Source organism: Pleurodeles waltl, chromosome 10, assembly GCF_031143425.1.
Source record: "Pleurodeles waltl isolate 20211129_DDA chromosome 10, aPleWal1.hap1.20221129, whole genome shotgun sequence".
Lineage (NCBI taxonomy): Eukaryota > Metazoa > Chordata > Amphibia > Caudata > Salamandridae > Pleurodeles > Pleurodeles waltl.
The window spans coordinates 612,227,739-612,298,261 of NC_090449.1; positions in this window are offsets into that span (position 1 = coordinate 612,227,739).

The following is a 70,523-nucleotide window of genomic DNA, read 5'->3' on the forward strand; positions in this document are numbered from 1 at the left end:
AGCCCCATAAGTCACCCCATCTTGGATTCTCTTAGGTGTCTAGCTTTCAAAACTGTGCAGGTTTGCTAGTTTTCCCTATGTGCTGGCTGAGCTAGAGGTCAAAATCCACAGCTAGGTGCTTTGCAAAAAAACAGCTGTTTTCTTTGTAAAAATGTGAATTGTCCACATTGTGTTTTGGGGCTTTCCCTGTCACGGGAGCTAGGCCTATCCCCACAAGTGAGGTAACATTTTTATCGGGACGCTGAGTGGAAGGAAATTTGTGGCTCCTCTCTGATTACAGAACTTTCTGTCACCGAAATGAGAGGTAAAAGTGTTTTATTGGCCAAATTTTGAGGTTTGGAAAGGATTCTGGGTAACAGAATCTGGTCAGAGCCCCACAAGTCACCCCATCTTGGAGTCCCATAGGTGTCTAGTTTTCAAAACTGTGCAGGTTTGCTAAGTTTCCCTAGGTGCTGGCTGAGCTAGAGGCCAAAATCCACAGCTAGGTGCTTTGCAAAAAACAGCTCTGTTTTTTTGTGAAAATGTGATGTGTCCACGTTGTGTTTTGGGGCTTTTCCTGTCGCGGGCGCTAGTCCTACCCCCACAAGTGAGGTACCATTTTTATCGGGAGACATGGGGGAACGCTGGGTGGAAGGAAATTCGTGGCTGCTCTCTGATTACAGAACTTTCTGTCACCAAAATGAGAGGTAAAAGTGTTTTATTGGCCAAATTTTGAGGTTTGGAAAGGATTCTGTGTAACAGAATCTGGTCAGAGCCCCACAAGTCACCCCATCTTGGATTCGCCTAAGTGTCTACTTTTCAAAACTGTGCAGGTTTGCTAGGTTTCCCTAGCTGCTGGCTGAGCTAGAGGCCAAAATCCACAGCTAGGTGCTTTGCAAAAAGCAGCTCTGTTTTCTTTGTGAAAAAGTGATGTGTCCACATTGTGTTTTGGGACTTTTCCTGTTGCGGGCGCCAGGCCTACCCCCACAAGTGAGGTACCATTTTTATCGGGAGACATAGGGGAACGCTGGGTGGAAGGAAATTCGTGGCTCCTCTCTGATTACAGAACTTTCTGTCACCGAAATGAGAGGTATAAGTGTTTTATTGGCCAAATTTTGAGGTTTGTAAAGGATTCTGGGTAACAGAATCTGGTCAGAGCCCCATAAGTCACCCCATCTTGGATTCTCCTAGGTGTCTAGCTTTCAAAACTGTGCAGGTTTGCTAGTTTTCCCTATGTGCTGGCTGAGCTAGAGGTCAAAATCCACAGCTAGGTGCTTTGCAAAAAAACAGCTCTGTTTTCTTTATAAAAATGTGAATTGTCCACATTGTGTTTTGGTGCTTTTCCTGTCGCGGGCGCTAGTCCTACCCCCACAAGTGAGGTACCATTTTTATCGGGAGACATTGAGGAACGCTGGGTGGAAGGAAATTTGTGGCTTCTCTCTGATTACAGAACTTTCTGTCACCAAAATGAGAGGTATAAGGTTTTTTTTGGCTAAATTTTGAGGTTTGCAAAGGATTCTGAGTAACAGAACCTGGTCAGAGCCCCACAAGTCACCCCATCGTGGATTCCCCTAAGTGTCTAGTTCTCAAAACTGCGCAGGTTTGCTAGGTTTCCCTAGGTGCTGGCTGAGCTGGAGGCAAAAATCACAGCTAGGTGCTTTGCAAAAAACAGCTCTGTTTTCTTTGTGAAAATGTGATGTGTCCACATTGTGTTTTGGGGCTTTTACTGTCACGGGCGCTAGGCCTACCCCCACAAGTGAGGTACCATTTTAATCGGGAGACATGGGGGAATGCTGGGTGGAAGGAAATTTGTGGCTTCTCTCTGATTACAGAACTTTCCGTCACCAAAATGCGAGGTAAAAGTGTTTTTTTGGCTAAATTTTGAGGTTTGCAAAGGATTCTGGGTAACAGAACCTGGTCAGAGCCCCAAAAGTCACCCCATCGTGGATTCCCCTAAGTGTCTAGTTTACAAAACTGTGCAGGTTTGCTAAGTTTCCCTAGGTGCTGGCTGAGGTAGAGGCCAAAATCCATAGCTAGGTGCTTTGCAAAAAACAGCTCTGTTTTCTTTGTGAAAATGTGATGTGTCCACATTGTGTTTTGGGGCTTTCCCTGTCACGGGAGCTAGGCCTATCCCCACAAGTGAGGTAACATTTTTATCGGGACGCTGAGTGGAAGGAAATTTGTGGCTCCTATCTGATTACAGAACTTTCTGTCACCGAAATGAGAGGTAAAAGTGTTTTATTGGCCACATTTTGAGGTTTGGAAAGGATTCTGGGTAACAGAATCTGGTCAGAGCCCCACAAGTCACCCCATCTTGGAGTCCCATAGGTGTCTAGTTTTCAAAACTGTGCAGGTTTGCTAAGTTTCCCTAGGTGCTGGCTGAGCTAGAGGCCAAAATCCACAGCTAGGTGCTTTGCAAAAAACAGCTCTGTTTTTTTGTGAAAATGTGATGTGTCCACGTTGTGTTTTGGGGCTTTTCCTGTCACGGGCGCTAGTCCTACCCCCACAAGTGAGGTACCATTTTTATCGGGAGACATGGGGGAACGCTGGGAGGAAGGAAATTCGTGGCTGCTCTCTGATTACAGAACTTTCTGTCACCAAAATGAGAGGTAAAAGTGTTTTATTGGCCAAATTTTGAGGTTTGGAAAGGATTCTGTGTAACAGAATCTGGTCAGAGCCCCACAAGTCACCCCATCTTGGATTCGCCTAAGTGTCTACTTTTCAAAACTGTGCAGGTTTGCTAGATTTCCCTAGCTGCTGGCTGAGCTAGAGGCCAAAATCCACAGCTAGGTGCTTTGCAAAAAGCAGCTCTGTTTTCTTTGTGAAAAAGTGATGTGTCCACATTGTGTTTTGGGACTTTTCCTGTTGCGGGCGCCAGGCCTACCCCCACAAGTGAGGTACCATTTTTATCGGGAGACATAGGGGAACGCTGGGTGGAAGGAAATTCGTGGCTCCTCTCTGAATACAGAACTTTCTGTCACCGAAATGAGAGGTATAAGTGTTTTATTGGCCAAATTTTGAGGTTTGTAAAGGATTCTGGGTAACAGAATCTGGTCAGAGCCCCATAAGTCACCCCATCTTGGATTCTCCTAGGTGTCTAGCTTTCAAAACTGTGCAGGTTTGCTAGTTTTCCCTATGTGCTGGCTGAGCTAGAGGTCAAAATCCACAGCTAGGTGCTTTGCAAAAAAACAGCTCTGTTTTCTTTGTAAAAATGTGAATTGTCCACATTGTGTTTTGGTGCTTTTCCTGTCGCGGGCGATAGTCCTACCCCCACAAGTGAGGTACCATTTTTATCAGGAGACATTGAGGAACGCTGGGTGGAAGGAAATTTGTGGCTTCTCTCTGATTACAGAACTTTCTGTCACCAAAATGAGAGGTATAAGGTTTTTTTTGGCTAAATTTTGAGGTTTGCAAAGGATTCTGAGTAACAGAACCTGGTCAGAGCCCCACAAGTCACCCCATCGTGGATTCCCCTAAGTGTCTAGTTCTCAAAACTGCGCAGGTTTGCTAGGTTTCCCTAGGTGCCGGCTGAGCTGGAGGCAAAAATCACAGCTAGGTGCTTTGCAAAAAACAGCTCTGTTTTCTTTGTGAAAATGTGATGTGTCCACATTGTGTTTTGGGGCTTTTACTGTCACGGGCGCTAGGCCTACCCCCACAAGTGAGGTACCATTTTAATCGGGAGACATGGGGGAATGCTGGGTGGAAGGAAATTTGTGGCTTCTCTCTGATTACAGAACTTTCCGTCACCAAAATGCGAGGTAAAAGTGTTTTTTTGACTAAATTTTGAGGTTTGCAAAGGATTCTGGGTAACAGAACCTGGTCAGAGCCCCAAAAGTCACCCCATCGTGGATTCCCCTAAGTGTCTAGTTTTCAAAACTGTGCAGGTTTGCTAAGTTTCCCTAGGTGCTGGCTGAGCTAGAGGCCAAAATCCATAGCTAGGTGCTTTGCAAAAAACAGCTCTGTTTTCTTTGTGAAAATGTGATGTGTCCACATTGTGTTTTGGGGCTTTCCCTGTCACGGGAGCTAGGCCTATCCCCACAAGTGAGGTAACATTTTTATCGGGACGCTGAGTGGAAGGAAATTTGTGGCTCCTATCTGATTACAGAACTTTCTGTCACCGAAATGAGAGGTAAAAGTGTTTTATTGGCCAAATTTTGAGGTTTGGAAAGGATTCTGGGTAACAGAATCTGGTCAGAGCCCCACAAGTCACCCCATCTTGGAGTCCCATAGGTGTCTAGTTTTCAAAACTGTGCAGGTTTGCTAAGTTTCCCTAGGTGCTGGCTGAGCTAGAGGCCAAAATCCACAGCTAGGTGCTTTGCAAAAAACAGCTCTGTTTTTTTGTGAAAATGTGATGTGTCCACGTTGTGTTTTGGGGCTTTTCCTGTCACGGGCGCTAGTCCTACCCCCACAAGTGAGGTACCATTTTTATCGGGAGACATGGGGGAACGCTGGGAGGAAGGAAATTCGTGGCTGCTCTCTGATTACAGAACTTTCTGTCACCAAAATGAGAGGTAAAAGTGTTTTATTGGCCAAATTTTGAGGTTTGGAAAGGATTCTGTGTAACAGAATCTGGTCAGAGCCCCACAAGTCACCCCATCTTGGATTCGCCTAAGTGTCTACTTTTCAAAACTGTGCAGGTTTGCTAGGTTTCCCTAGCTGCTGGCTGAGCTAGAGGCCAAAATCCACAGCTAGGTGCTTTGCAAAAAGCAGCTCTGTTTTCTTTGTGAAAAAGTGATGTGTCCACATTGTGTTTTGGGACTTTTCCTGTTGCGGGCGCCAGGCCTACCCCCACAAGTGAGGTACCATTTTTATCGGGAGACATAGGGGAACGCTGGGTGGAAGGAAATTCGTGGCTCCTCTCTGAATACAGAACTTTCTGTCACCGAAATGAGAGGTATAAGTGTTTTATTGGCCAAATTTTGAGGTTTGTAAAGGATTCTGGGTAACAGAATCTGGTCAGAGCCCCATAAGTCACCCCATCTTGGATTCTCCTAGGTGTCTAGCTTTCAAAACTGTGCAGGTTTGCTAGTTTTCCCTATGTGCTGGCTGAGCTAGAGGTCAAAATCCACAGCTAGGTGCTTTGCAAAAAAACAGCTCTGTTTTCTTTGTAAAAATGTGAATTGTCCACATTGTGTTTTGGTGCTTTTCCTGTCGCGGGCGCTAGTCCTACCCCCACAAGTGAGGTACCATTTTTATCAGGAGACATTGAGGAACGCTGGGTGGAAGGAAATTTGTGGCTTCTCTCTGATTACAGAACTTTCTGTCACCAAAATGAGAGGTATAAGGTTTTTTTTGGCTAAATTTTGAGGTTTGCAAAGGATTCTGAGTAACAGAACCTGGTCAGAGCCCCACAAGTCACCCCATCGTGGATTCCCCTAAGTGTCTAGTTCTCAAAACTGCGCAGGTTTGCTAGGTTTCCCTAGGTGCCGGCTGAGCTGGAGGCAAAAATCACAGCTAGGTGCTTTGCAAAAAACAGCTCTGTTTTCTTTGTGAAAATGTGATGTGTCCACATTGTGTTTTGGGGCTTTTACTGTCACGGGCGCTAGGCCTACCCCCACAAGTGAGGTACCATTTTAATCGGGAGACATGGGGGAATGCTGGGTGGAAGGAAATTTGTGGCTTCTCTCTGATTACAGAACTTTCCGTCACCAAAATGCGAGGTAAAAGTGTTTTTTTGACTAAATTTTGAGGTTTGCAAAGGATTCTGGGTAACAGAACCTGGTCAGAGCCCCAAAAGTCACCCCATCGTGGATTCCCCTAAGTGTCTAGTTTTCAAAACTGTGCAGGTTTGCTAAGTTTCCCTAGGTGCTGGCTGAGCTAGAGGCCAAAATCCATAGCTAGGTGCTTTGCAAAAAACAGCTCTGTTTTCTTTGTGAAAATGTGATGTGTCCACATTGTGTTTTGGGGCTTTCCCTGTCACAGGAGCTAGGCCTATCCCCACAAGTGAGGTAACATTTTTATCGGGACGCTGAGTGGAAGGAAATTTGTGGCTCCTATCTGATTACAGAACTTTCTGTCACCGAAATGAGAGGTAAAAGTGTTTTATTGGCCAAATTTTGAGGTTTGGAAAGGATTCTGGGTAACAGAATCTGGTCAGAGCCCCACAAGTCACCCCATCTTGGAGTCCCATAGGTGTCTAGTTTTCAAAACTGTGCAGGTTTGCTAAGTTTCCCTAGGTGCTGGCTGAGCTAGAGGCCAAAATCCACAGCTAGGTGCTTTGCAAAAAACAGCTCTGTTTTTTTGTGAAAATGTGATGTGTCCACGTTGTGTTTTGGGGCTTTTCCTGTCGCGGGCGCTAGTCCTACCCCCACAAGTGAGGTACCATTTTTATCGGGAGACATGGGGGAACGCTGGGAGGAAGGAAATTCGTGGCTGCTCTCTGATTACAGAACTTTCTGTCACCAAAATGAGAGGTAAAAGTGTTTTATTGGCCAAATTTTGAGGTTTGGAAAGGATTCTGTGTAACAGAATCTGGTCAGAGCCCCACAAGTCACCCCATCTTGGATTCGCCTAAGTGTCTACTTTTCAAAACTGTGCAGGTTTGCTAGGTTTCCCTAGCTGCTGGCTGAGCTAGAGGCCAAAATCCACAGCTAGGTGCTTTGCAAAAAGCAGCTCTGTTTTCTTTGTGAAAAAGTGATGTGTCCACATTGTGTTTTGGGACTTTTCCTGTTGCGGGCGCCAGGCCTACCCCCACAAGTGAGGTACCATTTTTATCGGGAGACATAGGGGAACGCTGGGTGGAAGGAAATTCGTGGCTCCTCTCTGATTACAGAACTTTCTGTCACCGAAATGAGAGGTATAAGTGTTTTATTGGCCAAATTTTGAGGTTTGTAAAGGATTCTGGGTAACAGAATCTGGTCAGAGCCCCATAAGTCACCCCATCTTGGATTCTCCTAGGTGTCTAGCTTTCAAAACTGTGCAGGTTTGCTAGTTTTCCCTATGTGCTGGCTGAGCTAGAGGTCAAAATCCACAGCTAGGTGCTTTGCAAAAAAACAGCTCTGTTTTCTTTGTAAAAATGTGAATTGTCCACATTGTGTTTTGGTGCTTTTCCTGTCGCGGGCGCTAGTCCTACCCCCACAAGTGAGGTACCATTTTTATCGGGAGGCATTGAGGAACGCTGGGTGGAAGGAAATTTGTGGCTTCTCTCTGATTACAGAACTTTCTGTCACCAAAATTAGAGGTATAAGGTTTTTTTGGGCTAAATTTTGAGGTTTGCAAAGGATTCTGAGTAACAGAACCTGGTCAGAGCCCCACAAGTCACCCCATCGTGGATTCCCCTAAGTGTCTAGTTCTCAAAACTGCGCAGGTTTGCTAGGTTTCCCTAGGTGCCGGCTGAGCTGGAGGCAAAAATCACAGCTAGGTGCTTTGCAAAAAACAGCTCTGTTTTCTTTGTGAAAATGTGATGTGTCCACATTGTGTTTTGGGGCTTTTACTGTCACGGGCGCTAGGCCTACCCCCACAAGTGAGGTACCATTTTAATCGGGAGACATGGGGGAATGCTGGGTGGAAGGAAATTTGTGGCTTCTCTCTGATTACAGAACTTTCCGTCACCAAAATGCGAGGTAAAAGTGTTTTTTTGGCTAAATTTTGAGGTTTGCAAAGGATTCTGGGTAACAGAACCTGGTCAGAGCCCCAAAAGTCACCCCATCGTGGATTCCCCTAAGTGTCTAGTTTTCAAAACTGTGCAGGTTTGCTAAGTTTCCCTAGGTGCTGGCTGAGCTAGAGGCCACAATCCATAGCTAGGTGCTTTGTAAAAAACAGCTCTGTTTTCTTTGTGAAAATGTGATGTGTCCACATTGTGTTTTGGGGCTTTCCCTGTCACGGGAGCTAGGCCTATCCCCACAAGTGAGGTAACATTTTTATCGGGACGCTGAGTGGAAGGAAATTTGTGGCTCCTATCTGATTACAGAACTTTCTGTCACCGAAATGAGAGGTAAAAGTGTTTTATTGGCCAAATTTTGAGGTTTGGAAAGGATTCTGGGTAACAGAATCTGGTCAGAGCCCCACAAGTCACCCCATCTTGGAGTCCCATAGGTGTCTAGTTTTCAAAACTGTGCAGGTTTGCTAAGTTTCCCTAGGTGCTGGCTGAGCTAGAGGCCAAAATCCACAGCTAGATGCTTTGCAAAAAACAGCTCTGTTTTTTTGTGAAAATGTGATGTGTCCACGTTGTGTTTTGGGGCTTTTCCTGTCACGGGCGCTAGTCCTACCCCCACAAGTGAGGTACCATTTTTATCGGGAGACATGGGGGAACGCTGGGAGGAAGGAAATTCGTGGCTGCTCTCTGATTACAGAACTTTCTGTCACCAAAATGAGAGGTAAAAGTGTTTTATTGGCCAAATGTTGAGGTTTGGAAAGGATTCTGTGTAACAGAATCTGGTCAGAGCCCCACAAGTCACCCCATCTTGGATTCTCCTAAGTGTCTACTTTTCAAAACTGTGCAGGTTTGCTAGGTTTCCCTAGCTGCTGGCTGAGCTAGAGGCCAAAATCCACAGCTAGGTGCTTTGCAAAAAGCAGCTCTGTTTTCTTTGTGAAAAAGTGATGTGTCCACATTGTGTTTTGGGGCTTTTTCTGTTGCGGGCGCCAGGCCTACCCCCACAAGTGAGGTACCATTTTTATCGGGAGACATAGGGGAACGCTGGGTGGAAGGAAATTCGTGGCTCCTCTCTGATTACAGAACTTTCTGTCACCGAAATGAGAGGTATAAGTGTTTTATTGGCCAAATTTTGAGGTTTGTAAAGGATTCTGGGTAACAGAATCTGGTCAGAGCCCCATAAGTCACCCCATCTTGGATTCTCCTAGGTGTCTAGCTTTCAAAACTGTGCAGGTTTGCTAGTTTTCCCTATGTGCTGGCTGAGCTAGAGGTCAAAATCCACAGCTAGGTGCTTTGCAAAAAAACAGCTCTGTTTTCTTTGTAAAAATGTGAATTGTCCACATTGTGTTTTGGTGTTTTTCCTGTCGCGGGCGCTAGTCCTACCCCCATAAGTGAGGTACCATTTTTATCGGGAGACATTGAGGAACGCTGGGTGGAAGGAAATTTGTGGCTTCTCTCTGATTACAGAACTTTCTGTCACCAAAATGAGAGGTATAAGGTTTTTTTGGGCTAAATTTTGAGGTTTGCAAAGGATTCTGAGTAACAGAACCTGGTCAGAGACCCACAAGTCACCCCATTGTGGATTCCCCTAAGTGTCTAGTTCTCAAAACTGCGCAGGTTTGCTAGGTTTCCCTAGGTGCCGGCTGAGCTGGAGGCAAAAATCACAGCTAGGTGCTTTGCAAAAAACAGCTCTGTTTTCTTTGTGAAAATGTGATGTGTCCACATTGTGTTTTGGGGCTTTTCCTGTTGCGGGCGCCAGGCCTACCCCCACAAGTGAGGTACCATTTGTATCGGGAGACATAGGGGAACGCTGGGTGGAAGGAAATTCGTGGCTGCTCTCTGATTACAGAACTTTCTGTCACCAAAATGAGAGGTAAAATTGTTTTATTGGCCAAATGTTGAGGTTTGGAAAGGATTCTGTGTAACAGAATCTGGTCAGAGCCCCACAAGTCACCCCATCTTGGATTCTCCTAAGTGTCTACTTTTCAAAACTGTGCAGGTTTGCTAGGTTTCCCTAGCTGCTGGCTGAGCTAGAGGCCAAAATCCACAGCTAGGTGCTTTGCAAAAAGCAGCTCTGTTTTCTTTGTGAAAAAGTGATGTGTCCACATTGTGTTTTGGTGTTTTTCCTGTCGCGGGCGCTAGTCCTACCCCCATAAGTGAGGTACCATTTTTATCGGGAGACATTGAGGAACGCTGGGTGGAAGGAAATTTGTGGCTTCTCTCTGATTACAGAACTTTCTGTCACCAAAATGAGAGGTATAAGGTTTTTTTGGGCTAAATTTTGAGGTTTGCAAAGGATTCTGAGTAACAGAACCTGGTCAGAGACCCACAAGTCACCCCATTGTGGATTCCCCTAAGTGTCTAGTTCTCAAAACTGCGCAGGTTTGCTAGGTTTCCCTAGGTGCCGGCTGAGCTGGAGGCAAAAATCACAGCTAGGTGCTTTGCAAAAAACAGCTCTGTTTTCTTTGTGAAAATGTGATGTGTCCACATTGTGTTTTGGGGCTTTTCCTGTTGCGGGCGCCAGGCCTACCCCCACAAGTGAGGTACCATTTGTATCGGGAGACATAGGGGAACGCTGGGTGGAAGGAAATTCGTGGCTGCTCTCTGATTACAGAACTTTCTGTCACCAAAATGAGAGGTAAAATTGTTTTATTGGCCAAATGTTGAGGTTTGGAAAGGATTCTGTGTAACAGAATCTGGTCAGAGCCCCACAAGTCACCCCATCTTGGATTCTCCTAAGTGTCTACTTTTCAAAACTGTGCAGGTTTGCTAGGTTTCCCTAGCTGCTGGCTGAGCTAGAGGCCAAAATCCACAGCTAGGTGCTTTGCAAAAAGCAGCTCTGTTTTCTTTGTGAAAAAGTGATGTGTCCACATTGTGTTTTGGGACTTTTCCTGTTGCGGGCGCCAGGCCTACCCCCACAAGTGAGGTACCATTTTTATCGGGAGACATAGGGGAACGCTGGGTGGAAGGAAATTCGTGGCTCCTCTCTGATTACAGAACTTTCTGTCACCGAAATGAGAGGTATAAGTGTTTTATTGGCCAAATTTTGAGGTTTGTAAAGGATTCTGGGTAACAGAATCTGGTCAGAGCCCCATAAGTCACCCCATCTTGGATTCTCCTAGGTGTCTAGCTTTCAAAACTGTGCAGGTTTGCTAGTTTTCCCTATGTGCTGGCTGAGCTAGAGGTCAAAATCCACAGCTAGGTGCTTTGCAAAAAAACAGCTCTGTTTTCTTTGTAAAAATGTGAATTGTCCACATTGTGTTTTGGTGCTTTTCCTGTCGCGGGCGCTAGTCCTACCCCCACAAGTGAGGTACCATTTTTATCGGGAGACATTGAGGAACGCTGGGTGGAAGGAAATTTGTGGCTTCTCTCTGATTACAGAACTTTCTGTCACCAAAATTAGAGGTATAAGGTTTTTTTGGGCTAAATTTTGAGGTTTGCAAAGGATTCTGAGTAACAGAACCTGGTCAGAGCCCCACAAGTCACCCCATCGTGGATTCCCCTAAGTGTCTAGTTCTCAAAACTGCGCAGGTTTGCTAGGTTTCCCTAGGTGCCGGCTGAGCTGGAGGCAAAAATCACAGCTAGGTGCTTTGCAAAAAACAGCTCTGTTTTCTTTGTGAAAATGTGATGTGTCCACATTGTGTTTTGGGGCTTTTACTGTCACGGGCGCTAGGCCTACCCCCACAAGTGAGGTACCATTTTAATCGGGAGACATGGGGGAATGCTGGGTGGAAGGAAATTTGTGGCTTCTCTCTGATTACAGAACTTTCCGTCACCAAAATGCGAGGTAAAAGTGTTTTTTTGGCTAAATTTTGAGGTTTGCAAAGGATTCTGGGTAACAGAACCTGGTCAGAGCCCCAAAAGTCACCCCATCGTGGATTCCCCTAAGTGTCTAGTTTTCAAAACTGTGCAGGTTTGCTAAGTTTCCCTAGGTGCTGGCTGAGCTAGAGGCCACAATCCATAGCTAGGTGCTTTGTAAAAAACAGCTCTGTTTTCTTTGTGAAAATGTGATGTGTCCGCATTGTGTTTTGGGGCTTTCCCTGTCACGGGAGCTAGGCCTATCCCCACAAGTGAGGTAACATTTTTATCGGGAAGCTGAGTGGAAGGAAATTTGTGGCTCCTATCTGATTACAGAACTTTCTGTCACCGAAATGAGAGGTAAAAGTGTTTTATTGGCCAAATTTTGAGGTTTGGAAAGGATTCTGGGTAACAGAATCTGGTCAGAGCCCCACAAGTCACCCCATCTTGGAGTCCCATAGGTGTCTAGTTTTCAAAACTGTGCAGGTTTGCTAAGTTTCCCTAGGTGCTGGCTGAGCTAGAGGCCAAAATCCACAGCTAGGTGCTTTGCAAAAAACAGCTCTGTTTTTTTGTGAAAATGTGATGTGTCCACGTTGTGTTTTGGGGCTTTTCCTGTCACGGGCGCTAGTCCTACCCCCACAAGTGAGGTACCATTTTTATCGGGAGACATGGGGGAACGCTGGGAGGAAGGAAATTCGTGGCTGCTCTCTGATTACAGAACTTTCTGTCACCAAAATGAGAGGTAAAAGTGTTTTATTGGCCAAATGTTGAGGTTTGGAAAGGATTCTGTGTAACAGAATCTGGTCAGAGCCCCATAAGTCACCCCATCTTGGATTCTCCTAAGTGTCTACTTTTCAAAACTGTGCAGGTTTGCTAGGTTTCCCTAGCTGCTGGCTGAGCTAGAGGCCAAAATCCACAGCTAGGTGCTTTGCAAAAAGCAGCTCTGTTTTCTTTGTGAAAAAGTGATGTGTCCACATTGTGTTTTGGGGCTTTTCCTGTTGCGGGCGCCAGGCCTACCCCCACAAGTGAGGTACCATTTTTATCGGGAGACATAGGGGAACGCTGGGTGGAAGGAAATTCGTGGCTCCTCTCTGATTACAGAACTTTCTGTCACCGAAATGAGAGGTATAAGTGTTTTATTGGCCAAATTTTGAGGTTTGTAAAGGATTCTGGGTAACAGAATCTGGTCAGAGCCCCATAAGTCACCCCATCTTGGATTCTCCTAGGTGTCTAGCTTTCAAAACTGTGCAGGTTTGCTAGTTTTCCCTATGTGCTGGCTGAGCTAGAGGTCAAAATCCACAGCTAGGTGCTTTGCAAAAAAACAGCTCTGTTTTCTTTGTAAAAATGTGAATTGTCCACATTGTGTTTTGGTGTTTTTCCTGTCGCGGGCGCTAGTCCTACCCCCATAAGTGAGGTACCATTTTTATCGGGAGACATTGAGGAACGCTGGGTGGAAGGAAATTTGTGGCTTCTCTCTGATTACAGAACTTTCTGTCACCAAAATGAGAGGTATAAGGTTTTTTTGGGCTAAATTTTGAGGTTTGCAAAGGATTCTGAGTAACAGAACCTGGTCAGAGCCCCACAAGTCACCCCATCGTGGATTCCCCTAAGTGTCTAGTTCTCAAAACTGCGCAGGTTTGCTAGGTTTCCCTAGGTGCCGGCTGAGCTGGAGGCAAAAATCACAGCTAGGTGCTTTGCAAAAAACAGCTCTGTTTTCTTTGTGAAAATGTGATGTGTCCACATTGTGTTTTGGGGCTTTTCCTGTTGCGGGCGCCAGGCCTACCCCCACAAGTGAGGTACCATTTGTATCGGGAGACATAGGGGAACGCTGGGTGGAAGGAAATTCGTGGCTGCTCTGTGATTACAGAACTTTCTGTCACCAAAATGAGAGGTAAAATTGTTTTATTGGCCAAATGTTGAGGTTTGGAAAGGATTCTGTGTAACAGAATCTGGTCAGAGCCCCACAAGTCACCCCATCTTGGATTCTCCTAAGTGTCTACTTTTCAAAACTGTGCAGGTTTGCTAGGTTTCCCTAGCTGCTGGCTGAGCTAGAGGCCAAAATCCACAGCTAGGTGCTTTGCAAAAAGCAGCTCTGTTTTCTTTGTGAAAAAGTGATGTGTCCACATTGTGTTTTGGGGCTTTTCCTGTTGCGGGCGCCAGGCCTACCCCCACAAGTGAGGTACCATTTTTATCGGGAGACATAGGGGAACGCTGGGTGGAAGGAAATTCGTGGCTCCTCTCTGATTACAGAACTTTCTGTCACCGAAATGAGAGGTATAAGTGTTTTATTGGCCAAATTTTGAGGTTTGTAAAGGATTCTGGGTAACAGAATCTGGTCAGAGCCCCATAAGTCACCCCATCTTGGATTCTCCTAGGTGTCTAGCTTTCAAAACTGTGCAGGTTTGCTAGTTTTCCCTATGTGCTGGCTGAGCTAGAGGTCAAAATCCACAGCTAGGTGCTTTGCAAAAAAACAGCTCTGTTTTCTTTGTAAAAATGTGAATTGTCCACATTGTGTTTTGGTGTTTTTCCTGTCGCGGGCGCTAGTCCTACCCCCATAAGTGAGGTACCATTTTTATCGGGAGACATTGAGGAACGCTGGGTGGAAGGAAATTTGAGGCTTCTCTCTGATTACAGAACTTTCTGTCACCAAAATGAGAGGTATAAGGTTTTTTGGGGCTAAATTTTGAGGTTTGCAAAGGATTCTGAGTAACAGAACCTGGTCAGAGCCCCACAAGTCACCCCATCGTGGATTCCCCTAAGTGTCTAGTTCTCAAAACTGCGCAGGTTTGCTAGGTTTCCCTAGGTGCTGGCTGAGCTGGAGGCAAAAATCACAGCTAGGTGCTTTGCAAAAAACAGCTCTGTTTTCTTTGTGAAAATGTGATGTGTCCACATTGTGTTTTGGGGCTTTTCCTGTTGCGGGCGCCAGGCCTACCCCCACAAGTGAGGTACCATTTGTATCGGGAGACATAGGGGAACGCTGGGTGGAAGGAAATTTGTGGCTTCTCTCTGATTACAGAACTTTCTGTCACCAAAATGAGAGGTATAAGGTTTTTTTGGGCTAAATTTTGAGGTTTGCAAAGGATTCTGAGTAACAGAACCTGGTCAGAGCCCCACAAGTCACCCCATCGTGGATTCCCCTAAGTGTCTAGTTCTCAAAACTGCGCAGGTTTGCTAGGTTTCCCTAGGTGCCGGCTGAGCTGGAGGCAAAAATCACAGCTAGGTGCTTTGCAAAAAACAGCTCTGTTTTCTTTGTGAAAATGTGATGTGTCCACATTGTGTTTTGGGGCTTTTCCTGTTGCGGGCGCCAGGCCTACCCCCACAAGTGAGGTACCATTTGTATCGGGAGACATAGGGGAACGCTGGGTGGAAGGAAATTCGTGGCTGCTCTCTGATTACAGAACTTTCTGTCACCAAAATGAGAGGTAAAATTGTTTTATTGGCCAAATGTTGAGGTTTGGAAAGGATTCTGTGTAACAGAATCTGGTCAGAGCCCCACAAGTCACCCCATCTTGGATTCTCCTAAGTGTCTACTTTTCAAAACTGTGCAGGTTTGCTAGGTTTCCCTAGCTGCTGGCTGAGCTAGAGGCCAAAATCCACAGCTAGGTGCTTTGCAAAAAGCAGCTCTGTTTTCTTTGTGAAAAAGTGATGTGTCCACATTGTGTTTTGGGGCTTTTCCTGTTGCGGGCGCCAGGCCTACCCCCACAAGTGAGGTACCATTTTTATCGGGAGACATAGGGGAACGCTGGGTGGAAGGAAATTCGTGGCTCCTCTCTGATTACAGAACTTTCTGTCACCGAAATGAGAGGTATAAGTGTTTTATTGGCCAAATTTTGAGGTTTGTAAAGGATTCTGGGTAACAGAATCTGGTCAGAGCCCCATAAGTCACCCCATCTTGGATTCTCCTAGGTGTCTAGCTTTCAAAACTGTGCAGGTTTGCTAGTTTTCCCTATGTGCTGGCTGAGCTAGAGGTCAAAATCCACAGCTAGGTGCTTTGCAAAAAAACAGCTCTGTTTTCTTTGTAAAAATGTGAATTGTCCACATTGTGTTTTGGTGTTTTTCCTGTCGCGGGCGCTAGTCCTACCCCCATAAGTGAGGTACCATTTTTATCGGGAGACATTGAGGAACGCTGGGTGGAAGGAAATTTGTGGCTTCTCTCTGATTACAGAACTTTCTGTCACCAAAATGAGAGGTATAAGGTTTTTTTGGGCTAAATTTTGAGGTTTGCAAAGGATTCTGAGTAACAGAACCTGGTCAGAGCCCCACAAGTCACCCCATCGTGGATTCCCCTAAGTGTCTAGTTCTCAAAACTGCGCAGGTTTGCTAGGTTTCCCTAGGTGCCGGCTGAGCTGGAGGCAAAAATCACAGCTAGGTGCTTTGCAAAAAACAGCTCTGTTTTCTTTGTGAAAATGTGATGTGTCCACATTGTGTTTTGGGGCTTTTCCTGTTGCGGGCGCCAGGCCTACCCCCACAAGTGAGGTACCATTTGTATCGGGAGACATAGGGGAACGCTGGGTGGAAGGAAATTTGTGGCTCCTCTCTGATTACAGAACTTTCTGTCACCGAAATGAAAGGTATAAGTGTTTTATTGGACACATTTTGAGGTTTGTAAAGGATTCTGGGTAACAGAATCTGGTCAGAGCCCCATAAGTCACCCCATCTTGGATTCTCTTAGGTGTCTAGCTTTCAAAACTGTGCAGGTTTGCTAGTTTTCCCTATGTGCTGGCTGAGCTAGAGGTCAAAATCCACAGCTAGGTGCTTTGCAAAAAAACAGCTGTTTTCTTTGTAAAAATGTGAATTGTCCACATTGTGTTTTGGGGCTTTTCCTGTCCCGGGCGCTAGGCCTACCCCCACAAGTGAGGTACCATTTTTATCGGGAGACATTGAGGAACGCTGGGTGGAAGGAAATTTGTGGCTTCTCTCTGATTACAGAACTTTCTGTCACCAAAATGCAAGGTAAAAGTGTATTTTTGGCTAAATTTTGAGGTTTGCAAAGGATTCTGGGTAACAGAATCTGGTCAGAGCCCCATAAGTCACCCCATCTTGGATTCTCCTAGGTGTCTAGCTTTCAAAACTGTGCAGGTTTGCTAGTTTTCCCTATGTGCTGGCTGAGCTAGAGGTCAAAATCCACAGCTAGGTGCTTTGCAAAAAAACAGCTCTGTTTTCTTTGTAAAAATGTGAATTGTCCACATTGTGTTTTGGTGTTTTTCCTGTCGCGGGCGCCAGTCCTACCCCCATAAGTGAGGTACCATTTTTATCGGGAGACATTGAGGAACGCTGGGTGGAAGGAAATTTGTGGCTTCTCTCTGATTACAGAACTTTCTGTCACCAAAATGAGAGGTATAAGGTTTTTTTGGGCTAAATTTTGAGGTTTGCAAAGGATTCTGAGTAACAGAACCTGGTCAGAGCCCCACAAGTCACCCCATCGTGGATTCCCCTAAGTGTCTAGTTCTCAAAACTGCGCAGGTTTGCTAGGTTTCCCTAGGTGCCGGCTGAGCTGGAGGCAAAAATCACAGCTAGGTGCTTTGCAAAAAACAGCTCTGTTTTCTTTGTGAAAATGTGATGTGTCCACATTGTGTTTTGGGGCTTTTCCTGTTGCGGGCGCCAGGCCTACCCCCACAAGTGAGGTACCATTTGTATCGGGAGACATAGGGGAACGCTGGGTGGAAGTAAATTTGTGGCTCCTCTCTGATTACAGAACTTTCTGTCACCGAAATGAAAGGTATAAGTGTTTTATTGGACACATTTTGAGGTTTGTAAAAGATTCTGGGTAACAGAATCTGGTCAGAGCCCCATAAGTCACCCCATCTTGGATTCTCTTAGGTGTCTAGCTTTCAAAACTGTGCAGGTTTGCTAGTTTTCCCTATGTGCTGGCTGAGCTAGAGGTCAAAATCCACAGCTAGGTGCTTTGCAAAAAAACAGCTGTTTTCTTTGTAAAAATGTGAATTGTCCACATTGTGTTTTGGGGCTTTCCCTGTCACGGGAGCTAGGCCTATCCCCACAAGTGAGGTAACATTTTTATCGGGACGCTGAGTGGAAGGAAATTTGTGGCTCCTCTCTGATTACAGAACTTTCTGTCACCGAAATGAGAGGTAAAAGTGTTTTATTGGCCAAATTTTGAGGTTTGGAAAGGATTCTGGGTAACAGAATCTGGTCAGAGCCCCACAAGTCACCCCATCTTGGAGTCCCATAGGTGTCTAGTTTTCAAAACTGTGCAGGTTTGCTAAGTTTCCCTAGGTGCTGGCTGAGCTAGAGGCCAAAATCCACAGCTAGGTGCTTTGCAAAAAACAGCTCTGTTTTTTTGTGAAAATGTGATGTGTCCACGTTGTGTTTTGGGGCTTTTCCTGTCGCGGGCGCTAGTCCTACTCCCACAAGTGAGGTACCATTTTTATCGGGAGACATGGGGGAACGCTGGGTGGAAGGAAATTCGTGGCTGCTCTCTGATTACAGAACTTTCTGTCACCAAAATGAGAGGTAAAAGTGTTTTATTGGCCAAATTTTGAGGTTTGGAAAGGATTCTGTGTAACAGAATCTGGTCAGAGCCCCACAAGTCACCCCATCTTGGATTCGCCTAACTGTCTACTTTTCAAAACTGTGCAGGTTTGCTAGGTTTCCCTAGCTGCTGGCTGAGCTAGAGGCCAAAATCCACAGCTAGGTGCTTTGCAAAAAGCAGCTCTGTTTTCTTTGTGAAAAAGTGATGTGTCCACATTGTGTTTTGGGACTTTTCCTGTTGCGGGCGCCAGGCCTACCCCCACAAATGAGGTACCATTTTTATCGGGAGACATAGGGGAACGCTGGGTGGAAGGAAATTCGTGGCTCCTCTCTGATTACAGAACTTTCTGTCACCGAAATGAGAGGTATAAGTGTTTTATTGGCCAAATTTTGAGGTTTGTAAAGGATTCTGGGTAACAGAATCTGGTCAGAGCCCCATAAGTCACCCCATCTTGGATTCTCCTAGGTGTCTAGCTTTCAAAACTGTGCAGGTTTGCTAGTTTTCCCTATGTGCTGGCTGAGCTAGAGGTCAAAATCCACAGCTAGGTGCTTTGCAAAAAAACAGCTCTGTTTTCTTTATAAAAATGTGAATTGTCCACATTGTGTTTTGGTGCTTTTCCTGTCGCGGGCGCTAGTCCTACCCCCACAAGTGAGGTACCATTTTTATCGGGAGACATTGAGGAACGCTGGGTGGAAGGAAATTTGTGGCTTCTCTCTGATTACAGAACTTTCTGTCACCAAAATGAGAGGTATAAGGTTTTTTTTGGCTAAATTTTGAGGTTTGCAAAGGATTCTGAGTAACAGAACCTGGTCAGAGCCCCACAAGTCACCCCATCGTGGATTCCCCTAAGTGTCTAGTTCTCAAAACTGCGCAGGTTTGCTAGGTTTCCCTAGGTGCCGGCTGAGCTGGAGGCAAAAATCACAGCTAGGTGCTTTGCAAAAAACAGCTCTGTTTTCTTTGTGAAAATGTGATGTGTCCACATTGTGTTTTGGGGCTTTTACTGTCACGGGCGCTAGGCCTACCCCCACAAGTGAGGTACCATTTTAATCGGGAGACATGGGGGAATGCTGGGTGGAAGGAAATTTGTGGCTTCTCTCTGATTACAGAACTTTCCGTCACCAAAATGTGAGGTAAAAGTGTTTTTTTGGCTAAATTTTGAGGTTTGCAAAGGATTCTGGGTAACAGAACCTGGTCAGAGCCCCAAAAGTCACCCCATCGTGGATTCCCCTAAGTGTCTAGTTTTCAAAACTGTGCAGGTTTGCTAAGTTTCCCTAGGTGCTGGCTGAGCTAGAGGCCAAAATCCATAGCTAGGTGCTTTGCAAAAAACAGCTCTGTTTTCATTGTGAAAATGTGATGTGTCCACATTGTGTTTTGGGGCTTTCCCTGTCACGGGAGCTAGGCCTATCCCCACAAGTGAGGTAACATTTTTATCGGGACGCTGAGTGGAAGGAAATTTGTGGCTCCTATCTGATTACAGAACTTTCTGTCACCGAAATGAGAGGTAAAAGTGTTTTATTGGCCAAATTTTGAGGTTTGGAAAGGATTCTGGGTAACAGAATCTGGTCAGAGCCCCACAAGTCACCCCATCTTGGAGTCCCATAGGTGTCTAGTTTTCAAAACTGTGCAGGTTTGCTAAGTTTCCCTAGGTGCTGGCTGAGCTAGAGGCCAAAATCCACTGCTAGGTGCTTTGCAAAAAACAGCTCTGTTTTTTTGTGAAAATGTGATGTGTCCACGTTGTGTTTTGGGGCTTTTCCTGTCGCGGGCGCTAGTCCTACCCCCACAAGTGAGGTACCATTTTTATCGGGAGACATGGGGGAACGCTGGGAGGAAGGAAATTCGTGGCTGCTCTCTGATTACAGAACTTTCTGTCACCAAAATGAGAGGTAAAAGTGTTTTATTGGCCAAATGTTGAGGTTTGGAAAGGATTCTGTGTAACAGAATCTGGTCAGAGCCCCACAAGTCACCCCATCTTGGATTCTCCTAAGTGTCTACTTTTCAAAACTGTGCAGGATTGCTAGGTTTCCCTAGCTGCTGGCTGAGCTAGAGACCAAAATCCACAGCTAGGTGCTTTGCAAAAAGCAGCTCTGTTTTCTTTGTGAAAAAGTGATGTGTCCACATTGTGTTTTGGGGCATTTCCTGTTGCGGGCGCCAGGCCTACCCCCACAAGTGAGGTACCATTTTTATCGGGAGACATAGGGGAACGCTGGGTGGAAGGAAATTCGTGGCTCCTCTCTGATTACAGAACTTTCTGTCACCGAAATGAGAGGTATAAGTGTTTTATTGGCCAAATTTTGAGGTTTGTAAAGGATTCTGGGTAACAGAATCTGGTCAGAGCCCCATAAGTCACCCCATCTTGGATTCTGCTAGGTGTCTAGCTTTCAAAACTGTGCAGGTTTGCTAGTTTTCCCTATGTGCTGGCTGAGCTAGAGGTCAAAATCCACAGCTAGGTGCTTTGCAAAAAAACAGCTCTGTTTTCTTTGTAAAAATGTGAATTGTCCACATTGTGTTTTGGGGCTTTTCCTGTCGCGGGCGCTAGTCCTACCCCCATAAGTGAGGTACCATTTTTATCGGGAGACATTGAGGAACGCTGGGTGGAAGGAAATTTGTGGCTTCTCTCTGATTACAGAACTTTCTGTCACCAAAATGAGAGGAATAAGGTTTTTTTTGGCTAAATTTTGAGGTTTGCAAAGGATTCTGAGTAACAGAACCTGGTCAGAGCCCCACAAGTCACCCCATCGTGGATTCCCCTAAGTGTCTAGTTCTCAAAACTGCGCAGGTTTGCTAGGTTTCCCTAGGTGCCGGCTGAGCTGGAGGCAAAAATCACAGCTAGGTGCTTTGCAAAAAAAAGCTCTTTTTTCTTTGTGAAAATGTGATGTGTCCACATTGTGTTTTGGGGCTTTTACTGTCACGGGCGCTAGGCCTACCCCCACAAGTGAGGTACCATTTTAATCGGGAGACATGGGGGAATGCTGGGTGGAAGGAAATTTGTGGCTCACTCTGATTACAGAACTTCCTGTCACCAAAATGAGAGGTAAAAGTGTTTTTATGACCAAATTTTGAGGTTTGGAAAGGATTCTGGGAAACAGAATCTGGTCAGAGCCCCACAAGTCACCCCATCTTGGATTCTCCTAAGTGTCTACTTTTCAAAACTGTGCAGGATTGCTAGGTTTCCCTAGCTGCTGGCTGAGCTAGAGGCCAACATCCACAGCTAGGTGCTTTGCAAAAAGCAGCTCTGTTTTCTTTGTGAAAAAGTGATGTGTCCACATTGTGTTTTGGGGCTTTTCCTGTTGCGGGCGCCAGGCCTACCCCCACAAGTGAGGTACCATTTTTATCGGGAGACATAGGGGAACGCTGGGTGGAAGGAAATTCGTGGCTCCTCTCTGATTACAGAACTTTCTGTCACCGAAATGAGAGGTATAAGTGTTTTATTGGCCAAATTTTGAGGTTTGTAAAGGATTCTGGGTAACAGAATCTGGTCAGAGCCCCATAAGTCACCCCATCTTGGATTCTGCTAGGTGTCTAGCTTTCAAAACTGTGCAGGTTTGCTAGTTTTCCCTATGTGCTGGCTGAGCTAGAGGTCAAAATCCACAGCTAGGTGCTTTGCAAAAAAACAGCTCTGTTTTCTTTGTAAAAATGTGAATTGTCCACATTGTGTTTTGGGGCTTTTCCTGTCGCGGGCGCTAGTCCTACCCCCATAAGTGAGGTACCATTTTTATCGGGAGACATTGAGGAACGCTGGGTGGAAGGAAATTTGTGGCTTCTCTCTGATTACAGAACTTTCTGTCACCAAAATGAGAGGTATAAGGTTTTTTTTGGCTAAATTTTGAGGTTTGCAAAGGATTCTGAGTAACAGAACCTGGTCAGAGCCCCACAAGTCACCCCATCGTGGATTCCCCTAAGTGTCTAGTTCTCAAAACTGCGCAGGTTTGCTAGGTTTCCCTAGGTGCCGGCTGAGCTGGAGGCAAAAATCACAGCTAGGTGCTTTGCAAAAAACAGCTCTGTTTTCTTTGTGAAAATGTGATGTGTCCACATTGTGTTTTGGGGCTTTTACTGTCACGGGCGCTAGGCCTACCCCCACAAGTGAGGTACCATTTTAATCGGGAGACATGGGGGAATGCTGGGTGGAAGGAAATTTGTGGCTCACTCTGATTACAGAACTTCCTGTCACCAAAATGAGAGGTAAAAGTGTTTTTATGACCAAATTTTGAGGTTTGGAAAGGATTCTGGGAAACAGAATCTGGTCAGAGCCCCACAAGTCACCCCATCCTGGATTCCCCTAATAGTCTTGTTTTCAAAACTGCACAGGTTTGCTAGGTTTCCCTAGGTGCCGGCTGAGCTGGAGGCCAAAATCCACAGCTAGGTGCTTTGCAAAAAACAGCTCTGTTTTCTTTGTGAAAATGTGATGTGTCCACATTGTGTTTTGGGGCTTTCCCTGTCACGGGAGCTAGGCCTATCCCCACAAGTGAGGTAACATTTTTATCGGGACGCTGAGTGGAAGGAAATTTGTGGCTCCTCTCTGATTACAGAACTTTCTGTCACCAAAATGAGAGGTAAAAGTGTTTTATTGGCCAAATTTTGAGGTTTGGAAAGGATTCTGTGTAACAGAATCTGGTCAGAGCCCCACAAGTCACACCATCTTGGAGTCCCATAGGTGTCTAGTTTTCAAAACTGTGCAGGTTTGCTAAGTTTCCCTAGGTGCTGGCTGAGCTAGAGGCCAAAATCCACAGCTAGGTGCTTTGCAAAAAACAGCTCTGTTTTTTTGTGAAAATGTGATGTGTCCACGTTGTGTTTTGGGGCTTTTCCTGTCGCGGGCGCTAGTCCTACCGCCACAAGTGAGGTACCATTTTTATCGGGAGACATAGGGGAACGCTGGGTGGAAGGAAATTCGTGGCTGCTCTCTGATTACAGAACTTTCTGTCACCAAAATGAGAGGTAAAAGTGTTTTATTGGCCAAATTTTGAGGTTTGGAAAGGATTCTGGGTAACAGAATCTGGTCAGAGCCCCACAAGTCACCCCATCTTGGATTACCCTAGGTGTCTAGTTTCAAAACTGCGCAGGTTTGCTACGTTTCCCTAGGTGCCGGATGAGCTAGAGTCCAAAATCCACAGCTAGGTGCTTTGCAAAAAACAGCTCTGTTTTCTTTGTGAAAATGTGATGTATCTACATTGTGTTTTGGGGCTCTTCTTGTCCCTGGCGCTAGGCCTACCCCCAAAAGTGAGGTACCATTTTTATCAGGAGACATGGGGGAATGCTAGGTGTAATAACATTTGTGGCTCCTCTCTGATCACAGAACTTTCTGTCACCAAAATAAGAGGAAAAGGTGTTTTTTGGGCCAAATTTTAAGGTTTGCAAAGGATTCAGGGTAACAGAATCTGGTCCGAGCCCCACAAGTCACCCCATCTTTGATTCCCCTAGGTGTCTAGTTTTCAAAACTGCGCAGGTTTGCTAGGTTTCTCTGGGTGGTGGCTGAGCTAGAGGCCAAAATCCACAGCTAGGTGCTTTGCAAAACACAGCACTGTTTTCTTTGTGAAAATGTGATGTGTCCAGGTTGTGTTTTGGGGCTTTTCCTGTCGCGGGCGCTAGGCCTACCCCCACAAGTGAGGTACCATTTTTATCGGGCGACATGGGGGAATGCTAGGTGTAAGAAAATTTGTGGCTCCTCTCTGATCACAGAACTTTCTGTCACCAAAATAAGAGGAAAAGGTGTTTTTTGGGCCAAATTTTAAGGTTTGCAAAGGATTCAGGGTAACAGAATCTGGTCCGAGCCCCACAAGTCACCCCATCTTTGATTCCCCTAGGTGTCTAGTTTTCAAAACTGCGCAGGTTTGCTAGGTTTCTCTAGGTGGTGGCTGAGCTAGAGGCCAAAATCCACAGCCCTGTGCTTTGCAAAAAACAGCTCTGTTTTCTTTGTGAAAATGTGATGTGTCCACGTTGTGTTTTGGGGCTCTTCTTGTCGCGGACACTAGTCCTACCCCCAAAAATGAGGTACCATTTTTATGGGGAGACATGGGGGAACGCTGGGTGGAAGAAAATTTGTGGCTCCTCTCTGATTACAGAACTTTCTGTCACCAAAATAAGAGGAAAAGGTGTTTTTTGGGCCAAATAATAAGGTTTGCAAAGGATTCTGGGTAACAGAATCTGGTCAGAGCCCCACAAGTCACCCCATCCTGGATTCCCCTAAGTGTCTAGTTTTCAAAACTGTGCATGTTTGCTAGGTTTCCGTAGGTGCTGGCTGAGCTAGAGGCCAAAATCCACAGCTTGGTGCTTTGCAAAAAACAGCTCTGTTTTCTTTGTGAAAATGTGATGTGTCTATGTTGTGCTTTGGGGATCTTCCTGTTGAGGGCGCTAGGCATAAACCCACAAGTGAGGTACCATCTTTATCGGTAGACATGGAAGAACGCTGGGTGGAAGGACATTTTTGGCTCCTCTATAATTACAGAACTTTCTGTCACCAAAAGGAGAGGTAAAAGTGTTTTTTTGGCCAAATTTTGAGGTTTGCAAAGGATTCTGGGTAACAGAACCTGGTCAGAACGCCACAAGTCACCCCATCTTGGATTCCCGTAGGTTTCTAGTTTTCAAAACTGCGCAGGTTTGCTAGGTTTCCCTAGGTGCCGGCTGAGCTAGAGTCCAAAATCAACAGCTAGGTGCTTTGCAAAAAACAGCTCTGTTTTCTTTGTGAAAATGTGATGTGATCACGTTGTATTTTAGGGCTTTTCTGTGTGCAGCCGGTAGGCCTACCCCCACAAATGAGGTACAATTTTATCGGGAGACATGGGGAAACACTGGGTGGAAGGACATTTTTGACTCCTCTCTGATTCCAGAACTTTCTGTCACCGAAATGAGAGGTGAAAGTTTTTTTTTTTGCCAAATTATGAGGTTTGCAAAGGATTCTGGGTAACAGAATCTGGTCCGAGCCCCACAAGTCACCCCATCTTGGATTCCCATAGGTGTCTAGTTTTCAAAACTGTGCAGGTTTGCTAGGTTTCCCTAGGCGGTGGCTGAGCTAGAGGCCAAAATCCACAGCTAGGTGCTTTGCAAAACACAGCTCTGTTTTCTATGTGAAAATGTGATGTGTCCACGTTGTGTTTTGGGGCTTTTCCTGTCGCGGGCGCTAGGCCTACCCCCACAAGTGAGGTACCATTTTTATCGGGAGACATGGGGGAATGCTGGGTGGAAGGAAATTTGTGGCTCCTCTCTGATTATAGAACTTTCTGTCACCAAAATGGGAGGTAAATGTGTTTTTTGGGCCAAATTTTGAGGTTTGCAAAGGATTCTGGGTAACAGAACCTGGTCAGAGCCATACAAGTCACCCCATCTTGGATTTCGGTAGGTGTCTAGTTTTCAAAACTACAGAGGTTTGCTAGGTTTCCCTAGGTGCCGGCTGAGCTAGAGGCCAAAATCCACAGCTTGGTGCTTTGCAAAAAACAGCTCTGTTTTCTTTGTGAAAATGTGATGTGTCTATGTTGTGCTTTGGGGATCTTCCTGTTGAGGGCGCTAGGCATAAACCCACAAGTGAGGTACCATCTTTATCGGTAGACATGGAAGAACGCTGGGTGGAAGGACATTTTTGGCTCCTCTATAATTACAGAACTTTCTGTCACCAAAAGGAGAGGTAAAAGTGTTTTTTTGGCCAAATTTTGAGGTTTGCAAAGGATTCTGGGTAACAGAACCTGGTCAGAACCCCACAAGTCACCCCATCTTGGATTCCCGTAGGTTTCTAGTTTTCAAAACTGCGCAGGTTTGCTAGGTTTCCCTAGGTGCCGGCTGAGCTAGAGTCCAAAATCAACAGCTAGGTGCTTTGCAAAAAACAGCTCTGTTTTCTTTGTGAAAATGTGATGTGATCACGTTGTATTTTAGGGCTTTTCTGTGTGCAGCCGGTAGGCCTACCCCCACAAATGAGGTACAATTTTATCGGGAGACATGGGGAAACACTGGGTGGAAGGACATTTTTGACTCCTCTCTGATTCCAGAACTTTCTGTCACCGAAATGAGAGGTGAAAGTTTTTTTTTATGCCAAATTATGAGGTTTGCAAAGGATTCTGGGTAACAGAATCTGGTCCGAGCCCCACAAGTCACCCCATCTTGGATTCCCATAGGTGTCTAGTTTTCAAAACTGTGCAGGTTTGCTAGGTTTCCCTAGGCGGTGGCTGAGCTAGAGGCCAAAATCCACAGCTAGGTGCTTTGCAAAACACAGCTCTGTTTTCTATGTGAAAATGTGATGTGTCCACGTTGTGTATTGGGGCTTTTCCTGTCGCGGGCGCTAGGCCTACCCCCACAAGTGAGGTACCATTTTTATCGGGAGACATGGGGGAACGCTGGGTGGAAGGAAATTTGTGGCTCCTCTCTGATTACAGAACTTTCTGTCACCAAAATGGGAGGTAAATGTGTTTTTTGGGCCAAATTTTGAGGTTTGCAAAGGATTCTGGGTAACAGAATCTGGTCAGAGCCCCACAAGTCACCCCATCTTGGATTACCCTAGGTGTCTAGTTTCAAAACTGCGCAGGTTTGCTACGTTTCCCTAGGTGCCGGGTGAGCTAGAGTCCAAAATCCACAGCTAGGTGCTTTGCAAAAAACAGCTCTGTTTTCTTTGTGAAAATGTGATGTATCTACATTGTGTTTTGGGGTTCTTCTTGTCGCTGGTGCTAGGCCTACCCCCAAAAGTGAGTTACCATTTTTATTAGGAGACATGGGGGAATGCTAGGTGGAAGAAAATTTGTGGCTCCTCTCTGATCACAGAACTTTCTGTCACCAAAATAAGAGGAAAAGGTGTTTTTTGGGCCAAATTTTAAGGTTTGCAAAGGATTCTGGGTAACAGAATCTGGTCCGAGCCCCACAAGTCACCCCATCTTTGATTCCCCTAGGTGTCTAGTTTTCAAAACTGCGCAGGTTTGCTAGGTTTCCCTAGGTGGTGGCTGAGCTAGAGGCCATAATCCACAGCTAGGTGCTTTGCAAAACACAGCTCTGTTTTCTTAGTGAAAATGTGATGTGTCCAGGTTGTGTTTTGGGGCTTTTCCTGTCGCGGGCGCTAGGCCTACCCCCACAAGTTAGGTACCATTTTTATCGGGCGACATGGGGGAACGCTGGGTGGAAGGAAATTTGTGGCTCCTCTCTGATTACAGAACTTTCTGTCACCAAAATGAGAGGAAAAAAATGATTTTTGGGCCAAATTTTGAGGTTTGCAAAGGATTCTGGGTAACAGAATCTGGTCAGAGCCCCACAAGTCACCCCATCTTGGATTACCCTAGGTGTCTAGTTTTCAAAACTGTGCAGGTTTGCTAGGTTTCCCTAGGTGCCAGCTGAGCTAGAGGCCAAAATCCACAGCTCTGTGCTTTGCAAAAAACAGCTCTGTTTTCTTTGTGAAAATGTGATGTGTCCATGTTGTGTTTTGGGGCTCTTCTTTTCGCGGACACTAGTCCTACCCCCAAAAATGAGGTACCATTTTTATCGGGAGACATGGGGGAACGCTGGGTGGAAGAAAAGTTGTGGCTCCTCTCTGATTACAGAACTTTCTGTCACCAAAATAAGAGGAAAATGTGTTTTTTGGGCCAAATAATGAGGTTTGCAAAGGATTCTGGGTAACAGAATCTGGTCAGAGCCCCACAAGTCACCCCATCCTGGATTCTCCTAAGTGTCTAGTTTTCAAAACTGTGCAGGTTTGCTAGGTTTCCCTAGGTGCTGGCTGAGCTAGAGGCCAAAATCCACAGCTAGGTGCTTTGCAAAAAACAGCTCTGTTTTCTTTGTGAAAATGTGATGTGTCTATGTTGTGCTTTGGGGATCTTCCTGTCGAGGGCGCTAGGCCTAAACCCACAAGTGAGGTACCATCTTTATCGGTAGACATGGGAGAACGCTGGGTGGAAGGACATTTTTGGCTCCTCTATAATTACAGAACTTTCTGTCACCAAAAGGAGAGGTAAAAGTGTTTTTTTGGCCAAATTTTGAGGTTTGCAAAGGATTCTGGGTAACAGAACCTGGTCAGAACCCCACAAGTCACCCCATCTTGGATTCCCGTAGGTTTCTAGTTTTCAAAACTGCGCAGGTTTGCTAGGTTTCCCTAGGTGCCGGCTGAGCTAGAGTCCAAAATCAACAGCTAGGTGCTTTGCAAAAAACAGCTCTGTTTTCTTTGTGAAAATGTGATGTGATCACGTTGTATTTTAGGGCTTTTCTGTGTGCAGCCGGTAGGCCTACCCCCACAAACGAGGTACAATTTTATCGGGAGACATGGGGAAACACTGGGTGGAAGGAAATTTTTGACTCCTCTCTGATTCCAGAACTTTCTGTCACCGAAATGAGAGGTGCAAGTGTTTTTTTGGCCAAATTTTGAGGTTTGCAAAGGATTCTGGGTAACAGAACCTGGTCAGAGCTATACAAGTCACCCCATCTTGGATTTCGGTAGGTGTCTAGTTTTCAAAACTACGGAGGTTTGCTAGGTTTCCCTAGGTGCCGGCTGAGCTAGAGTCCAAAATCAACAGCTAGGTGCTTTGCAAAAAACAGCTCTGTTTTCTTTGTGAAAACATGATGTTTCTACGTTGTGTTTTGGGCCTCATCCTGTTGCGGGCGCTAGGCCTACCCCCACAAGTGAGGTACCATTTTTATCGGGAGACATGGGGGACCGCTGGGTGGAAGGAAATTTGTCGCTGCTCTCTGATTACAGAACTTTCTGTCACTGAAATGAGAGGAAAAAATGATTTTGGGGCCAAATTTTGAGGTTTGCAAAGGATTCTGGGTAACAGATCCTGGTCAGAACCCCACAAGTCACAACATCTTGGATACCCCTAGGTGTCTAGTTTCAAAACTGCGCAGGTTTGCTACGTTTCCCTAGGTGCCGGATGAGCTAGAGTCCAAAATCCACAGCTAGGTGCTTTGCAAAAAACAGCTCTGTTTTCTTTGTGAAAATGTAATGTATCTACATTGTGTTTTGGGGCTCTTCTTGTCGCTGGCGCTAGGCCTACCCCCAAAAGTGAGGTACCATTTTTATTAGGAGACATGGGGGAATGCTAGGTGGAAGAAAATTTGTGGCTCCTCTCTGATCACAGAACTTTCTGTCACCAAAATAAGAGGAAAAGGTGTTTTTTGGGCCAAATTTTAAGGTTTGCAAAGGATTCTGGGTAACAGAATCTGGTCCGAGCCCCACAAGTCACCCCATCTTTGATTCCCCTAGGTGTCTAGTTTTCAAAACTGCGCAGGTTTGCTAGGTTTCCCTAGGTGGTGGCTGAGCTAGAGGCCAAAATCCACAGCTAGGTGCTTTGCAAAACACAGCTCTGTTTTCTTTGTGAAAATGTGATGTGTCCAGGTTGTGTTTTGGGGCTTTTCCTGTCGCGGGCGCTAGGCCTACCCCCACAAGTGAGGTACCATTTTTATCGGGCGACATGGGGGAACGCTGGGTGGAAGGAAATTTGTGGCTCCTCTCTGATTACAGAACTTTCTGTCACCAAAATGAGAGGAAAAAAAAGATTTTTGGGCCAAATTTTGAGGTTTGCAAAGGATTCTGGGTAACAGAACCTGGTCAGAGCCCCACAAGTCACCCCATCTTGGATTACCCTGGGTGTCTTGTTTTGAAAACTGTGCAGGTTTGCTAGGTTTCCCTAGGTGCCGGCTGAGCTAGAGGCCAAAATCCACAGCTCTGTGCTTTGCAAAAAACAGCTCTGTTTTCTTTGTGAAAATGTGATGTGTCAACGTTGTGTTTTGGGGCTCTTCTTGTCGCGGGCGCTAGTCCTAACCCCAAAAATGAGGTACCATTTTAATCGGGAGACATGGGGGAACGCTGGGTGGAAGACAATTTGTGGCTCCTCTCTGATTACAGAACTTTCTGTCACCAAAATAAGAGGAAAATGTGTTTTTTGGGCCAAATTTTGAGGTTTGCAAAGGATTCTGGGTAACAGAATCTGGTCAGAGCCCCACAAGTCACCCCATCTTGGATTACCCTAGGTGTCTAGTTTCAAAACTGCGCAGGTTTGCTACGTTTCCCTAGGTGCCGGATGAGCTAGAGTCCAAAATCCACAGCTCGGTGCTTTGCAAAAAACAGCTCTGTTTTCTTTGAGAAAATGTGATGTGTCTATGTTGTGCTTTGGGGATCTTCCTGTCGAGGGCGCTAGCCCTAAACCCACAAGTGAGGTACCATCTTTATCGGTAGACATGGGAGAACGCTGGGTGGAAGGAAATTCGTGAATCCTCTATAATTACAGAACTTTCTGTCACCAAAATGAGAGGTAAAAGTGTTTTTTTGGCCAAATTTTGAGGTTTGCAAAGGATTCTGGGTAACAGAACCTGGTCAGAGCCCCACAAGTCACCCCATCTTGGATTCCCGTAGGTTTCTAGTATTCAAAACTGCGCAGGTTTGCGAGGTTTCCCTAGGTGCCGGCTGAGCTAGAGTCCAAAATCAACAGCTAGGTGCTTTGCAAAAAACAGCTCTGTTTTCTTTGTGAAAATGTGATGTGATCACAATGTATTTTAGGGCTTTTCTGTGTGCAGCTGGCAGGCCTACCCCCACAAATGAGATACGATTTTTATCGGGAGACATGGGGGAACGCTGGGTGGAAGAAAATTTGTGGCTCCTCTCTGATTACAGAACTTTCTGTCACCAAAATAAGAGGAAAAGGTGTTTTTTGGGCCAAATTTTGAGGTTTGCAAAGGATTCTGGGTAACAGAATCTGGTCAGAGCCCCACAAGTCACCCCATCTTGGATTACCCTAGGTGTCTAGTTTCAAAACTGCGCAGGTTTGCTACGTTTCCCTAGGTGCCGGATGAGCTAGAGTCCAAAATCCACAGCTAGGTGCTTTGCAAAAAACAGCTCTGTTTTCTTTGTGAAAATGTGATGTATCTACATTGTGTTTTGGGGATCTTCTTGTCGCTGGCGCTAGGCCTACCCCCAAAAGTGAGGTACCATTTTTATTAGGAGACATGGGGGAATGCTAGGTGGAAGAAAATTTGTGGCTCCTCTCTGATCACAGAACTTTCTGTCACCAAAATAAGAGGAAAAGGTGTTTTTTGGGCCACATTTTAAGGTTTGCAAAGGATTCTGGGTAACAGAATCTGGTCCGAGCCCCACAAGTCACCCCATCTTTGATTCCCCTAGGTGTCTAGTTTTCAAAACTGCGCAGGTTTGCTAGGTTTCCCTAGGTGGTGGCTGAGCTAGAGGCCAAAATCCACAGCTAGGTGCTTTGCAAAACACAGCTCTGTTTTCTTTGTGAAAATGTGATGTGTCCAGGTTGTGTTTTGGGGCTTTTCCTGTCGCGGGCGCCAAGCCTACCCCCACAAGTGAGGTACCATTTTTATCGGGCGACATGGGGGAACGCTGGGTGGAAGGAAATTTGTGGCTCCTCTCTGATTACAGAACTTTCTGTCACCAAAATGAGAGGAAAAAAAAGATTTTTGGGCCAAATTTTGAGGTTTGCAAAGGATTCTGGGTAACAGAACCTGGTCAGAGCCCCACAAGTCACCCCATCTTGGATTACCCTGGGTGTCTTGTTTTGAAAACTGTGCAGGTTTGCTAGGTTTCCCTAGGTGCCGGCTGAGCTAGAGGCCAAAATCCACAGCTCTGTGCTTTGCAAAAAACAGCTCTGTTTTCTTTGTGAAAATGTGATGTGTCAACGTTGTGTTTTGGGGCTCTTCTTGTCGCGGGCGCTAGTCCTAACCCCAAAAATGAGGTACCATTTTAATCGGGAGACATGGGGGAACGCTGGGTGGAAGACAATTTGTGGCTCCTCTCTGATTACAGAACTTTCTGTCACCAAAATAAGAGGAAAATGTGTTTTTTGGGCCAAAGTTTGAGGTTTGCAAAGGATTCTGGGTAACAGAATCTGGTCAGAGCCCCACAAGTCACCCCATCTTGGATTACCCTAGGTGTCTAGTTTCAAAACTGCGCAGGTTTGCTACGTTTCCCTAGGTGCCGGATGAGCTAGAGTCCAAAATCCACAGCTCGGTGCTTTGCAAAAAACAGCTCTGTTTTCTTTGAGAAAATGTGATGTGTCTATGTTGTGCTTTGGGGATCTTCCTGTCGAGGGCGCTAGCCCTAAACCCACAAGTGAGGTACCATCTTTATCGGTAGACATGGGAGAACGCTGGGTGGAAGGAAATTCGTGAATCCTCTATAATTACAGAACTTTCTGTCACCAAAATGAGAGGTAAAAGTGTTTTTTTGGCCAAATTTTGAGGTTTGCAAAGGATTCTGGGTAACAGAATCTGGTCCGAGCCCCACAAGTCACCCCATCTTTGATTCCCCTAGGTGTCTAGTTTTCAAAACTGCGCAGGTTTGCTAGGTTTCCCTAGGTGGTGGCTGAGCTAGAGGCCAAAATCCACAGCTAGGTGCTTTGCAAAACACAGCTCTGTTTTCTTTGTGAAAATGTGATGTGTCCAGGTTGTGTTTTGGGGCTTTTCCTGTCGCGGGCGCTAGGCCTACCCCCACAAGTGAGGTACCATTTTTATCGGGCGACATGGGGGAACGCTGGGTGGAAGGAAGTTTGTGGCTCCTCTCTGATTACAGAACTTTCTGTCACCAAAATGAGAGGAAAAAAAAGATTTTTAGGCCAAATTTTGAGGTTTGCAAAGGATTCTGGGTAACAGAACCTGGTCAGAGCCCCACAAGTCACCCCATCTTGGATTACCCTGGGTGTCTTGTTTTGAAAGCTGTGCAGGTTTGCTAGGTTTCCCTAGGTGCCGGCTGAGCTAGAGGCCAAAATCCACAGCTCTGTGCTTTGCAAAAAACAGCTCTGTTTTCTTTGTGAAAATGTGATGTGTCAACGTTGTGTTTTGGGGCTCTTCTTGTCGCGGGCGCTAGTCCTAACCCCAAAAATGAGGTACCATTTTAATCGGGAGACATGGGGGAACGCTGGGTGGAAGACAATTTGTGGCTCCTCTCTGATTACAGAACTTTCTGTCACCAAAATAAGAGGAAAATGTGTTTTTTGGGCCAAATTTTGAGGTTTGCAGAGGATTCTGGGTAACAGAATCTGGTCAGAGCCCCACAAGTCACCCCATCTTGGATTACTCTAGGTGTCTAGTTTCAAAACTGCGCAGGTTTGCTTCGTTTCCCTACGTGCCGGATGAGCTAGAGTCCAAAATCCACAGCTCGGTGCTTTGCAAAAAACAGCTCTGTTTTCTTTGAGAAAATGTGATGTGTCTATGTTGTGCTTTGGGGATCTTCCTGTCGAGGGCGCTAGCCCTAAACCCACAAGTGAGGTACCATCTTTATCGGTAGACATGGGAGAACGCTGGGTGGAAGGAAATTCGTGAATCCTCTATAATTACAGAACTTTCTGTCACCAAAATGAGAGGTAAAAGTGTTTTTTTGGCCAAATTTTGAGGTTTGCAAAGGATTCTGGGTAACAGAACCTGGTCAGAGCCCCACAAGTCACCCCATCTTGGATTCCCGTAGGTTTCTAGTATTCAAAACTGCGCAGGTTTGCGAGGTTTCCCTAGGTGCCGGCTGAGCTAGAGTCCAAAATCAACAGCTAGGTGCTTTGCAAAAAACAGCTCTGTTTTCTTTGTGAAAATGTGATGTGATCACAATGTATTTTAGGGCTTTTCTGTGTGCAGCTGGCAGGCCTACCCCCACAAATGAGATACGATTTTTATCGGGAGACATGGGGGAACGCTGGGTGAAAGAAAATTTGTGGCTCCTCTCTGATTACAGAACTTTCTGTCACCAAAGTAAGAGGAAAATGTGTTTTTTGGGCCAAATTTTGAGGTTTGCAAAGGATTCTGGGTAACAGAATCTGGTCAGAGCCCCACAAGTCACCCCATCTTGGATTACCCTAGGTGTCTAGTTTCAAAACTGCGCAGGTTTGCTACGTTTCCCTAGGTGCCGGATGAGCTAGAGTCCAAAATCCACAGCTAGGTGCTTTGCAAAAAACAGCTCTGTTTTCTTTGTGAAAATGTGATGTATCTACATTGTGTTTTGGGGCTGTTCTTGTCGCTGGCGCTAGGCCTACCCCCAAAAGTGAGGTACCATTTTTATTAGGAGACATGGGGGAATGCTAGGTGGAAGAAAATTTGTGGCTCCTCTCTGATCACAGAACTTTCTGTCACCAAAATAAGAGGAAAAGGTGTTTTTTGGGCCAAATTTTAAGGTTTGCAAAGGATTCTGGGTAACAGAATCTGGTCCGAGCCCCACAAGTCACCCCATCTTTGATTCCCCTAGGTGTCTAGTTTTCAAAACTGCGCAGGTTTGCTAGGTTTCCCTAGGTGGTGGCTGAGCTAGAGGCCAAAATCCACAGCTAGGTGCTTTGCAAAACACAGCTCTGTTTTCTTTGTGAAAATGTGATGTGTCCAGGTTGTGTTTTGGGGCTTTTCCTGTCGCGGGCGCTAGGCCTACCCCCACAAGTTAGGTACCATTTTTATCGGGCGACATGGGGGAACGCTGGGTGGAAGGAAATTTGTGGCTCCTCTCTGATTACAGAACTTTCTGTCACCAAAATGAGAGGAAAAAAATGATTTTTGGGCCAAATTTTGAGGTTTGCAAAGGATTCTGGGTAACAGAATCTGGTCAGAGCCCCACAAGTCACCCCATCTTGGATTACCCTAGGTGTCTAGTTTTCAAAACTGTGCAGGTTTGCTAGGTTTCCCTAGGTGCCAGCTGAGCTAGAGGCCAAAATCCACAGCTCTGTGCTTTGCAAAAAACAGCTCTGTTTTCTTTGTGAAAATGTGATGTGTCCATGTTGTGTTTTGGGGCTCTTCTTTTCGCGGACACTAGTCCTACCCCCAAAAATGAGGTACCATTTTTATCGGGAGACATGGGGGAACGCTGGGTGGAAGAAAAGTTGTGGCTCCTCTCTGATTACAGAACTTTCTGTCACCAAAATAAGAGGAAAAGGTGTTTTTTGGGCCAAATAATGAGGTTTGCAAAGGATTCTGGGTAACAAAATCTGGTCAGAGCCCCACAAGTCACCCCATCCTGGATTCTCCTAAGTGTCTAGTTTTCAAAACTGTGCAGGTTTGCTAGGTTTCCCTAGGTGCTGGCTGAGCTAGAGGCCAGAATCCACAGCTAGGTGCTTTGCAAAACACAGCTCTGTTTTCTTTGTGAAAATGTGATGTGTCCGCGTTGTGTTTTGGGGCTTTTCCTGTCGCGAGCGCTAGGCCTATCCGATAAGTGAGGTACCATTTTTATCGGGCGACATGGGGGAACGCTGGGTGGAAGGAAATTTGTGGCTCCTCTCTGATTACAGAACTTTCTGTCACCAAAATGAGAGGAAAAAAAAGATTTTTAGGCCAAATTTTGAGGTTTGCAAAGGATTCTGGGTAACAGAACCTGGTCAGAGCCCCACAAGTCACCCCATCTTGGATTACCCTGGGTGTCTTGTTTTGAAAGCTGTGCAGGTTTGCTAGGTTTCCCTAGGTGCCGGCTGAGCTAGAGGCCAAAATCCACAGCTCTGTGCTTTGCAAAAAACAGCTCTGTTTTCTTTGTGAAAATGTGATGTGTCAACGTTGTGTTTTGGGGCTCTTCTTGTCGCGGGCGCTAGTCCTAACCCCAAAAATTAGGTACCATTTTAATCGGGAGACATGGGGGAACGCTGGGTGGAAGACAATTTGTGGCTCCTCTCTGATTACAGAACTTTCTGTCACCAAAATAAGAGGAAAATGTGTTTTTTGGGCCAAATTTTGAGGTTTGCAGAGGATTCTGGGTAACAGAATCTGGTCAGAGCCCCACAAGTCACCCCATCTTGGATTACCCTAGGTGTCTAGTTTCAAAACTGCGCAGGTTTGCTTCGTTTCCCTACGTGCCGGATGAGCTAGAGTCCAAAATCCACAGCTCGGTGCTTTGCAAAAAACAGCTCTGTTTTCTTTGAGAAAATGTGATGTGTCTATGTTGTGCTTTGGGGATCTTCCTGTCGAGGGCGCTAGCCCTAAACCCACAAGTGAGGTACCATCTTTATCGGTAGACATGGGAGAACGCTGGGTGGAAGGAAATTCGTGAATCCTCTATAATTACAGAACTTTCTGTCACCAAAATGAGAGGTAAAAGTGTTTTTTTGGCCAAATTTTGAGGTTTGCAAAGGATTCTGGGTAACAGAACCTGGTCAGAGCCCCACAAGTCACCCCATCTTGGATTCCCGTAGGTTTCTAGTATTCAAAACTGCGCAGGTTTGCGAGGTTTCCCTAGGTGCCGGCTGAGCTAGAGTCCAAAATCAACAGCTAGGTGCTTTGCAAAAAACAGCTCTGTTTTCTTTGTGAAAATGTGATGTGATCACAATGTATTTTAGGGCTTTTCTGTGTGCAGCTGGCAGGCCTACCCCCACAAATGAGATACGATTTTTATCGGGAGACATGGGGGAACGCTGGGTGAAAGAAAATTTGTGGCTCCTCTCTGATTACAGAACTTTCTGTCACCAAAATAAGAGGAAAATGTGTTTTTTGGGCCAAATTTTGAGGTTTGCAAAGGATTCTGGGTAACAGAATCTGGTCAGAGCCCCACAAGTCACCCCATCTTGGATTACCCTAGGTGTCTAGTTTCAAAACTGCGCAGGTTTGCTACGTTTCCCTAGGTGCCGGATGAGCTAGAGTCCAAAATCCACAGCTAGGTGCTTTGCAAAAAACAGCTCTGTTTTCTTTGTGAAAATGTGATGTATCTACATTGTGTTTTGGGGCTCTTCTTGTCGCTGGCGCTAGGCCTACCCCCAAAAGTGAGGTACCATTTTTATTAGGAGACATGGGGGAATGCTAGGTGGAAGAAAATTTGTGGCTCCTCTCTGATCACAGAACTTTCTGTCACCAAAATAAGAGGAAAAGGTGTTTTTTGGGCCAAATTTTAAGGTTTGCAAAGGATTCTGGGTAACAGAATCTGGTCCGAGCCCCACAAGTCACCCCATCTTTGATTCCCCTAGGTGTCTAGTTTTCAAAACTGCGCAGGTTTGCTAGGTTTCCCTAGGTGGTGGCTGAGCTAGAGGCCAAAATCCACAGCTAGGTGCTTTGCAAAACACAGCTCTGTTTTCTTTGTGAAAATGTGATGTGTCCAGGTTGTGTTTTGGGGCTTTTCCTGTCGCGGGCGCTAGGCCTACCCCCACAAGTTAGGTACCATTTTTATCGGGCGACATGGGGGAACGCTGGGTGGAAGGAAATTTGTGGCTCCTCTCTGATTACAGAACTTTCTGTCACCAAAATGAGAGGAAAAAAATGATTTTTGGGCCAAATTTTGAGGTTTGCAAAGGATTCTGGGTAACAGAATCTGGTCAGAGCCCCACAAGTCACCCCATCTTGGATTACCCTAGGTGTCTAGTTTTCAAAACTGTGCAGGTTTGCTAGGTTTCCCTAGGTGCCAGCTGTGCTAGAGGCCAAAATCCACAGCTCTGTGCTTTGCAAAAAACAGCTCTGTTTTCTTTGTGAAAATGTGATGTGTCCATGTTGTGTTTTGGGGCTCTTCTTTTCGCGGACACTAGTCCTACCCCCAAAAATGAGGTACCATTTTTATCGGGAGACATGGGGGAACGCTGGGTGGAAGAAAAGTTGTGGCTCCTCTCTGATTACAGAACTTTCTGTCACCAAAATAAGAGGAAAAGGTGTTTTTTGGGCCAAATAATGAGGTTTGCAAAGGATTCTGGGTAACAAAATCTGGTCAGAGCCCCACAAGTCACCCCATCCTGGATTCTCCTAAGTGTCTAGTTTTCAAAACTGTGCAGGTTTGCTAGGTTTCCCTAGGTGCTGGCTGAGCTAGAGGCCAAAATCCACAGCTAGGTGTTTTGCAAAAAACAGCTCTGTTTTCTTTGTGAAAATGTGATGTGTCTATGTTGTGCTTTGGGGATCTTCCTGTCGAGGGCGCTAGGCCTAAACCCACAAGTGAGGTACCATCTTTATCGGTAGACATGGGAGAACGCTGAGTGGAAGGAAATTTTTGGCTCCTCTATAATTACAGAACTTTCTGTCACCAAAAGGAGAGGTAAAAGTGTTTTTTTGGCCAAATTTTGAGGTTTGCTAAGGATTCTGGGTAACAGAACCTGGTCAGAACCCCACAAGTCACCCCATCTTGGATTCCCGTAGGTTTCTAGTTTTTAAAACTGCGCAGGTTTGCTAGGTTTCCCTAGGTGCCGGCTGAGCTAGAGTCCAAAATCAACAGCTAGGTGCTTTGCAAAAAACAGCTCTGTTTTCTTTGTGAAAATGTGATGTGATCACGTTGTATTTTAGGGCTTTTCTGTGTGCAGCCGGTAGGCCTACCCCCACAAATGAGGTACAATTTTATCGGGAGACATGGGGAAACACTGGGTGGAAGGAAATTTTTGACTCCTCTCTGATTCCAGAACTTTCTGTCACCGAAATGAGAGGTGAAAGTGTTTTTTGGGCCAAATTATGAGGTTTGCAAAGGATTCTGGGTAACAGAATCTGGTCCGAGCCCCACAAGTCACCCCATCTTGGATTCCCATAGGTGTCTAGTTTTCAAAACTGCGCAGGTTTGCTAGGTTTCCCTAGGCGGTGGCTGAGCTAGAGGCCAAAATCCACAGCTAGGTGCTTTGCAAAAAACAGTTCTGTTTTCTTTGTGAAAATGTGATGTGTCCACGTTGTGTTTTGGGGCTTTTCCTGTCGCGGGCGCTAGGCCTACCCCCACAAGTGAGGTACCATTTTTATCGGGAGACATGGGGGAATGCTGGGTGGAAGGAAATTTGTGGCTCCTCTCTGATTACAGAACTTTCTGTCACCAAAATGGGAGGTAAATGTGTTTTTTGGGCCAAATTTTGAGGTTTGCAAAGGATTCTGGGTAACAGAACCTGGTCAGAGCCATACAAGTCACCCCATCTTGGATTTCGGTAGGTGTCTAGATTTCAAAACTACGGAGGTTTGCTAGGTTTCCCTAGGTGCCGGCTGAGCTAGAGTCCAAAATCAACAGCTAGGTGCTTTGCAAAAAACAGCTCTGTTTTCTTTGTGAAAATGTGATGTTTCTACGTTGTGTTTTGGGCCTCATCCTGTTGCGGGCGCTAGGCCTACCCCCACAAGTGAGGTACCATTTTTATCGGGAGACATGGGGGACCGCTGGGTGGAAGGAAATTTGTCGCTGCTCTCTGATTACAGAACTTTCTGTCACTGAAATGAGAGGAAAAAATGATTTTTGGGCCAAATTTTGAGGTTTGCAAAGGATTCTGGGTAACAGATCCTGGTCAGAACCCCACAAGTCACACCATCTTGGATACCCCTAGGTGTCTAGTTTCAAAACTGCGCAGGTTTGCTACGTTTCCCTAGGTGCCGGATGAGCTAGAGTCCAAAATCCACAGCTAGGTGCTTTGCAAAAAACAGCTCTGTTTTCTTTGTGAAAATGTGATGTATCTACATTGTGTTTTGGGGCTCTTCTTGTCGCTGGCGCTAGGCCTACCCCCAAAAGTGAGGTACCATTTTTATTAGGAGACATGGGGGAATGCTAGGTGGAAGAAAATGTGTGGCTCCTCTCTGATCACAGAACTTTCTGTCACCAAAATAAGAGGAAAAGGTGTTTTTTGGGCCAAATTTTAAGGTTTGCAAAGGATTCTGGGTAACAGAATCTGGTCCGAGCCCCACAAGTCACCCCATCTTTGATTCCCCTAGGTGTCTAGTTTTCAAAACTGCGCAGGTTTGCTAGGTTTCCCTAGGTGGTGGCTGAGCTAGAGGCCAAAATCCACAGCTAGGTGCTTTGCAAAACACAGCTCTGTTTTCTTTGTGAAAATGTGATGTGTCCAGGTTGTGTTTTGGGGCTTTTCCTGTCGCGGGCGCTAGGCCTACCCCCACAAGTGAGGTACCATTTTTATCGGGCGACATGGGAGAACGCTGGGTGGAAGGAAATTTGTGGCTCCTCTCTGATTACAGAACTTTCTGTCACCAAAATGAGAGGAAAAAAAAGATTTTTGGGCCAAATTTTGAGGTTTGCAAAGGATTCTGGGTAACAGAACCTGGTCAGAGCCCCACAAGTCACCCCATCTTGGATTACCCTGGGTGTCTTGTTTTGAAAACTGTGCAGGTTTGCTAGGTTTCCCTAGGTGCCGGCTGAGCTAGAGGCCAAAATCCACAGCTCTGTGCTTTGCAAAAAACAGCTCTGTTTTCTTTGTGAAAATGTGATGTGTCAACGTTGTGTTTTGGGGCTCTTCTTGTCGCGGGCGCTAGTCCTAACCCCAAAAATGAGGTACCATTTTAATCGGGAGACATGGGGGAACGCTGGGTGGAAGACAATTTGTGGCTCCTCTCTGATTACAGAACTTTCTGTCACCAAAATAAGAGGAAAATGTGTTTTTTGGGCCAAATTTTGAGGTTTGCAAATGATTCTGGGTAACAGAATCTGGTCAGAGCCCCACAAGTCACCCCATCTTGGATTACCCTAGGTGTCTAGTTTCAAAACTGCGCAGGTTTGCTACGTTTCCCTAGGTGCCGGATGAGCTAGAGTCCAAAATCCACAGCTCGGTGCTTTGCAAAAAACAGCTCTGTTTTCTTTGAGAAAATGTGATGTGTCTATGTTGTGCTTTGGGGATCTTCCTGTCGAGGGCGCTAGCCCTAAACCCACAAGTGAGGTACCATCTTTATCGGTAGACATGGGAGAACGCTGGGTGGAAGGAAATTCGTGAATCCTCTATAATTACAGAACTTTCTGTCACCAAAATGAGAGGTAAAAGTGTTTTTTTGGCCAAATTTTGAGGTTTGCAAAGGATTCTGGGTAACAGAACCTGGTCAGAGCCCCACAAGTCACCCCATCTTGGATTCCCGTAGGTTTCTAGTATTCAAAACTGCGCAGGTTTGCGAGGTTTCCCTAGGTGCCGGCTGAGCTAGAGTCCAAAATCAACAGCTAGGTGCTTTGCAAAAAACAGCTCTGTTTTCTTTGTGAAAATGTGATGTGATCACAATGTATTTTAGGGCTTTTCTGTGTGCAGCTGGCAGGCCTACCCCCACAAATGAGATACGATTTTTATCGGGAGACATGGGGGAACGCTGGGTGGAAGAAAATTTGTGGCTCCTCTCTGATTACAGAACTTTCTGTCACCAAAATAAGAGGAAAATGTGTTTTTTGGGCCAAATTTTGAGGTTTGCAAAGGATTCTGGGTAACAGAATCTGGTCAGAGCCCCACAAGTCACCCCATCTTGGATTACCCTAGGTGTCTAGTTTCAAATCTGCGCAGGTTTGCTACGTTTCCCTAGGTGCCGGATGAGCTAGGGTCCAAAATCCACAGCTAGGTGCTTTGCAAAAAACAGTTCTGTTTTCTTTGTGAAAATGTGATGTATCTACATTGTGTTTTGGGGCTCTTCTTGTCGCTGGCGCTAGGCCTACCCCAAAAGTGAGGTACCATTTTTATTAGGAGACATGGGGGAATGCTAGGTGGAAGAAAATTTGTGGCTCCTCTCTGATCACAGAACTTTCTGTCACCAAAATTAGAGGAAAAGGTGTTTTTTGGGCCAAATTTTAAGGTTTGCAAAGGATTCTGGGTAACAGAATCTGGTCCGAGCCCCACAAGTCACCCCATCTTTGATTCCCCTAGGTGTCTAGTTTTCAAAACTGCGCAGGTTTGCTAGGTTTCCCTAGGTGGTGGCTGAGCTAGAGGCCAAAATTCACAGCTAGGTGCTTTGCAAAACACAGCTCTGTTTTCTTTGTGAAAATGTGATGTGTCCAGGTTGTGTTTTGGGGCTTTTCCTGTCGCGGGCGCTAGGCCTACCCCCACAAGTGAGGTACCATTTTTATCGGGCGACATGGGGGAACGCTGGGTGGAAGGAAATTTGTGGCTCCTCTCTGATTACAGAACTTTCTGTCACCAAAATGAGAGGAAAAAAAAGATTTTTGGGCCAAATTTTGAGGTTTGCAAAGGATTCTGGGTAACAGAACCTGGTCAGAGCCCCACAAGTCACCCCATCTTGGATTACCCTGGGTGTCTTGTTTTGAAAGCTGTGCAGGTTTGCTAAGTTTCCCTAGGTGCCGGCTGAGCTAGAGGCCAAAATCCACAGCTCTGTGCTTTGCAAAAAACAGCTCTGTTTTCTTTGTGAAAATGTGATGTGTCAACGTTGTGTTTTGGGGCTCTTCTTGTCGCGGGCGCTAGTCCTAACCCCAAAAATGAGGTACCATTTTAATCGGGAGACATGGGGGAACGCTGGGTGGAAGACAATTTGTGGCTCCTCTCTGATTACAGAACTTTCTGTCACCAAAATAAGAGGAAAATGTGTTTTTTGGGCCAAATTTTGAGGTTTGCAAAGGATTCTGGGTAACAGAATCTGGTCAGAGCCCCACAAGTCACCCCATCTTGGATTACCCTAGGTGTCTAGTTTCAAAACTGCGCAGGTTTGCTACGTTTCCCTAGGTGCCGGATGAGCTAGAGTCCAAAATCCACAGCTCGGTGCTTTGCAAAAAACAGCTCTGTTTTCTTTGAGAAAATGTGATGTGTCTATGTTGTGCTTTGGGGATCTTCCTGTCGAGGGCGCTAGCCCTAAACCCACAAGTGAGGTACCATCTTTATCGGTAGACATGGGAGAACGCTGGGTGGAAGGAAATTCGTGAATCCTCTATAATTACAGAACTTTCTGTCACCAAAATGAGAGGTAAAAGTGTTTTTTTGGCCAAATTTTGAGGTTTGCAAAGGATTCTGGGTAACAGAACCTGGTCAGAGCCCCACAAGTAACCCCATCTTGGATTCCCGTAGGTTTCTAGTATTCAAAACTGCGCAGGTTTGCGAGGTTTCCCTAGCTGCCGGCTGAGCTAGAGTCCAAAATCAACAGCTAGGTGCTTTGCAAAAAACAGCTCCGTTTTCTTTGTGAAAATGTGATGTGATCACAATGTATTTTAGGGCTTTTCTGTGTAAAGCTGGCAGGCCTACCCCCACAAATGAGATACGATTTTTATCGGGAGACATGGGGGAACGCTGGGTGGAAGAAAATTTGTGGCTCCTCTCTGATTACAGAACTTTCTGTCACCAAAATAAGAGGAAAAGGTGTTTTTTGGGCCAAATTTTGAGGTTTGCAAAGGATTCTGGGTAACAGAATCTGGTCAGAGCCCCACAAGTCACCCCATCTTGGATTACCCTAGGTGTCTAGTTTCAAAACTGCGCAGGTTTGCTACGTTTCCCTAGGTGCCGGATGAGCCAGGGTCCAAAATCCACAGCTAGGTGCTTTGCAAAAAACAGCTCTGTTTTCTTTGTGAAAATGTGATGTATCTACATTGTGTTTTGGGGCTCTTCTTGTCGCTGGCGCTAGGCCTACCCCCAAAAGTGAGGTACCATTTTTATTAGGAGACATGGGGGAATGCTAGGTGGAAGAAAATTTGTGGCTCCTCTCTGATCACAGAACTTTCTGTCACCAAAATAAGAGGAAAAGGTGTTTTTTGGGCCAAATTTTAAGGTTTGCAAAGGATTCTGGGTAACAGAATCTGGTCCGAGCCCCACAAGTCACCCCATCTTTGATTCCCCTAGGTGTCTAGTTTTCAAAACTGCGCAGGTTTGCTAGGTTTCCCTAGGTGGTGGCTGAGCTAGAGGCCAAAATTCACAGCTAGGTGCTTTGCAAAACACAGCTCTGTTTTCTTTGTGAAAATGTGATGTGTCCAGGTTGTGTTTTGGGGCTTTTCCTGTCGCGGGCGCTAGGCCTACCCCCACAAGTGAGGTACCATTTTTATCGGGCGACATGGGGGAACGCTGGGTGGAAGAAAATTTGTGGCTCCTCTCTGATTACAGAACTTTCTGTCACCAAAATAAGAGGAAAAGGTGTTTTTTGGGCCAAATTTTGAGGTTTGCAAAGGATTCTGGGTAACAGAATCTGGTCAGAGCCCCACAAGTCACCCCATCTTGGATTACCCTAGGTGTCTAGTTTCAAAACTGCGCAGGTTTGCTACGTTTCCCTAGGTGCCGGATGAGCTAGAGTCCAAAATCCACAGCTAGGTGCTTTGCAAAAAACAGCTCTGTTTTCTTTGTGAAAATGTGATGTATCTACATTGTGTTTTGGGGCTCTTCTTGTCGCTGGCGCTAGGCCTACCCCCAAAAGTGAGGTACCATTTGTATTAGGAGACATGGGGGAATGCTAGGTGGAAGAAAATTTGTGGCTCCTCTCTGATCACAGAACTTTCTGTCACCAAAATAAGAGGAAAAGGTGTTTTTTGGGCCAAATTTTAAGGTTTGCAAAGGATTCTGGGTAACAGAATCTGGTCCGAGCCCCACAAGTCACCCCATCTTTGATTCCCCTAGGTGTCTAGTTTTCAAAACTGCGCAGGTTTGCTAGGTTTCCCTAGGTGGTGGCTGAGCTAGAGGCCAAAATCCACAGCTAGGTGCTTTGCAAAACACAGCTCTGTTTTCTTTGTGAAAATGTGATGTGTCCAGGTTGTGTTTTGGGGCTTTTCCTGTCGCGGGCGCTAGGCCTACCCCCACAAGTTAGGTGCCATTTTTATCGTGCGACATGGGGGAACGCTGGGTGGAAGGAAATTTGTGGCTCCTCTCTGATTACAGAACTTTCTGTCACCAAAATGAGAGGAAAAAAATGATTTTTGGGCCAAATTTTGAGGTTTGCAAAGGATTCTGGGTAACAGAATCTGGTCAGAGCCCCACAAGTCACCCCATCTTGGATTACCCTAGGTGTCTAGTTTTCAAAACTGTGCAGGTTTGCTAGGTTTCCCTAGGTGCCAGCTGAGCTAGAGGCCAAAATCCACAGCTCTGTGCTTTGCAAAAAACAGCTCTGTTTTCTTTGTGAAAATTTGATGTGTCCATGTTGTGTTTTGGGGCTCTTCTTTTCGCGGACACTAGTCCTACCCCCAAAAATGAGGTACCATTTTTATCGGGAGACATGGGGGAACGCTGGGTGGAAGAAAAGTTGTGGCTCCTCTCTGATTACAGAACTTTCTGTCACCAAAATAAGAGGAAAAGGTGTTTTTTGGGCCAAATAATGAGGTTTGCAAAGGATTCTGGGTAACAGAATCTGGTCAAAGCCCCACAAGTCACCCCATCCTGGATTCTCCTAAGTGTCTAGTTTTCAAAACTGTGCAGGTTTGCTAGGTTTCCCTAGGTGCTGGCTGAGCTAGAGGCCAAAATCCACAGCTAGGTGCTTTGCAAAAAACAGCTCTGTTTTCTTTGTGAAAATGTGATGTGTCTATGTTGTGCTTTGGGGATCTTCCTGTCGAGGGCGCTAGGCCTAAACCCACAAGTGAGGTACCATCTTTATCGGTAGACATGGGAGAACGCTGGGTGGAAGGAAATTTTTGGCTCCTCTATAATTACAGAACTTTCTGTCACCAAAAGGAGAGGTAAAAGTGTTTTTTTGGCCAAATTTTGAGGTTTGCTAAGGATTCTGGGTAACAGAACCTGGTCAGAACCCCACAAGTCACCCCATCTTGGATTCCCGTAGGTTTCTAGTTTTTAAAACTGCGCAGGTTTGCTAGGTTTCCCTAGGTGCCGGCTGAGCTAGAGTCCAAAATCAACAGCTAGGTGCTTTGCAAAAAACAGCTCTGTTTTCTTTGTGAAAATGTGATGTGATCACGTTGTATTTTAGGGCTTTTCTGTGTGCAGCCGGTAGGCCTACCCCCACAAATGAGGTACCATTTTTATCGGGAGACATGGGGAAACACTGGGTGGAAGGACATTTTTGACTCCTCTCTGATTCCAGAACTTTCTGTCACCGAAATGAGAGGTGAAAGTGTTTTTTTGGCCAAATTATGAGGTTTGCAAAGGATTCTGGGTAACAGAATCTTGTCCGAGCCCCACAAGTCACCCCATCTTGTATTCCCATAGGTGTCTAGTTTTCAAAACTGCGTAGGTTTGCTAGGTTTCCCTAGGTGGTGGCTGAGCTAGAGGCCAAAATCCACCGCTAGGTGCTTTGCAAAACACAGCTCTGTTTTCTTTGTGAAAATGTGATGTGTCCACGTTGTGTTTTGGGGCTTTTCCTGTCGCGGGCGCTAGGCCTAACCCCAAAAATGAGGTACCATTTTAATCGGGAGACATGGGGGAACGCTGGGTGGAAGACAATTTGTGGCTCCTCTCTGATTACAGAACTTTCTGTCACCAAAATAAGAGGAAAATGTGTTTTTTGGGCCAAATTTTGAGGTTTGCAAAGGATTCTGGGTAACAGAATCTGGTCAGAGCCCCACAAGTCACCCCATCTTGGATTACCCTAGGTGTCTAGTTTCAAAACTGCGCAGGTTTGCTACGTTTCCCTAGGTGCCGGATGAGCTAGAGTCCAAAATCCACAGCTCGGTGCTTTGCAAAAAACAGCTCTGTTTTCTTTGAGAAAATGTGATGTGTCTATGTTGTGCTTTGGGGATCTTCCTGTCGAGGGCGCTAGCCCTAAACCCACAAGTGAGGTACCATCTTTATCGGTAGACATAGGAGAACGCTGGGTGGAAGGAAATTCGTGAATCCTCTATAATTACAGAACTTTCTGTCACCAAAATGAGAGGTAAAAGTGTTTTTTTGGCCAAATTTTGAGGTTTGCAAAGGATTCTGGGTAACAGAACCTGGTCAGAGCCCCACAAGTAACCCCATCTTGGATTCCCGTAGGTTTCTAGTATTCAAAACTGCGCAGGTTTGCGAGGTTTCCCTAGCTGCCGGCTGAGCTAGAGTCCAAAATCAACAGCTAGGTGCTTTGCAAAAAACAGCTCCGTTTTCTTTGTGAAAATGTGATGTGATCACAATGTATTTTAGGGCTTTTCTGTGTAAAGCTGGCAGGCCTACCCCCACAAATGAGATACGATTTTTATCGGGAGACATGGGGGAACGCTGGGTGGAAGAAAATTTGTGGCTCCTCTCTGATTACAGAACTTTCTGTCACCAAAATAAGAGGAAAAGGTGTTTTTTGGGCCAAATTTTGAGGTTTGCAAAGGATTCTGGGTAACAGAATCTGGTCAGAGCCCCACAAGTCACCCCATCTTGGATTACCCTAGGTGTCTAGTTTCAAAACTGCGCAGGTTTGCTACGTTTCCCTAGGTGCCGGATGAGCCAGGGTCCAAAATCCACAGCTAGGTGCTTTGCAAAAAACAGCTCTGTTTTCTTTGTGAAAATGTGATGTATCTACATTGTGTTTTGGGGCTCTTCTTGTCGCTGGCGCTAGGCCTACCCCCAAAAGTGAGGTACCATTTTTATTAGGAGACATGGGGGAATGCTAGGTGGAAGAAAATTTGTGGCTCCTCTCTGATCACAGAACTTTCTGTCACCAAAATAAGAGGAAAAGGTGTTTTTTGGGCCAAATTTTAAGGTTTGCAAAGGATTCTGGGTAACAGAATCTGGTCCGAGCCCCACAAGTCACCCCATCTTTGATTCCCCTAGGTGTCTAGTTTTCAAAACTGCGCAGGTTTGCTAGGTTTCCCTAGGTGGTGGCTGAGCTAGAGGCCAAAATTCACAGCTAGGTGCTTTGCAAAACACAGCTCTGTTTTCTTTGTGAAAATGTGATGTGTCCAGGTTGTGTTTTGGGGCTTTTCCTGTCGCGGGCGCTAGGCCTACCCCCACAAGTGAGGTACCATTTTTATCGGGCGACATGGGGGAACGCTGGGTGGAAGAAAATTTGTGGCTCCTCTCTGATTACAGAACTTTCTGTCACCAAAATAAGAGGAAAAGGTGTTTTTTGGGCCAAATTTTGAGGTTTGCAAAGGATTCTGGGTAACAGAATCTGGTCAGAGCCCCACAAGTCACCCCATCTTGGATTACCCTAGGTGTCTAGTTTCAAAACTGCGCAGGTTTGCTACGTTTCCCTAGGTGCCGGATGAGCTAGAGTCCAAAATCCACAGCTAGGTGCTTTGCAAAAAACAGCTCTGTTTTCTTTGTGAAAATGTGATGTATCTACATTGTGTTTTGGGGCTCTTCTTGTCGCTGGCGCTAGGCCTACCCCCAAAAGTGAGGTACCATTTGTATTAGGAGACATGGGGGAATGCTAGGTGGAAGAAAATTTGTGGCTCCTCTCTGATCACAGAACTTTCTGTCACCAAAATAAGAGGAAAAGGTGTTTTTTGGGCCAAATTTTAAGGTTTGCAAAGGATTCTGGGTAACAGAATCTGGTCCGAGCCCCACAAGTCACCCCATCTTTGATTCCCCTAGGTGTCTAGTTTTCAAAACTGCGCAGGTTTGCTAGGTTTCCCTAGGTGGTGGCTGAGCTAGAGGCCAAAATCCACAGCTAGGTGCTTTGCAAAACACAGCTCTGTTTTCTTTGTGAAAATGTGATGTGTCCAGGTTGTGTTTTGGGGCTTTTCCTGTCGCGGGCGCTAGGCCTACCCCCACAAGTTAGGTGCCATTTTTATCGTGCGACATGGGGGAACGCTGGGTGGAAGGAAATTTGTGGCTCCTCTCTGATTACAGAACTTTCTGTCACCAAAATGAGAGGAAAAAAATGATTTTTGGGCCAAATTTTGAGGTTTGCAAAGGATTCTGGGTAACAGAATCTGGTCAGAGCCCCACAAGTCACCCCATCTTGGATTACCCTAGGTGTCTAGTTTTCAAAACTGTGCAGGTTTGCTAGGTTTCCCTAGGTGCCAGCTGAGCTAGAGGCCAAAATCCACAGCTCTGTGCTTTGCAAAAAACAGCTCTGTTTTCTTTGTGAAAATTTGATGTGTCCATGTTGTGTTTTGGGGCTCTTCTTTTCGCGGACACTAGTCCTACCCCCAAAAATGAGGTACCATTTTTATCGGGAGACATGGGGGAACGCTGGGTGGAAGAAAAGTTGTGGCTCCTCTCTGATTACAGAACTTTCTGTCACCAAAATAAGAGGAAAAGGTGTTTTTTGGGCCAAATAATGAGGTTTGCAAAGGATTCTGGGTAACAGAATCTGGTCAAAGCCCCACAAGTCACCCCATCCTGGATTCTCCTAAGTGTCTAGTTTTCAAAACTGTGCAGGTTTGCTAGGTTTCCCTAGGTGCTGGCTGAGCTAGAGGCCAAAATCCACAGCTAGGTGCTTTGCAAAAAACGGCTCTGTTTTCTTTGTGAAAATGTGATGTGTCTATGTTGTGCTTTGGGGATCTTCCTGTCGAGGGCGCTAGGCCTAAACCCACAAGTGAGGTACCATCTTTATCGGTAGACATGGGAGAACGCTGGGTGGAAGGAAATTTTTGGCTCCTCTATAATTACAGAACTTTCTGTCACCAAAAGGAGAGGTAAAAGTGTTTTTTTGGCCAAATTTTGAGGTTTGCTAAGGATTCTGGGTAACAGAACCTGGTCAGAACCCCACAAGTCACCCCATCTTGGATTCCCGTAGGTTTCTAGTTTTTAAAACTGCGCAGGTTTGCTAGGTTTCCCTAGGTGCCGGCTGAGCTAGAGTCCAAAATCAACAGCTAGGTGCTTTGCAAAAAACAGCTCTGTTTTCTTTGTGAAAATGTGATGTGATCACGTTGTATTTTAGGGCTTTTCTGTGTGCAGCCGGTAGGCCTACCCCCACAAATGAGGTACCATTTTTATCGGGAGACATGGGGAAACACTGGGTGGAAGGACATTTTTGACTCCTCTCTGATTCCAGAACTTTCTGTCACCGAAATGAGAGGTGAAAGTGTTTTTTTGGCCAAATTATGAGGTTTGCAAAGGATTCTGGGTAACAGAATCTTGTCCGAGCCCCACAAGTCACCCCATCTTGTATTCCCATAGGTGTCTAGTTTTCAAAACTGCGTAGGTTTGCTAGGTTTCCCTAGGTGGTGGCTGAGCTAGAGGCCAAAATCCACCGCTAGGTGCTTTGCAAAACACAGCTCTGTTTTCTTTGTGAAAATGTGATGTGTCCACGTTGTGTTTTGGGGCTTTTCCTGTCGCGGGCGCTAGGCCTACCCCCACAAGTGAGGTACCATTTTTATCGGGAGACATGGGGGAATGCTGGGTGGAAGGAAATTTGTGGCTCCTCTCTGATTACTGAACTTTCTGTCACCAAAATGGGAGGTAAATGTGTTTTTTTGGCCAAATTTTGAGGTTTGCAAAGGATTCTGGGTAACAGAACCTGGTCAGAGCCCCACAAGTCACCCCATCTTGGATTTCGGTAGGTGTCTAGTTTTCAAAACTACGGAGGTTTGCGAGGTTTCCCCAGGTGCTGGCTGAGCTAGAGTCCAAAATCCACAGCCTGGTGATTTGCAAAAAACAGCTCTGTTTTCTTTTTGAAAATGTGATGTGTCCACGTTGTGTTTTGGGGCTTTTCTGTGTGTGGGCACTAGGCCTACCCCCACAAATGAGGTTCGATTTTTATTGGGAGACATGGGGGAACACTGGGTGGAAGGACATTTGTGGCTCCTCTCTGATTCCAGAACTTTCTGTCACCAAAATAGGAGGAAAAAGTTTTTTTTGGGCCAAATTTTGAGGTTTGCAAAGGATTCTGGGTAACAGAACCTGGTCAGAACCCCACAAGTCACAACATCTTGGATCCCCCTAGGTGTCTAGTTTTCAAAACTGCGCAGGTTTGCTAGGTTTCCCTTGGTGCCGGCTGAGCTAGAGGCCAAAATCCACAGCTTTGTGCTTTGCAAAAAACAGCTCTGTTTTCTTTGTGAAAATGTGATGTGTCTACATTGTGTTTTGGGGCTCTTCTTGTCGCGGGCGCTAGACCTACCCCCAAAAGTGAGGTACCATTGTTATCGGGAGACATGGGGAAATGCTGGGTGTAAGAAAATTTGTGGCTCCTCTCTGATTACAGAACTTTCTGTCACCAAAATAAGAGGAAAAGGTGTTTTTTGGGCCAAATTTTGAGGTTTGCAAAGGATTCTGGGTAACAGAACCTTGTCAGAACCCCACAAGTCACAACATCTTGGATCCCCCTAGGTGTCTAGTTTTCAAAACTGCACAGGTTTGCTAGGTTGCCCTAGGTGCCGGCTGAGCTAGAGGCCAAAACTGTGCAGGTTTGCTAGATTTCCCTAGGTGGTGGCTGAGCTAGAGGCCAATATCCACAGCTAGGTGCTTTTCAAAAAACAACTCTGTTTTCTTTGTGAAAATGTGATGTTTCTACGTTGTGTTTTGGGGCTTTACCTGTTGCGGGCGCTAGGCCTACCCCCACAAGTGAGGTACCATTTTTATCGGGAGACATGGGGAAACACTGGGTGGAAGGACATTTTTGACTCCTCTCTGATTCCAGAACTTTCTGTCACCGAAATGAGAGGTGAAAGTGGTTTTTTTGGCCAAATTTTGAGGTTTGCAAAGGATTCTGGGTAACAGAATCTGGTCCGAGCCCCACAAGTCACCCCATCTTTGATTCCCCTAGGTTTCTAGTTTTCAAAACTGTGTAGGTTTGCTAGGTTTCCCTAGGTGCTGGCTGGGCTAGAGTACAAAATCCACAGCCAGGTGATTTGCAAAAAACAGCTCTGTTTTCTTTGTGAAAATGTGATGTTTCTACGTTGTGTTTTGGGGCTCTTCCTGTTGCGGGCTCTAGGCCTACCCCACAAGTGAGGTACCATTTTTATCGGGAGACATGGGGTAATGCTGGGTGGAAGGAAATTTGTCGCTGCTCTCTGATTACAGAACTTTCTGTCACTGAAATGAGAGGAAAAAAATGATTTTTGGGCCAAATTTTGAGGTTTGCAAAGGATTCTGGGTAACAGATCCTGGTCAGAATCCCACAAGTCACAACATCTTGGATCCCCCTAGGTGTCTAGTTTTCAAAACTGCGCAGGTTTGCTAGGTTGCCCTAGGTGCCGGCTGAGCTAGAGGCCAAAATCCACAGCTAGGTGCTTTGCAAAAAACAGCTCTGTTTTCTTTGTGAAAATGTAATGTTTCTACGTTGTGTTTTGAGGCTTTTCCTGTTGCGGGCCCTAGGCCTACCCCCACAAGTGAGATACAATTTTTATCGGGAGACATGGGGGAACGCTGGGTAGAAGGAAATTTGTGGCTGCTCTCTGATTACAGAACTTTCTGTCACTGAAATGAGAGGAAAAAAATGATTTTTGGGCAAAATTTTGAGGTTTTTAAAGGATTCTGGGTAACAGAACCTGGTCAGAGTCCCACAAGTCACCCCATCTTGGATTACCCTAGGTGTCTAGTTTTCAAAACTGTGCAGGTTTGCTAGGTTTCCCTATGTGCCGGCTGAGCTGGAGGCTAAAATCCACAGCTCAGTGCTTTGCAAAAAACAGCTCTGTTTTCTTTGTGAAAATGTGATGTGTCCACGTTGTGTTTTGGGGCTCTTCTTGTCGCGGGCGCTAGTCCTACCCCCAAAAATGAGGTACCATTTTTATCGGGAGACATGGGGGAACGCTGGGTGGAAGACAATTTGTGGCTCCTCTCTGATTACAGAACTTTCTGTCACCAAAATAAGAGGAAAAGGTGTTTTTTGGGCCAAATTTTGAGGTTTGCAAAGGATTCTGGGTAACAGAATCTGGTCAGAGCCCCACAAGTCACCACATCTTGGATAACCCTAGGTGTCTAGTTTCAAAACTGCGCAGGATTGCTACATTTCCCTAGGTGCCGGATGAGCTAGAGTCCAAAATCCACAGCTAGGTGCTTTGCAGAAAACAGCTCTGTTTTCTTTGTGAAAATGTGATGTGTCTATGTTGTGCTTTCGGGATCTTCCTGTCGAGGGAGCTAGGCCTAAACCCACAAGTGAGGTACCATCTTTATCGGTAGACATGGGAGAACGCTGGGTGGAAGGAAATTCGTGGCTCCTCTATAATTACAGAACTTTCTGTCACCAAAATGTGAGGTAAAAGTGTTTTTTTGGCCAAATCTTGAGGTTTGCAAAGGATTCTGGGTAACAGAACCTGGTCAGACCCCCACAAGTCACCCCATCATGGATTCCCGTAGGTGTCTAGTTTTCAAAACTGCGCAGGTTTGCTAGGTTTCCCTAGGTGCCGGCTGAGCTAGAGTCCAAAATCAACAGCTAGGTGCTTTGCAAAAAACAGCTCTGTTTTCTTTGTGAAAATGTGATGTGATCACGTTGAATTTTGGGGCTTTTATGGGTGCAGCCGCTAGGCCTACCCCCACAAATGAGGAACTATTTTTATCGGGAGACATGGGGAAACACTGGGTGGAAGGAAATTTTTTACTCCTCTCTCATTCCAGAACTTTCTGTCACCAAAATAGGAGGAAAAGGGTTTTTTTGGGCCAAATTATGAGGTTTGCAAAGGCTTCTGGGTAACAGAACCTGGTCAGAACCCCACAAGTCACAACATCTTGGATCCCCCTAGGTGTCTAGTTTTCAAAACTGCGCAGGTTTGCTAGGTTGCCCTAGGTGCCGGCTGAGCTAGAGGCCAAAATCCACAGCTAGGTGCTTTGCAAAAAACAGCTCTGTTTTCTTTGTGAAAATGTGATGTTTCTACGTTGTGTTTTGGGGCTCTTCCTGTTGCTGGCGCTAGGCCTACCCCCACAAGTGAGATACCATTTTTATCGGGAGACATGGGGGAACGCTGGGTGGAAGGAAATTTGTGGCTGCTCTCTGATTACAGAACTTGCTGTCACTGAAATGTGAGGAAAAAAAAGATTTTTGGGCCAAATTTTGAGGTTTGCAAAGGATTCTGGGTAACAGAACCTGGTCAGAGCCCCACAAGTCACCCCATCTTGGATTACCCTATGTGTCTTCTTTTCAAAACTGTGCAGGTTTGCTAGGTTTCCCTAGGTGCAGGCTGAGCTAGAGGCCAAAATCCACAGCTCTGTGCTTTGCAAAAAACAGCTCTGTTTTCTTTGTGAAAATGTGATGTGTCAACGTTGTGTTTTGGGGCTCTTCTTGTCGCGGGCGCTAGTCCTACCCCCAAAAATGAGGTACCATTTTTATCGGGAGACATGGGGGAACGCTGGGTGGAAGACAATTTGTGGCTCCTCTCTGATTACAGAACTTTCTGTCACCAAAATAAGAGGAAAAGGTATTTTTTGGGCCAAATTTTGAGGTTTGCAAAGGATTCTGGGTAACAGAATCTGGTCAGAGCCCCACAAGTCACCCCATCTTGGATTACCCTAGGTGTCTAGTTTCAAAACTACGCAGGTTTGCTACGTTTCCCTAGGTGCCGGATGAGCTAGAGTCCAAAATCCACAGCTAGGTGCTTTGCAAAAAACATCTCTGTTTTCTTTGAGAAAATGTGATGTGTCTATGTTGTGCTTTGGGGATCTTCCTATCGAGGGCGCTAGCCCTAAACCCACAAGTGAGGTACCATCTTTTTCGGTAGACATGGGAGAACGCTGGGTGGAAGGAAATTCGTGAATCCTATATAATTACAGAACTTTCTGTCACCAAAATGAGAGGTAAAAGTGTTTTTTTGGCCAAATTTTGAGGTTTGCAAAGGATTCTGGGTAACAGAACCTGGTCAGAGCCCCACAAGTCACCCCATCATGGATTCCCGTAGGTGTCTAGTTTTCAAAACTGCGCAGGTTTGCTAGGTTTCCCTAGATGCCGGCTGAGCTAGAGTCCAAAATCAACAGCTAGGTGCTTTGCAAAAAACAGCACTGTTTTCTTTGTGAAAATGTGATGTGATCACGTTGTATTTTGGGGCTTTTCTGTGTGCAGCCGCTAGGCCTACCCCCACAAATGAGGTACGATTTTTATCGGGAGACATGGGGAAACACTGGGTGGAAGGACATTTTTTACTCCTCTCTGATTCCAGAACTTTCTGTCACCGAAATGAGAGGTGAAAGTGTTTTTTTGGCCAAATTCTGAGGTTTGCAAAGAATTCTGGGTAACAGAATGTTCTCCGAGCCCCACAAGTCACCCCATCTTGGATTCCCATAGGTGTCTAGTTTCAAAACTGCGCAGGTTTGATACGTTTCCCTAGGTGGTGGCTGAGCTAGATTCCAAAATCCACAGCTAGGTGCTTTGCAAAAAATAGCTCTGTTTTCTTTGTGAAAATGTGATGCTTCTACGTTGTGTTTTGGGGCTCTTCCTGTCGCAGGCGCTAAGCCTACCCACACAAGTGAGGAACCATTTTTATCGGTAGACATGGGGGAACGCTGGGTGGAAGGAAATTTGTGGCTCCTCCCTGATTACAGAACTTTCTGTCACCGAAATGAGAGGAAAACATGTTTTTGGGCCAACATTTAGGATTTGCAAAGGATTCTGGGTAACAGAACCTGGTCAGAGCCCCACAAGTCACCCCATCCTGGATTCCCCTAAGTGTCTAGTTTTCAAAACTGTGCAGGTTTGTAAGGTTTCCCTAGGTGCTGGCTGAGCTAGAGGCCAAAATCCACAGCTAGGCGCTTTGCAAAAAACAGCTGTTTTCTTTCTGAAAATGTGATGTTTCTATGTAGTGCTTTGGGGATCTTCCTGTCGAGGTTGCTAGGCCTAACCCCACAAGTGAGGTACCATCTTTATCGGTAGACATGGGAGAACGCTGGGTGGAAGGAAATTTGTGGCTCCTCTATGATTACAGAACATTCTGTCACCAAAATTAGAGGTAAAAGTGTTTTATTGGCCAAATTTTGAGGTTCGGAAATAATTCGGGTAAAAGAAACTGGTCAGAGGCCCGCAAGTCACCCCATCTTGGATTCCCCTAGGTTTCTAGTTTTTAAAACTGTGCAGGTTTGCTAGATTTCCCTAGGTGGTGGCTGAGCTAGATGCCAAAATCCACAGCTAGGTGCTTTGCAAAAAACAGCTCTGTTTTCTTTGTGAAAATGTGATGTGTCCAGGTTGTGTTTTGGGTCTTTTCCTGTCGCGGGCGCTAGGCCTACCCCCACAAGTGAGGTACCATTTTTATCGGGAGACATGAGTGAACATTGGGTGGAAGGAAATTTGTGGCTCCTCTCTGATTCCAGAACTTTCTGTCACCATAACAGGAGGAAAAAGGTTTTTTTGGTCCAAATTTTGAGGTTTGCAAAGGATTCTGGGTAACAGAACCTGGTCAGAAATCCACAAGTCACAACATCTTGGATCCCCCTAGGTGTATAGTTTACAAAACTGCGCAGGTTTGCTAGGTTTCCCTAGGTGGTGGCTGAGCTAGAGGCCAAAATCCACAGCTAGGTGCTTTGCAAAAAACAGCTCTGTTTTCTTTGTGAAAATGTGATGTGTCCAGGTTGTGTTTTGGGGTTTTTACTGTCGGGGGCGCTAGGCCTACCCCCACAAGTCAGGTACCATTTTTATCGGGAGACATGGGGGAAGGCTGGGTGGAAGGAAATTTGTGGCTCCTCTCTGATTACAGAACTTTCTGTCACCAAAATTGGAGGTAAATGTGTTTTTTTGGCCAAATTTTGAGGTTTGCAAAGGATTCTGGGTAACAGAACCTGGTCAGAGCCCCACAATTCACCCCATGTTGGATTTCGGTAGGTGTCTAGTTTTCAAAACTGCGGAGGTTTGCTAGGTTTCCCTAGGTGCTGGCTGAGATAGAGGCCAAAATCCACAGCTAGGTGCTTTGCAAAAAACAGCTCTGTTTTCTTTGTAAAAATGTGATGTTTCTACGTTGTGTTTTGGGGCTATTCCTGTTGCGGGCGCTAGGCCTACCCCCACAAGTGAGGTACCATTGTTATCGGGAGACATGGGGGAACGCTGGATGGAAGGAAATTTGTGGCTTCTCTCTGATTACAGAACTTTCTGTCACTGAAATGAGAGGAAAAAAATGATTTTTGGGCCAAATTTTGAGGTTTGCAAAGGATTCTGAGTAACATACCCTGGTCAGAACCCCACAAGTCAAACCATCTTGGATTACCCTACGTGTCTAGTTTTCAAAACTGCGCAGGTTTGCAAGGTTGCCCTAGGTGCCGGCTGAGCTAGAGGCCAAAATCCACGGCTAGGTGCTTTGCAAAAAACAGCTCTGTTTTCTTTGTGAAAATGTGATGTTTCTACGTTGTGTTTTGGGGCTCTTCCTGTTTGGGGCGCTAGGCCTACCCCCACAAGTGAGATACCATTTTTATCGGGAGACATGGGGGAACGCTGGGTGGAAGGAAATTTGTGGCTGCTCTCTGATTACAGAACTTTCTGTCACTGAAATGAGAGGAAAAAAATGATTTTTGGGCCAAATCTTGAGGTTTGCAAAGTATTCTGGGTAACAGAACCTGGTCAGAGACCCACAAGTCAAACCATCTTGGATTACCCTAGGTGTCTAGTTTTCAAAACTGTGCAGGTTTGCTAGGTTTCCCTAGGTGCTGGCTGAGCTAGAGGCCAAAATCCACAGCTAGGTGCTTTGCAATAAACAGCTCTGTTTTCTTTGTGGAAATGTGATGTGTCCACGTTGTGTTTTGGGGCTTTTCCTGTCGAGAGCGCTACGCCTACCCCCACAAGTGAAGTACCATTTTTATCGGCACACATGGGGAAATGCTGGGTGGAAGGACATTTGTGGCTCCTCTCTGATTACAGAACTTTCTGTCACCAAAATAAGAGGAAAAGGTGTTTTTTGGGCCACATTTTGAGGTTTGCAAAGGATTCTGGGTAACAGAATCTGGTCAGAGCCCCACAAGTCACCCCATCTTGGATTACCCTAGGTGTCTGGTTTCAAAACTGTGCAGGTTTGCTACGTTTCCCTAGGTGCCGGATGAGCTAGAGTCCAAAATCCACAGCTAGGTGCTTTTAAAAAAACTGCTCTGTTTTCTTTGTGGAAATGTGATGTGTCTACATTGTGTTTTGGGGTTTTCTTGTCGCGGGCGCTAGGCCTACCCCCAAAAGTGAGGTACCATTTTTATCGGGAGACATGGGGAAATGCTGGGTGTAAGAAAATTTGTGGCTCCTCTCTGATCACAGAACTTTCTGTCACCAAAATAAGAGGAAAAGGTGTTTTTTGGGCCAAATTTTAATGTTTGCCAAGGATTCTGGGTAACAGAATCTGGTCAGAGCCCCACAAGTCACCCCATCTTGGATTCCCCTTGGCGTCTAGTTTTCAAGACTGTGCAGGATTGCTAGGTTTCCGTAGGTGCCCCGCTGAGCTAGAGGCCAAAATTCACAGCTAGGTGCTTTGCAATAAACAGCTCTGTTTTCTTTGTGGAAATGTGATGTGTCCACGTTGTGTTTTGGGGCTTTTCCTGTCGCGGGCGCTACGCCTACCCCCACAAGTGAAGTACCATTTTTATCGGCACACATGGGGAAATGCTGGTTGGAAGGACATTTGTGGCTCCTCTCTGATTCCAGAACTTTCTGTCACCCAAATGAGAGGAAAAAGTGTTTTTTGGGCCAAATTTTGAGGTTTGCAAAGGCTTCTGGGTAACAGAACCTGGTCAGAGCCCCAAAAGTCACACCATCTTGGATTCCCCTAGATGTCTAGTATTCAAAACTGCGCAGGTTTGCTAGGTTTCATTAGGTGCCAGCTGAGCTAGAGGCCAAAATCCACAGCTAGGTGCTTTGCAAAAAACAGCTCTGTTTTCTTTGTGAAAATGTGATGTGTCCACGTTGTGTTTTGGGGCTTTTCCTGTCTCGGGCGCTAGGCCTACCCCCACACGTGAAGTAACAATTTTTATCGGGAACATGGGGAAATGCTGGGTGGAAGGACATTTGTGGCTCCTCTCTTATTCTAGAACTTTCTGTCACCCAAATGAGAGTAAAAAGTGTTTTTTGGGCCAAATTTTGAGGTTTGCAAAGGCTTCTGGGTAACAGAACCTGGTCAGAGACCCAAAAGACACCCCATCTTGGATTCCCCTAGGTGTCTAGTTTTCAAAACTGCGCAGGTTTGCTAGGTTTCCCTAAGTGCCGGCTGAGCTAGAGTCCAAAATCCACAGCTAGGTGCTTTGCAAAAAACTGCTCTGTTTTCTTTGTGGAAATGTGATGTGTCTACATTGTGTTTTGGGGTTTTCTTGTCACGGGCGCTAGGCCTACCCCCAAAAGTGAGGTACCATTTTTATCGGGAGACATGGGGAAATGCTGGGTGTAAGAAAATTTGTGGCTCCTCTCTGATCACAGAACTTTCTGTCACCAAAATAAGAGGAAAATGTGTTTTTGGGCCAAATTGTAATGTTTGCCAAGGATTCTGGGTAACAGAATCTGGTCAGAGCCCCACAAGTCACCCCATCTTGGATTCCCCTAGGCGTCTAGTTTTCAAGACTGTGCAGGATTGCTAGGTTTCCGTAGGTGCCCGCTGAGCTAGAGGCCAAAATTCACAGCTAGGTGCTTTGCAATAAACAGCTCTGTTTTCTTTGTGGAAATGTGATGTGTCCACATTGTGTTTTGGGGCTTTTCCTGTCGCGGGCGCTACGCCTACCCCTACAAGTGAAGTACCATTTTTATCGGTACACATGGGGAAATGCTGGTTGGAAGGACATTTGTGGATCCTCTCTGATTCCAGAACTTTCTGTCACCAAAATAAGAGTAAAATCTGTTTTTTCGGCCACATTTTGAGGTTTGCAAAGGATTCCGGGTAACAGAACCTGGTCAGAGCCCCACAAGTCACCCCATCCTAGATTCCCCTAGGTGTCTAGTTTTCAAAACTGTGCAGGTTTGCTAGGTTTCCAGAGGTGCCGGCTGAGCTAGAGTCCAAAATCCACAGGCAGGTGCTTTGCAAAAAACAGCTCTGTTTTCTTTGTAAAAATGTGATGTGTCCACGTTGTGTTTTTGGGCTTTTCTGTGTGCGGGCGCTAGGCCTAACCCCACAAATGAGGTACGATTTTTATCAGGAGACATGGTGTAATGCTGGGTGGAAGGAAATTCGTGGCTCCTCTATGATTCCAGAACTTTCTGTCACCGAAATGAGAGGAAAAAGTTATTTTGGGGCCAAATTTTGAGGTTTGCAAAGGATTCTGGGTAACAGAACCTGGTCAGAGCCCCACTAGTCACACCATCTAGGATTCCCTTAGGTGTCTAGTTTTCAAAACTGCGCAGGTTTGCTAGGTTTCCCTCGGTGCCGGCTCAGCTAGAGGCCAAAATCCACAGCTAGGTGCTTTACAAAAAACAGCCCTGTTTTCATTGGGAAAATGTGATGTGTCCACGTTGTGTTTTGGGGTTTTTCCTGTCGCGTGCGCTAGGCCTACCCCCACAAGTGAGGTACCATTTTTATCGGGAGACATGGGGGAACGCTGGGGGGAAGGAAATTTGTGGCTCCTCTCTGATTCGAGAACTTTCTGTCACCGAAATGAGAGGAAAAAGTTTTTTTTGGGCCATATTTTGAGGTTTGGAAAGGATTCTAGGTAACAGAACCTTGTCAGAGCCCCACAAGTCACACCATCTTGGATTACCCTAGGTGTCTAGTTTTCAAAACTGCAAAGGTTTGCTAGGTTTCCCTAGGTGCCGGCTGAGCTAGAGGCCAAAATCCACAGGTTTGTGCTTTGCAAAAAACAGCTCTGTTTTCTTTGTGAAAATGTGATGTGTCCGCGTTGTGTTTTGGGGCTTTTCCTGTCGCGAGCGCTAGGCCTATCCGACAAGTGTGGTAACATTTTTATCGGGAGTCATGGGGGAACGTTGGATGGAAGGAAATTTGTGGCTCCTCTCTGATTACAGAACTTTCTGTCACCAAAATAAGAGTAAAAACTGTTCTTTGGGCCAAATTTTGAGGTTTGCAAAGGATTCTGGGTAACAGAATCTGGTCAGAGCCCCACAAGTCACCCCATCTTGGATTCCCCTAGGTGTCTAGTTTCAAAACTGCGCAGGTTTGCTAGGTTTCCCTAGGTGCCAGCTGAGCTAGAGTCCAAAATCCACAGCTAGGTGCTTTGCAAAAAACAGCTCTGTTTTCTTTGTGAAAATGTGATGTGCCCACGTTGTGTTGTGGGGCTTTCCTGTTGCGGGCGCTAGGCCTACCCCCACACGTGAAGTACCATTTGTATTGGGACACATGGGGAAATGCTGGGTGGAAGAACACTTGTGGCTCCTCTCTGATTCCAGAACTTTCTTTCACCCAAATGAGAGGAAAAAGTGTTTTTTGGGCCACATTTTGAGGTTTGCAAAGGATTCTGGGTAACAGAACCTGGTCAGAGCCCCACAAGTCACACCATCTTGGATTCCCCTAGATGTCTAGTTTTCAAAACTGTGCAGGTTTGCTAGGTTTAATTAGTTGCCGGCTGAGCTAGAGGCCAAAGTCCACAGCTAGGTGCTTTGCAAAAAACAGCTGTGTTTTCATTGTGAAAATGTGATGTGTCAACGTTGTGTTTTGGGGCTCTTCCTGTCGTGGGCGCTAGGCCTACCCCCACAAGTGAGGTACCATTTTTATCGGTGGACATGGGGGAACGCTGGGTGGAAGGAAATTTGGGGCTCCTCTCTGATTACAGAACTTTCTGTCACCGAAATCAGAGGAAAACATGTTTTTTGGGCCAACATTTAGGATTTGCAAAGGATTCCGGTTACAGAACCTGGTCAGAGCCCCACAAGCCACCCCATCCTGGATTCCCCTAGGTGTCTAGTTTTCAAAACTGTGCAGGTTTGCTAGGTTTCAAGAGGTGCCGGCTGAGCCAGAGTCCAAAATCCACAGCTAGGTGCTTTGCAAAAAATAGCTCTGTTTTCTTTGTGAAAATGTGATGTGTCCACGTTGTGTTTTGGGGCTTTTCTGTGTGCGTGCGCTAGGCCTACCCCCACAAATGAGGTACGATTTTTATCGGGAGACATGGGGTAAGCTGGGTGGAAGGAAATTCGTGGCTCCTCTATGATTCCAGAACTTTCTGTCACCTAAATGTGAGGAAAAAGTTTTTTTTGGGCCAAATTTTGAGGTTTGCAAAGGATTCTGGGTAACAGAACCTGGTCAGAGCCCCACAAGTCACACCATCTTGGATTCCCCTAGGTGTCTAGTTTTCAAAACTGCGCAGGTTTGCTAGGTTGCCCTAGGTGCCGGCTGAGCTAGACGCCAAAATCCACAGCTAGGTGCTTTGCTAAAAACAGCTCTGTTTTCTTTGTGAAAATGTGATGTGTCCACGTTGTGTTTTGGGGCTCTTCCTGTCACGGGCGCTAGGCCTACCCCCACAAGTGAGGTACCATTTTTATCGGTAGACATGGGGGAACGCTGGGTGGAAGGAAATTTGTGGCTCCTCTCTGATTACACAACTTTCTGTCACCGAAATCAGAGGAAAACATTTTTTTTCGTCCAACATTTAGGATTTGCAAAGGATTCTGGGTAACAGAACCTGGTCAGAGACCCACAAGTCATCCCATCTTGGATTACCCTAGGTGTCTAGGTTTCAAAACTGCGCAGGTTTGCTAGGTTTCCCTAGGTGCCAGCTGAGCTAGAGGCCAAAATCCACAGCTAGGTGCTTTGCAAAAAACAGCTCTGTTTTCTTTGTGAAAATGTGATGTGCCCACGTTGTGTTTTGGGGCTTTTCCTGTCGCGGGCGCTAGGCCTACCCCCACACGTGGGGTACCATTTTTATCGGGAGACATGGGGAAATGCTGGGTGGAATGAAATTTGTGGCTCCTCTCTGATTACAGAACTTTCTGTCACGAAAATTAGAGGTAAAAGTGTTTTTTTGGCAAAATTTTGAGGTTTGCAAAGGATTCTGGGTAACAGAATCTGGTCAGAGCCCCACAAGTCACCCCATCTTGGATTCCCCTAGGTGTCTAGTTTTCAAAACTGCGCAGGTTTGCTAGGTTTCCCTAGGTGCCAGCTCAGCTAGAGGCCAAAATCCATAGCTAGATGCTTTACAAAAAAAGCTCTGTTTTCTTTGTGAAAATGTGATATGTCCACGTTGTGTTTTGGGTCTTTTCCTGTCGCGTGCTCTAGGCCTACCCCCACAAGTGAAGTACCATTTTTATCGGGAGACATGGGGGAACGCTGGGGGGAAGGAAATTAGTGGTTCCTCTCTAATTCGAGAACTTTCTGTCACCGAAATGAGAGAAAAAAGTGTTTTTTGGGCCAAATTTTGAGGTTTGGAAAGTATTCTGGGTAACAGAACCTTGTCAGAGACCCACAAGTCACACCATCTTGGATTACCCTAGGTGTCTAGTTTTCAAAACGGCAAAGGTTTGCTAGGTTTCCCTAGGTGCCGGCTGAGCTAGAGGCCAAAATCCACAGGTTTGTGCTTTGCAAAAAACAGCTCTGTTTTCTTTGTGAAAATGTGATGTGTCCGCATTGTGTTTTGGGGCTTTTCCTGTCGCGAGCGCTAGGCCTATCGGATAAGTGAGGTAACATTTTTATCGGGAGACATGGGGGAACGCTGGGTGGAATGAAATTGTGGCTCCTCTCTGATTACAGAACTTTCTGTCACCAAAATAAGAGTAAAATCTGTTTTTTGGGCCAAATTTTGAGGTTTGCAAAGGATTCTGGGTTACAGAATCTGGTCAGAGCCGCACAAGTCACCCGATCTTGGATTCCCCTAGGTGTCTAGTTTCAAAACTGCACAGGTTTGCTAGGTTTCCCTAGGTTCCGGCTGAGCTAGAGTCCAAAATCCATAGCTAGGTGCTTTGCAAAAAACAGCTCTGTTTTCTTTGTGAAAATGTGATGTGCCCACGTTGTGTTGTGGGGCTTTTCCTGTCGCGGGCGCTAGGCCTACCCCCACACGTGAAGTAACATTTTTATCAGGACACATGGGGAAATGCTGGGTGGAAGGACATTTGTGGGTCCTCTCTGATTCCAGATTTTTCTGTCACCCAAATGAGAGGAAAAAGTGTTTTTTGGGCCAAATTTTGAGGTTTGCAAAGGATTCTGGGTAACAGAACCTGGTCAGAGCCCCACAAGTCACACCATCTTTGATTCCCCTAGATGTCTAGTTTTCAAAACTGTGCAGGTTTGCTAGGTTTCAATAGTTGCCGGCTGAGCTTGAGGCCAAAATCCACAGCTAGGTGCTTTGCAAAAAACAGCTCTGTTTTCTTTGTGAAAATGTGATGTGTCCAAGTTGTGTTTTGGGGCTTTTCCTGTAGCGTGCGCTAGGCCTACCCCCACAAGTGAGGTACCATTTTTATCGGGAGACATGGGGGAACGCTGGGGGAAAGGAAATTCGTGGCTCCTCTCTGATTTGAGAACTTTCTGTCACCGAAATTAGAGGAAAAAGTGTTTTTTGGGCCAAATTTTGAGGTTTGGAAAGGATTCTGGGTAACAGAACCTTGTCAGAGCCCCACAAGTCACACCATCTTGGATTACCCTAGGTGTCTAGTTTTCAAAATTGTGCAGGTTTTCTAGGTTTCCCTACGTGCCGGCTGAGCTAGAGACCAAAATCCACAGCTAGGTGCTTTGCAAAAACAGCACTGTTTTCTTTGTGAAAATGTGATGTGCCCACGTTGTGTTTTGGGTCTTTTCCTGTCGCGGGCGCTAGGCCTACCCCCACACGTGAGGTACCATTTTTATCGGGAGATATGGGGAAATGCTGGGTGGATGGAAATCTGTGGCTCCTCTCTGATTAGAGAACTTTCTGTCACGAAAATGAGAGGTAAAAGTGTTTTTTTGGCCAAATTTTGAGGTTTGCAAAGGATTCTGGGTAACAGAATCGTCAGAGCCCCACAAGTCACCCCATCTTGGATTCCCCTAGGTGTCTAGTTTTCAAAACTGCGCAGGTTTGCTAGGTTTCCCTAGGTGCCGACTCAGCTAGAGGCCAAAATCCATAGCTAGGTGCTTTACAAAAAACAGCTCTATTTTCTTTGTGAAAATGTGATATGTCCACGTTGTGTTTTGGGGCTTTTCCTGTCGCGTGCGCTCGGCCTACCCCCACAAGTGAGGTACCATTTTTATCGGGAGAAATGGGGGAACGCTTGGGGGATGGAAATTAGTGGCTCCTCTCTGATTTGAGAACTTTATGTCACCCAAATGAGAGGAAAAAGTATTTTTTGGGCCACATTTTGAGGTTTGGAAAGGATTGTGGGTAACAGAACCTTGTCAGAGCCCCACAAATCACACCATCTTGAATTACCCTAGGTGTCTAGTTTTCAAAACTGCAAAGGTTTGCTAGGTTTCCCTAGGTGCCGGCTGAGCTAGAGGCCAAAATCCACAGGTTTGTGCTTTGCAAAAAACAGCTCTGTTTTCTTTGTGAAAATGTGATGTGTCCGCGTTGTGTTTTGGGGCTTTTCCTGTCGCGAGCGCTAGGCCTATCCGATAAGTGAGGTAACATTTTTATCGGGAGACATGGGGGAACGCTGGGTGGAAGGAAATTTTTATGGCTCCTCTCTGATTACAGAACTTTCTGTCACCAAAATAAGAGTAAAATCTGTTTTTTGGGCCAAAATTTTGAGGTTTGCAACGGATTCTGGGTAACAGAATCTGGTCAGAGCCCCACAAGTCACCCCATCTTGGATTCCCCTAGGTGTCTAGTTTCAAAACTGCACAGGTTTGCTAGATTTCCCTAGGTGCCGGCTGAGCTAGAGTCCAAAATCCACAGCTAGGTGCTTTGCAAAAAACAGCTCTGTTTTCTTTGTGAAAATGTGATGTGCCCACGTTGTGTTGTTGGGCTTTTCCTGTTGCGGGCGCTAGGCATACCCCCACACGTGAAGTACCATTCTTATCGGGACAAATGGGGAAATGCTGGGTGGAAGGACATTTGTGGCTCCTCTCTGATTCCAGAACTTTCTGTCACCCAAATGAGAGGAAAAAGTGTTTTTGGGGCAAATTTTGAGGTTTGCAAAGGATTCTGGGTAACAGAACCTGGTCAGAACCCCACGAGTCACACCATCTTTGATTCCCCCAGATGTCTAGCTTTCAAAACTGTGCAGGTTTGCTATGTTTCATTAGTTGCCGGCTGAGATAGAGGCCAAAATCCACAGCTAGGTGCTTTGCAAAAAACAGCTCTGTTTTCTTTGTGAAAATGTGATGTGTCCATGTTGGGTTTTGGGGCTTTTCCTGTTGCGTGCGCTAGGCCTACCCCCACAAATGAGGTACCATTTTTATCGGGAGACATGGGGGAACGCTGGGGGGAAGGAAATTTGTGGCTCCTCTCTGATTCGAGAACTTTCTGTCACCGAAATGTGAGAAAAAAGTGTTTTTTGTGCCAAATTTTGAGGGTTTGAAAGGATTCTGGGTAACAGAACCTTGTCAGAGCCCCACAAGTCACACCATCTTGGATTCCCCTAGGTGTCTAGTTTTCAAAACTGCGCAGGTTTGCTAGGTTGCCCTAGGTGCCGGCTGAGCTAGAGGCCAAAATCCACAGCTAGGTGCTTTGCAAAAAACAGCTCTGTTTTCTTTGTGAAAATGTGATGTTTCTACATTGTGTTTTGGGGCTCTTCCTGTCGCGGGCGCTAGGCCTACCCCCACAAGTGAGGTAACATTTTTATCGGGAGACATGGGGGAACGCTGGGTGGAAGGAAATTTGTGGCTCCTCTCCGATTACAGAACTTTCTGTCACTGAAATGAGAGGAAAAAATGTTTTTTGGGCCGAATGTTGAGGTTTGCAAAGGATTCTGGGTAACAGAACCTGGTCAGAGCCCCACAAGTCACCCCATCTTGGATTACCCTACGTGTCTAGTTTTTAAAACTGCGCAGGTTTGCTAGGTTTCCCTAGGTGCCGGCTGAGCTAGAGGCCGAAATCCACAGCTTTGTGCTTTGCAAAAAACAGCTCTGTTTTCTTTGTGAAAATGAGATGTGTCTACGTTATGTTTTGGGGCTCTTCTTGTCGCGGGCAGTAGGCCTACCCCCAAAAGTGAGGTACCATTTTTATCGAGAGACATGTGGGAACGCTGTGTGGAAGGAAATTTGTGGCTCCTCTCTGATTCTAGAACTTTCTGTCACCAAAATGAGTGGCAAAAGGTTCTTTTGGGCCAAATTTTGAGGTTTGCAAAGGATTCTGGGTAGCAGAACCTGGTCAGAGCCCCAAAAGTCACACCATCTTGGATTCCCCTAGGTGTCTAGTTTTCAAAACTGCACAGGATTTCTAGGTTTCATTAGGTGCCGGCTGAGCTAGAGGCCAAAATCCACAGCTAGGTGCTTTGCAAAAAACAGCTCTGTTTTCTTTGTGAAAATGTGATGTTTCTACATTGTGTTTTGTGGCTCTTCCTGTCGCGGGCGCTAGGCCTACCCCCACAAGTGAGGTACCACTTTTTATCGGTAGACATGGGGGAACGCTGGGTGGAAAGAAATTGTGGCTCCTCTCTGATTCCAGAACTTTCTGTCACCCAAATGAGAGGAAAAAGTGTTTTTTGGGGCAAATTTTGAGGTTTGCAAAGGATTCTGGGTAACAGAACCTGGACAGAGCCCCACAAGTCATCCCGGATTCCCCTAGGTGTCTAGTTTTCAAAACTGCGCAGGTTTGCTAGGTTGCCCTAGGTGCCGGCTGAGCTAGACGCCAAAATCCACAGCTAGGTGCTTTGCTAAAAACAGCTCTGTTTTCTTTGTGAAAATGTGATGTGTCCACGTTGTGTTTTGGGGCTCTTCCTGTCACGGGCGCTAGGCCTACCCCCACAAGTGAGGTACCATTTTTATCGGTAGACATGGGGGAACGCTGGGTGGAAGGAAATTTGTGGCTCCTCTCTGATTACACAACTTTCTGTCACCGAAATCAGAGGAAAACATTTTTTTTCGTCCAACATTTAGGATTTGCAAAGGATTCTGGGTAACAGAACCTGGTCAGAGACCCACAAGTCATCCCATCTTGGATTACCCTAGGTGTCTAGGTTTCAAAACTGCGCAGGTTTGCTAGGTTTCCCTAGGTGCCAGCTGAGCTAGAGGCCAAAATCCACAGCTAGGTGCTTTGCAAAAAACAGCTCTGTTTTCTTTGTGAAAATGTGATGTGCCCACGTTGTGTTTTGGGGCTTTTCCTGTCGCGGGCGCTAGGCCTACCCCCACACGTGGGGTACCATTTTTATCGGGAGACATGGGGAAATGCTGGGTGGAATGAAATTTGTGGCTCCTCTCTGATTACAGAACTTTCTGTCACGAAAATTAGAGGTAAAAGTGTTTTTTTGGCAAAATGTTGAGGTTTGCAAAGGATTCTGGGTAACAGAATCTGGTCAGAGCCCCACAAGTCACCCCATCTTGGATTCCCCTAGGTGTCTAGTTTTCAAAACTGCGCAGGTTTGCTAGGTTTCCTAGGTTTCCCTAGGTGCCAGCTCAGCTAGATGCCAAAATCCATAGCTAGATGCTTTACAAAAAAAGCTCTGTTTTCTTTGTGAAAATGTGATATGTCCCACGTTGTGTTTTGGGTCTTTTCCTGTCGCGTGCGCTAGGCCTACCCCCACAAGTGAAGTACCATTTTTATCGGGAGACATGGGGGAACGCTGGGGGGAAAGAAATTAGTGGTTCCTCTCTAATTCGAGAACTTTCTGTCACCGAAATGAGAGAAAAAAGTGTTTTTTGGGCCAAATTTTGAGGTTTGGAAAGGATTCTGGGTAACAGAACCTTGTCAGAGACCCACAAGTCACACCATCTTGGATTACCCTAGGTGTCTAGTTTTCAAACGGCAAAGGTTTGCTAGGTTTCCCTAGGTGCCGGCTGAGCTAGAGGCCAAAATCCACAGGTTTGTGCTTTGCAAAAAACAGCTTTGTTTTCTTTGTGAAAATGTGATGTGTCCCGCGTTGTGTTTTGGGGCTTTTCCTGTCGCGAGCGCTAGGCCTATCGGATAAGTGAGGTAACATTTTTATCGGGAGACATGGGGGAACGCTGGGTGGAATGAAATTGTGGCTCCTCTCTGATTACAGAACTTTCTGTCACCAAAATAAGAGTAAAATCTGTTTTTTGGGCCAAATTTTGAGGTTTGCAAAGGATTCTGGGTTACAGAATCTGGTCAGAGCCGCACAAGTCACCCGATCTTGGATTCCCCTAGGTGTCTAGTTTCAAAACTGCACAGGTTTGCTAGGTTTCCCTAGGTTCCGGCTGAGCTAGAGTCCAAAATCCATAGCTAGGTGCTTTGCAAAAAAACAGCTCTGTTTTCTTTGTGAAAATGTGATGTGCCCACGTTGTGTTGTGGGGCTTTTCCTGTCGCAGGCGCTAGGCCTACCCCCCACACGTGAAGTAACATTTTTATCAGGACACATGGGGAAATGCTGGGTGGAAGGACATTTGTGGGTCCTCTCTGATTCCAGATTTTTCTGTCACCCAAATGAGAGGAAAAAAGTGTTTTTTGGGCCAAATTTTGAGGTTTGCAAAGGATTCTGGGTAACAGAACCTGGTCAGAGCCCCACAAGTCACACCATCTTTGATTCCCCTAGATGTCTAGTTTTCAAAACTGTGCAGGTTTGCTAGGTTTCAATAGTTGCCGGCTGAGCTTGAGGCCAAAATCCACAGCTAGGTGCTTTGCAAAAAACAGCTCTGTTTTCTTTGTGAAAATGTGATGTGTCCCAAGTTGTGTTTTGGGGCTTTTCCTGTAGCGTGCGCTAGGCCTACCCCCACAAGTGAGGTACCATTTTTATCGGGAGACATGGGGGAACGCTGGGGGGAAGGAAATTCGTGGCTCCTCTCTGATTTGAGAACTTTCTGTCACCGAAATTAGAGGAAAAAGTGTTTTTTGGGCCAAATTTTGAGGTTTGGAAAGGATTCTGGGTAACAGAACCTTGTCAGAGCCCCAAAAGTCACACCATCTTGGATTACCCTAGGTGTCTAGTTTTCAAAACTGTGCAGGTTTTCTAGGTTTCCTTCCGTGCCGGCTGAGCTAGAGACCAAAATCCACAGCTAGGTACTTTGCAAAAACAGCACTGTTTTCTTTGTGAAAATGTGATGTGCCCACGTTGTGTTTTGGGTCTTTTCCTGTCGCGGGGCGCTAGGCCTACCCCCACACGTGAGGTACCATTTTTTATCGGGAGATATGGGGAAATGCTGGGTGGATGGAAATCTGTGGCTCCTCTCTGATTAGAGAACTTTCTGTCACGAAAATGAGAGGTAAAAGTGTTTTTTTTGGCCAAATTTTGAGGTTTGCAAAGGATTCTGGGTAACAGAATCGTCAGAGCCCCACAAGTCACCCCATCTTGGATTCCCCTAGGTGTCTAGTTTTCAAAACTGCGCAGGTTTGCTAGGTTTCCCTAGGTGCCGACTCAGCTAGAGGCCAAAATCCATAGCTAGGTGCTTTACAAAAAACAGCTCTATTTTCTTTGTGAAAATGTGATATGTCCACGTTGTGTTTTGGGGCTTTTCCTGTCGCGTGCGCTCGGCCTACCCCCACAAGTGAGGTACCATTTTTATCGGGAGAAATGGGGGAACGCTTGGGGGATGGAAATTAGTGGCTCCTCTCTGATTTGAGAACTTTATGTCACCCAAATGAGAGGAAAAAGTATTTTTTGGGCCACATTTTGAGGTTTGGAAAGGATTGTGGGTAACAGAACCTTGTCAGAGCCCCACAAATCACACCATCTTGAATTACCCTAGGTGTCTAGTTTTCAAAACTGCAAAGGTTTGCTAGGTTTCCCTAGGTGCCGGCTGAGCTAGAGGCCAAAATCCACAGGTTTGTGCTTTGCAAAAAACAGCTCTGTTTTCTTTGTGAAAAAATGATGTGTCCGCGTTGTGTTTTGGGGCTTTTCCTGTCGCGAGCGCTAGGCCTATCCGATAAGTGAGGTAACATTTTTATCGGGAGACATGGGGGAACGCTGGGTGGAAGGAAATTTTTATGGCTCCTCTCTGATTACAGAACTTTCTGTCACCAAAATAAGAGTAAAATCTATTTTTTGGGCCAAAATTTTGAGGTTTGCAACGGATTCTGGGTAACAGAATCTGGTCAGAGCCCCACAAGTCACCCCATCTTGGATTCCCCTAGGTGTCTAGTTTCAAAACTGCACAGGTTTGCTAGATTTCCCTAGGTGCCGGCTGAGCTAGAGTCCAAAATCCACAGCTAGGTGCTTTGCAAAAAACAGCTCTGTTTTCTTTGTGAAAATGTGATGTGCCCACGTTGTGTTGTTGGGCTTTTCCTGTTGCGGGCGCTAGGCATACCCCCACACGTGAAGTACCATTCTTATCGGGGACACATGGGGAAATGCTGGGTGGAAGGACATTTGTGGCTCCTCTCTGATTCCAGAACTTTCTGTCACCCAAATGAGAGGAAAAAGTGTTTTTTGGGGCAAATTTTGAGGTTTGCAAAGGATTCTGGGTAACAGAACCTGGTCAGAACCCCACGAGTCACACCATCTTTGATTCCCCCAGATGTCTAGTTTTCAAAACTGTGCAGGTTTGCTATGTTTCATTAGTTGCCGGCTGAGATAGAGGCCAAAATCCACAGCTAGGTGCTTTGCAAAAAACAGCTCTGTTTTCTT